General features: G+C 42.9%; 1 protein-coding gene across 1 annotated transcript; it reads left to right on the forward strand.

Moving 5' to 3' along the window:
- Positions 1 to 53,690: 53,690 nt before the first annotated feature.
- LOC147724711 (uncharacterized protein F54H12.2-like) lies at positions 53,691 to 54,998 on the forward strand. Its single transcript, XM_086918095.1, has one exon. It carries the CDS (start codon positions 53,691 to 53,693, stop codon positions 54,996 to 54,998), a length of 1,308 nt encoding a protein of 435 aa, XP_086774221.1.
- The last annotated feature ends 17,091 nt before the right edge of the window (positions 54,999 to 72,089 follow it).

The raw sequence follows: 72,089 nt of genomic DNA on the forward strand, positions 1-72,089 counted from the left end.
AAATTGAAACAGGAACTTTAAACGTATGCTCACAGTTAATTTAGTCTTCGTCATCTTGTTATTATTTTGGGGACAGTAATCATTATTAATAATAGCCATGTACATGGCGAGACATTGGATTAAAATTATTGATAAATTATAGTAGTGATTTCTTGACAAAAGCTATAGGTCTGCTTCATATATGTTGGTGTGATGAACCCCTGATGAAGTCAATAAGCCTGCCTTTTTTATTTTTGACTTATACATATGTATATATCTTATTGTTTTTCATTTTTTAGATATTGCACCTATTAGTTCAGGATAAGTGGACATTATATTTGGAGGAAATTTGAAACAAAAGGATAACGCTATCTAGGTATGGATAGACCACTGATTAGGATCTCTTTGTATAATTACCCGAATGGGCCTAATAATACCTTTACGTTGTGCTTTCTTCAGATCATCTGTTCTTGACGTTGAATTGTGCAACTGACAGTCTTTTTGGAACTGCGAAAAATCTTTTTTTCACTCTGAGGAATTATCCTTGGTGAGTGATTGCGCTTAGTTTTATAATTACTATTTATTCTTGGGCATATAAGGTACCATTTGATGTGATTACATGAAGCTATTGGCTCGTTCATCTACTTTGTCTAAATCTAGCTTAGCTTCCCCTTGCTTGTTCTCCTTAGCATTTTAAGTTTTTCACAATGGAGAATTGTTTTTATCTTTTCACAATTCTTACATACTAATATAAGGGTTAATGGTGTATGTTCAACCTTCTCCTCTTTTCTTCCTTTTTTGAAACACTCTGCTCAAATGTTTCCCTTATTTGACACTAGTGATGGTGAAGGGGAAATAGAGCTGTGATATATGAATCTGTATATCTTATGGATTTATTATTTTTGTAGCCCTGAAGAAGTCATTGGGTGAATGTCCCGTGACGAAACACGTGTCGGCTTTGTGCATTTTCTGGCTACACCTGAATGACTATTTGAAGCCTTACTGGAAGTTTTGACTGTTTGAGAAGAGAAAGAAGAAAAAAAGAAAAAAATAATTAAATGGAACTGATTTTTCTACCACATGATATGTGAAGAATCTGAATCTTTATTTCTTATATAACTGTTATTGGTGCGATCTTTGCTCGGGACATTTCTGCTTGATCTTTTACTCCTTGTGTTTCACATAGGAGAACCATTGGGGATGTTAGTGGCCGACTCCCCGTTGTCCCTTTGAGCAGCTTATTGTGAAATCTACTTCCTCTTGGCCTTGCGCAATTTCATATCCAGCCATTGTTTTTGGTATGTTATTGCTAATTTATGTAGGAAAAACTCAGAAAATCACTGAAAAATCCATAGATTAAAGTGACGCTATATGTAGGTATGGTGATAACATCTTACTTTACATTGGAAACAAACATTAGAAAGTCACTGAAAAAGTCTAAGTTGAAAGGGACTTTATGGTCAGGTAAAAATGTAATTGAAACAAAATGTTTTAAAGTAACAAAACTACTGCAATTCATCAGTTATAGTTATCTTAAGTAACTATAGACTACCAATATTAGCACTGTTGACCCAACAGCATTATCGTCACCTTCACCTGTAATCTCTGCACATGTTAATACAGAGTTACCAGAGAATACTAACATTAGTACTATTAGTACTATTGACCCACCAGGCAAAAGGAAAAGAGGTGCTAGTCCACCAAAGAAAGTTATTATTATTATTATTATATGAAATTTGTAATGCGCTCAGCTTACCCGGGGGCATCCCGGCGCAACAGACCAAAGAAGGAGGAACTCGATAACTCACTACTGTGGAAACAAGTAGGTTTTAAGAAGTTTCCTAAATATTAGGATCTTGTGCTCTGAGCGAATCTTAAGGGGCAGAGAGTTCCACAGAGATGCCACCTGAACCGAGAAGCGCCTGCCCCCCGTCCGAGCTCTCCTGACTCTCGCAGATTGCAAAAGATGTTGCTGGTCTGAGCGCAAAAAGCGTGGAGGTTTATAGGGACGGGCCATATTAACAAGGATGGGGGGGCCTTTGCCATGTAAAATTTTATGGGCCGTACACAACGCCTTAAATTTCACCCGCTCCTTAACGGGGAGCCAGTGAAGTGCTTTTAGGGCCGGGGCAGCGGACTGCCTTCTAGGGATCTCCATCAAGACTCTGGCAGCTGCATTTTGCACCTGTTGGAGGGTTTTAAAGGTAGCTTCAGGGGCACCAAGAAACAGGGCATTACCAAAGTCAAGCCTAGAAAGGATTAAACCCCGCATCAAAAGCTTCTTAGCTGGATCCGGAAGCAGTGGGAGTACCTTTCGGGCTGATTTCAGTAGACCGAAGCAAACCCCCGCGGTCTTTCTGGCGTGGGTCCTGAAGGATAGATCTTCCTCCAGCCATACTCCCAAGGACTTGATCTCCTTCTTGGGAGATGGAGGGTCGCCAAGAGACCGGGGCCAGCAGCTGGCAATGATGGAGGGACTGGAGTTGCCCAAGAGCATCAACTCAGTTTTTCCTCCATTAAGCTTAAGAGCCGAGTTGGACATCCACTGGTAGACATTAGCCAGGCAGTCATGCAACAAGTTGGGTTGTTCCGCCAGCTGAGTGAGGCCCACCACCAGCTGAGTATCATCAGCATAGCTGATGATCTTCAACCCCGAAGGGGCTACCACTCTTTCAAGTGGAGTCATATATGCATTGAACAAAGTAGGGCTCAACGATGAGCCCTGAGGGACTCCACATTGAAGAGGGAATAGGGAAGACTGCTCTGCCCCTTCCCAGACTTGGTAGAAACGGTTGGAGAGAAAGGATCCCAACCATTTCAGAGCCGTCCCTGAGACACCTACCTCTGACAGGCGTTGGAGGAGCACCTGATGACTCACGGTGTCAAAGGCAGCACTCAAGAGGTGCAAAAAAGTACAAAGGGTACCCCGAGAGCTTGTGCAACCTGTCATCTCACCTTTAATAGTTATTGACAATCCTCATTCAGTCTTGCAAGGTTGTAGCGAAGTAAGGCTAATGAAGAAAATGGAAAAGTTGGTTAGATCATTAATGTTACCACTAATCGAAAGGACCAAACAGATTAACTCTAAATTAGACCACTTAGAAAAATTAGTTTCTGGAAACACAACCAGATTAGACACTATTACAACAGTCCTAAAGAGTCCAAAGGTCCCACTTCCTACCATTGCCACACCAATTACTGTCCCAAGTAATAAAAGCGTAACCACGAAACCTAACATTGCTACACCCTTAGTTACCCAACCTGCTACAACCATTGCAAACAAAAGTACGCCAGACACTAACTTAGCGGGACCTGCCAGAAACAAAGCCGTAAGGACTGGCGCCACGGCCAATAACCAACCAGAGTCGCGTGCTCATACAGCAGACAATCAGTCCAAGGCACAGGGTCATACGAATAACAAGCATATCCCCCAACGAGTCCCCTGTGTAAACCTTCCCCCGGAAGCAATACCCTACACAATTATTATGGTGGGAGTACGCGGGATTGGAACTGAGAAACGGGAAACACATAGGGACTTGAAGCATAAAGTCATTTATTGGCTTAACACCAACAGAACACTCCCCCCCTTCTCTAACACAGAGATACTAAATGTTAGGAGGGTAAACTGGGTAGGGAACACAGCAAAGGACCTGGAAGGTGACTGTGTCATTGTGAGTTTTAAAGATCCCTGAGTGGTTGATTTTATCCTGAGGGAACCAAGGTTCGGCAGAGAGTGGGATATCCAAACATTAGATTTAAATTACTTCTACCCTGGTACAAAACATACCCCATCTTTCCCCCGCGCCACGTATATAGAAGGGAGCCTTATGTAGCAAACACTTTCAATAGGGCTATGTTTCATTTACCCTTATCAAATCGATTTGAGCCATTTTCAAATCTAGAGGGGGTAGACTGACTGTCATGTAATGTTAACCCGTCCGTAACTAGTGAACTTAATAAAATGGCCCGAGGGGTATGAAATATGGAGTGATTGTGGAAGCTTTAAATGATGGGCAGGAGGAGGGTAACGAAGAAGGCCCCGAAGTAGGGCAGGATGTGGACATGTTTCATCAGCATTCTGTTGAGGGAAAAATAGCTAATAGAAGAATTATCATGAAAGATTTAGCCCAGAATGTGGATTCCCCTGTTTATTTTGACAAAAACCAAAACCTATGTGAACTGGAAAAGATTTCATGCACAGAGCCAAATGTTTTACCAAAACACAATAACACGCCTACAATCGATATTACCCATATAGGTAGCCACAGGTTATCACCCTCCCACCAACCAGTATATGAAACAGGAGTTGGATTAAATATTATAACCTGGAATACAGCAGGTATAAATAGCAAATTTAATACCCCATTCTGGAACGATTTTATTACCCAAGGGCATGATATAATATGTCTTCAAGAGACATAGTACAGAGACCAAATTACTGTCGAAGATTACACATTTTTTTATATAAACGCCGAGGATTCCGTTGCCGGCAGGGCAAAGGGTGGCCTACTGACCCTGATCTTTACTGGGCTCACAGAATTTAAATTAGGTAAACGCATAGATGTTGGCCCCTATGCTCTTATAATTTGTCTTGAGCACCAGAAAACTAACAATTTAATGATTGTTAATTTTTATAACAACGTTTTTAACGCTGATAGAGAATCTGTGGTACAGGATATAGAAACAGCAATAAATAATCTTCTCATCGATTATAGAGAGTGCCCAGTTATACTCTGGATAGGGGATTTTAACTTGCAAGTTCGTGCAGATGCCCAAAAGGGGATCTGCGGCACCACTTACTATCTGGAGGATAGAAGTACCACAACTTACAATCATTTTTCACATGACAAATATGGGCTGGCATTGAACAGCTTAGCCGCCAAATTAGATTTAGAACTTCTGGACTGCTCCAAAAAGAGGGGAGATGTCAGATGTCCAACATTTAAGGGTAGGAACTCTAATTCCAACATCAATCACATTTTAGCATTGAGTGGTACTGCGTACCGTGATTTATGGATAGAGGAGCAAGCAGTGAGCGATCACAACAGTATCTCAATGACATTACTTGGCTGGGGTTTTAAAACTCAAATATATAGCAAGCCGACACAGGAAATTATGGCCTCCAGACCAAATGGCCCTAGAATTAAGTGGGCTAAAATCAACCCCCACAAACTTCTAGCAGAAATAAATGATAAATGTGGTGCCGAAATAAGCTACTGCCTTAAATATTTGTATAACCCTGTAACCATGTTATCCATGATCAATAAGATCCATGCTACAATAGAGGGCCTATTGACTGGCAAGAATCATAAACACAGAGCCAAACAATCGGGCTGGTTCAAAAAAGACTGTACAGAAGCTTTATCCTCACTAAAACATGTGATGTCAATTAAACCAAGAGACCCAGAACAAATTAGGGAAAAGCGGCATGTTTATAAAACCATGCTAGCAGTAAGGAAAAAACAGTTACAAGACGAGGCATGGCAAAATTTAGATATGGCGGCAGCGACAAAAAATAGTAAATTACGATAGGAGACAATTAATTGCCCTTTTCTAAAGAATGACACCATACCTGCACTAACTTCTAATGTCAGCTGCAAAGAATGGATACAACATTACTCCAAGGTTTTTAACTCAGATGATTTGCTTTTCGATACATCTGGCCAATGGCCGACCACTCCGCTATCTATTTCCTTGAATGAGGTCCAGGAAGGACTTGAGAAGAGTAGTGGTGGCAGGGCTCCTGGATCGGATGGTGTGCCCATAGATCTATACAAACACGAAATACACTTATGGGCACCCATAACACGCGTTTTCAATGCTACAATTGAATTTGAACTTCCTCAGACCTGGGGCCAATCAATTATTGTACCACTTTTTAAGAAGGTTTCAAGGGCAGAGGCATGCAACTACAGACCTATCTCCCTCCTCGATTCATCGATTAAAGTACTAAGTAGGGTCCTCCTGGCCAGACTGGAAACTTGGGCAGAAGAGGAATCCATTTTATCACCAGTACAGTATGGATTCAGGAGGGGGATTGGTACGATGGAGCAATGCGTCAACCTTGACCTCATCATCAACAAATACACAACAGTTAAGGAAGGAAGCCTTTTTTTATGTTATGCCGACCTTAGTTCTGCTTTTGATTTGGTCGAACACTCACTTTTATGGCCCGTTTTAATATATATGGGAGCACCTAAAGAGATCATATACTTTCTCGCTAGACTATATGAAATATTAACATGTAAGGTACGTTATGGGACGGCTGGCGAGTGCACCCCTTATTTTAAAGTTAACAGAGGCATGAGGCAAGGATGCGTTTTAGCACCACTTCTGTTTTCATTGTTTATCAATGAGATAGATATGATACTTAGAACAACCACTGTGGATGCCTTATTTGTTTAACAGTGCTATGTAGGAGTTCCTTACTTCTGTGAGGGTCTGCTTTCTGCCTCTTTTATTCCCCCGCGCCAGGATACTCTCCAGTAGCAGAGCGCGCTATAAAATGGTTTATAATAATAATAATAATGCACCATGTATTGATGGTAAGTCCATTCCAATTCTGCTTCATGCAGACGACGCGGTCCTCTTATCGCGCACTCAAAATGGTCTGCAACACCTCATTGACAACTTTTCTGCTTTTATAGTTAAACGGAAACTGGTAATTAATAAGGGTAAAACGTTTACAATGGCGTGTGGGAAAAAGACCAAGCAAAGTAGGACCTTCCTTCTAGCTAATGTCAGGCTAGAACCCGTCAAGAAATTCTGCTATCTAGGGATAACCTTTTCTGGGGACGGGGGTTGGACCAGTGAACAGGAGTGCGTACAGCTAAAACTGTTGAGGAACACCAATAGCATTTTTAAATTCGCAACCAAACTGGGGAACCGCAGAATAAAAGAAATGATACATATTTACATCGTGAGGTGCTTGTCAGCTGCACTGTATGGGGCCGGTGTGTGGGGACATAATACTAATAGTCGTAAGCTGCTTCAACATCAGGAAAACCATTTTCTTAACCGCTTATTTTGTACCCCGGCATCTGCTTCCATAGAGATTATACATAGGGAAGTAGGTCTACCCTACATTGGAGATATTGCCGCATTACGTCCCCTTTCCCTATGGAGATCTATTTGGTCTAAAGCAGAAACAGAATTCACACAAACCGTAATTAAGGATTGTTTAAAATTAGAACATCATATGCGTATCCCCTGGCTTAGGCACATCCGGTTTTGGTTCATGGCAGTTTTTGACTACGACCCATTTTTTAACCCAGAACTGGGCGTCTCTCTCTCAAAAAAAGAGCTAAAAGATCTGTTCTTGGAAAATGCAAAGAAGGTTAGGGTTGCCAGATATGGAAGTCAACATACATATGCATTTTATAATGAACACAATATCGTAGAAGGTCTCCAGCAATACCTGATAACCATCACCAGAAGTTCCCATTGTTTTGTATTGACCCGGCTGAGATTGGGCACTGTGCACCACCTAGAGTCCTTCCCCCATACTGGAAGGAATAGCACTTTGCCTTGCCCATGCGACAGGACCTCCAAACAGAGCTGTTGCCATTGTATGCTTTTCTGTAAATTTTACATTTCCTATAGGAAAATATATTTAAAGCCTATGTTTTTAAAACATAACAATAGAACTACCAAAGAAGCCTTGCGGTTAATGTTCGAACTGAATAGTACGGATATATGTTTCTACGTAGCTACTTACATTTTAAAATGTGTTTCCAGTAGGAAATCGATCATCATATGATTTAGAATAACACGATCCTTCTGTAATTTTAACAGTTTGTATATTGTTGTTTGTATTGGTTTTATTACTGTATTTTTAAATTGCCAAATGATTATTTATTCAGATGAAATCCCCATATATTATCACTATTTTAATAGTAATTCAATTAGAAACTATGGGCCTTATTTATGAAGGCCTTGCGCCACCGGTGCGTCACTTTTTCCCATTTTAAAAGTGACACAAAAGTGACGCTAGACCTTCATAAATAAGGCCCTATATATCTAAATGAAATATGAGCTATTCTAATTTTATATCATAAAACTTTGGAATTACGCACTTTGACACTTTACCTAACGTTCTAAGGAAATAATGTAATTAATTGCTTGTAAAATGTTTTGAGCGAAACACTGTAACTTTGCACTCCTAAAAAATGATTCCATTTATCAAATTTCGTGGAGACTTAGTTCATGCCCTTGTTTAGTATGGTAATTGCTTTTCTTGAAAAAAGGTCTATGATGTATCATCTGTATATTTTCTTTTTTTGTCTGCTATATGGCTATATTTTATATACCGAATAAAGCATTTGAAATTTAAATTTAAGTAGCTATACATTGTGCCCTATAGTAAATATAACTCCTGCTCTTTCCATGCATTGCTTGTCCCCTCACATATTACATCACTCATGACATGTTCACTAAGTGGATTGATAACATCCTTAACATAATCAATAACAACAATGTGCAACACACTCACACTGCTATCCTATGAGGATAGTCTAAACAGGATGATGGGAAGTGCCTGTTTGTCTAACTTTTTACCACAGAGTCCACGGATATGCAGATATTATTGAGGCTTAAAGAAATCTGCATCATGTGCCCTTAAAGAGAGGTGGTACATGAAAGACGTAGATTGCTTGACTATGCATAATAGGAAGTAGTGCATTGTAAACTCATACCTATCCCTTCCCAGGTGATTTCAATAGACATTTCTTTTTTTAACTGCTAACTATTGAGAAACGCCTACTTACTGCATTATCCATATCAGGATCACTACTAACATGGTAGATCTTTGGCAGGAAAACCTTCCTTACTCCACTTTCCAGCAAGTCTTGAAGAAGGGAGCAAAGCAACATTCATTACTCGAGGACAAGGCCACCCTGAGCAGGCGGTCACATGCTTGGATGGTCTTGCAATCCTATGCAAAACTGCAACCGGCGGCATTTTTGGATCAGCCATTTTCTTACCATCTAAAATCTAAATATATAGCAATATGCATTGGTAAATTGCTATCAAGTGCAAACCAGCCAAGTTGGAAATATCAGGGCCCAAAATCATGTTGTCTCTGTGGAGAACCAACGCAGGATTTAATTCACTTAGTCTGTATCTGCCCGGCGTTAGGCGAGGATCACCGGAAATTGTTAAAGGGGTCATTCAACATAAGAGGTATCCGTTCGTGCAGAACTGCAATATTAAAATGCCTTGACCCGGAGGATCCACAGCTTAATTGTTGTTTTGTCAAATTCCTAATTAAACATGAGTAAATATCAAAGCAAGACTAGTAGCCAGGCTACATTGTTGCATGCTAGGGGCCCGCAACGTTTTATTTCCCCTAAGCCTCGTCAAACCCCTAATGAAGCTGAAGCACATTTGAGGATCCTACACCGGGCTAGGGGCCCGCAACGTGTTATTTCCCCCTTTGCGCTCCAGTCTCTCCTGCAACAGAGAGTACATTGTTCGTTTCACCCCTGGTACACCTGACCTCCTAGATTCCTGCCCGCCCATCTATAGTACACCTGGCACCCCCGAAAGGCCCGGTGCGCTCCTTGTTCGAGTCAAACATGTGCTCATGCCAGATACGAGAGACGCGGCAGGGCGTCACCGTAGCCTGTCGGACAGTCAACAAAGAAGTAACGCTAGCCTTTCCACAATCTGCGGCCCAACTCGGGCACTACGACTGCTTTAAATGCTCAAACTCTGCCCTCTAACAAAGCTGGCGCCTCAGCTCCATACCTTATAGCCCACCTCTAAGCAAGGAAGTGCAGCCTGACTCACGCTTTCGGAAAGCAGGGACTGTCCGCCCGATCACATGTTAACGTGATCGATGCTCCCCTGACTTCCCGTGACCCCAGGACACCTCCAGAGCGAAACTTACAGGCACCGGAGCCACCTTCAGCCGTCAACATCGCCCTCTCCGCAATCCTCTAGCTGATGCTGGATCGTCTACAATGTGGCTGTCTTCAAGGACACTCCGGCTCGCGGACACCAGATACAAACTTGGTGAGTCGCGTCAACTAGCGCAACGCCGTATCTAAACTAGGTACTCTCACGCCCTTCACTACCTTCAGGATGGCTCGAGACCGACCTTCCCCTTCCCCTCAAGTATTATCTACCCACCTGAAACCCCAGAGCCGTAACTCCTTCACCATCATCTTCCCCCCCTCCTCACTCCTAAATCGAGACGCTCTTTCAAACAGAAACTTATCCGTCAACATAGGGAAACCCTAATCACAGACACCTACCACTCGTCTGCTAATGGTCCGACTAAAATGGACCTTATATTCCATACTGAGAGACCTGATTACTGGATCTCGGTGATCAGAACGCAACTATTTATCGCCAAAACCACATCCACTCCCCATAGTTTCAAACTTACCACTATACTCCCTTTTAGATCGGTCGGTAGTGGCTACACTACGGTGACCATCTACACCAACTGCACGGTCCTTATCCAGGCCAATAACGAGAACCTTGAAGCCTTCGACTCCCTTTTCCCCACATTAAGATTAACCTCCCAAACCCTACCTCACCACGCCGCAACCCCCTCTACGCCCTCCCCTACTACTAACAGAGAAGACTATGATCCTCTCCTCCGTGATATCTTTCCTGCCTGCTACGCCCCTCCTCGCCCCATTGTCTCACAACAGGCTTTTACTCCCAATCAGCCACAACAAGAAACTCCATCCCCTCCCTCAATCCCCTCTTCCAACAGCCACACCCCCCCCACTCACCGCCTCCCTCGTCCCCCTACTGAAAATTCTTCCTTGCCTCCAGGAACTTCACGCCCCACGAACGTCATCCCAACTCATAGTCACTCAAACCCTCCCCCTGTCCCTTCCCCTCCTCGTCCTCCGTCTTCAGTAACCCCCCTCATCCCTGCTCACAGTCACTCAAAACCCTCCCCTTCCCCTCCCCTTCCCCCGCCTTCTCCCCTGATCCTTCAACCCGATCCCATCAACTGCACCCTGATCCCCCAACCTGATCCCATGAACCTCATCCCAGCTCACAGTCATTCAAAGCCTCCCCCTCCCCTTCCTCCGCCTTCAGGAACCCCCCTCCCCACGAGTCCCATCCCAGATCACAGTCACTCAAAGTCCTCCCCTGTACCTTCCCTTCCCCTCCCCTTCCCCCGTCCTCTCCCTGGACCCCTCAACCCCCCAACCCGAACCTCAACACACCTGGCGCTACCCCAGTTACCCCCATCCCATCCCTCAACTCTGTGTCACAACGCCTCGCGGCTCTCGAAAACCAGATTGTCACAATCACCCAGGGCCTACTAAAGATCCTCTCTAACCTAGGTATAGTCCGCAGACCCCCCAAATGCCCCCCGCTGACGGCTCACTCCGGCAACGCTAACATCTCTCCTAGGCCCACAGAAACCTCTAGTTTCACTATCCCCCCTCAAGATCTCGGAATCCTGCCTTCAGCAGACTGCAATAATCGGAGACCCCTTCCCTAGGTCCAAGACTCATACTCCTTCCCACACTCCTCCAAACCCCCTATCAGACACAAAACACTTGACTCCAAGGCCTTTAAGATCAGCAGCACCTATGTCAGACAGCGAAGCAGCCCTACTAGCCGCCACTTACAACACCCCTGCCTTAGATTCTCCCAAATCCAAAATCCAAGTAATCACAGGTCACCGGAAAGTCCCTCCCAGCACTAAACCTCAGAGATACCCTGTCCTCACCGCCATACCAAGGGAGATCAAAGATAAAATGGCCAGCAATCAGGAGCAATTCTCCAATTGCTTGCTAATCAACTGTAGATCGACATCACTGCACGCAACAGAACTAGCTGAAGCCATCCTCACTCACGATATTGACATTGCGTTCCTCACAGAGACCTGGCTAAATAAGATATCCCCCCCTGCCTTGACTTGCTGGTACCACCTGGCTTCTCCCTCATTACCAAAGACAGGATAGAGCATAGGGGAGGAGGGGTGGCCATCATCCACAAGGACAGCCTGGACATCTCGGAAACCACCTCTTTTGACTACGACTCATTTGAATGCTTATCCACCATCATCAAGATCAATGATAAAGACTCTCTACGGTGTCACCTGCTCTACCACCCCCCAGGTAAAAACAACCCTTTTGGAGAACAACTTTCCGACTTGATTGCACAAGGCGCACTCGGTGACTCCAATAACCTAATTCTTTGGGATCTGAATCTTCGCTGGAACGAGACCCACAATCCCCTAATCCAATCGTTATCCAGCCTCCTTCATGATAACAACCTGCAACAACATTGCACTGAGGAGACTCATTACAAAGGAGCCACACTGGATGCTATCATCTCACAAAAGAAATCAATCACGATCAACCACATTCTTCCCGTCGACTGGTCAGACCACCACATGATCCTCTTTCATATCAACCACCCCATTACCTCACATAAACCCCCCAAGACCCCCCCAAATGGACAAGAAACCTCTCCCAAATACCCCTGGATATCCTGGATGATCAGTTAAGCTCTCTTCTACCTGCCAATAAAGCGCACCTTCCACCAATGAGCTCATCGACTGCTACAACTCCGAGCTAGTGTCCATACTCGACAAACTTGCGCCACTAAAGCTCAAAAGAAGCAGAGTTATCCCTTCCAGAACGTGGTTCAACACCAACCTCAATGCAGAAAGGAGAACTCTAAGAGCCAAGGAAAGAAATTGGAGAAACAACCCAACGGCCATCCTTCGCAATCAACTGAAAGCAGCCCGAAGGAAATACAACAACCACATCAAAAACAAAAAATCCAGCTTCCTCCGCGAAGCACTGGACAAAGCCAAAAATAGACCGAAGGAGCTCTACAGCATCATCAGGCAACAGACGTCCAAACCACTGTCTTCTTCTGTGCTAGCGTCCAAGTATCTTTGCGACAATTTCGCCCACTTCTTCAACGAAAAGATCACAAAAATTGAACTCTCACTCGACCCCAGCAATTCACACCCCAAGAAGACCAGTTCGGCTGCACCGCAGGCTCTCTCTCCCGGCTCTTTGAGCACCCCTTGGCTTAGCTTTCGCCCCGTCACAGACGCAGAGATAATCTCGCTGATCTCGTCCTCCAAACCATCAGCCCATATCTCCGACCCCATTCCTCCCTCACTAATCATGAAAATGAAACACTCTCTTGCACCTATATGGGTCATCATCATAAACAGCTCCCTAAAAAAAGTGGTCCCCGACTGCCTAAAAATTGGGCAAGTTACCCCCTTGCTGAAAAAAAACAGGTCTTGACTCAACAGACCTGAACAACTTCAGACCAATATCTAACCTCCCTCTACTAGCCAAAACATTGGAACGCTGTGTACTCCTGCAACTGACTCATCATCTGGACAACATCAATCTCCTAGACCCCCTCCAGTCTGGCTTCAGACAAGGATGCAGCACACAAACAGCAATGCTGAACATCATAGACGATATCCACGGATCTCTGGATTCAGACAAATGCTGCCTCCTTATTCTCCTTGACCTTTCTGCAGCATTCAATACGGTGGACCACAAACTCCTCACCAAGGCTCTTCAAGAAAGAGCTGGCCTCGGCGAAGTAGTTCTCAAATGGTTCTCCTCATTCGTACACAATCGAACACAAATAATAAAAATCAAGAATTTCACCTCCGAAATCCAACAGGTCAATAAGGGCGTCCCCCAAGGTTCGGTGCTCTCGCCTCAGCTTTTTAACATCTATATGGAACCACTTTCCAAGCTACTCAGAAAAGCCAACATCCGCTTTCACCTCTACGCGGACGATACACAAATCTATCTGGAAACTTCCTCTCTCACTGACATTCATAGACTAAATGATGTCCTGAAAGATGTTCAACAATGGCTGACAAACAACCACTTGAAACTGAATCCAGACAAAACTGAGACACTCCTCATCTCGAACAAGGAAGACAACCCTCAAATCACCAAATGGCTAAAAGCAATCGATGCGCTTAAAGGAAATCTTACTCTAGCTGACTCTGTTAAATCTCTTGGCATCATCATAGACCCCAAACTAAACATGGTAAAACACATCAAGAATGCAGCCAAAGGTGCTTTCTTTAACCTCAGACTGTTGAACAAGATCAAACCCTACATTCCCAACAAGGATCTCAAACTGGCCACTCAATCTCTAGTACTGTCAAGGCTAGACTATGGGAACGCAATCCTAACAGGCATCCCGAAATCGAACTCGGCACCGATCAAAACAACACTACATGCTGCAGCTAGAATGATTACTGGCATCAAAAAATCGGATCACATCTCCCCAGCACTCAAGGAACTCAAATGGCTCCCAGTAGAAATGCGTAGTAACTTCAGAACGGCTTGCCTAACCCACAAAGCCCTCCATACCGGCAAACCCGAATACCTGGCAAATATACTCAAAAAAGCAGGCCAAGCCAGGAATCTGAGAAGCTCTAACTCTTTCCTTTTCATCCTACACAAAACCAGAAAGAAAAGAACAGCGGACTGCTCTTTCACTGGAAACGCCCCCAAAATCTGGAACTCCATCCCCCCGCACATCAGAACTATTCCTTCTTTTGTGGATTTCAAAAAGCAACTCAAATCCCTGTTCCTGATCCGCTCCCTTGGCTGTGGATAACCGGGGTCAGCAAGCAACCCCTGAACTATGTGATTACAGTGTTTCCCATAACCAAAGAAGCTCGGCAACTCACCCATGTTCCGCTTACAATGTCACTCATTGAATGCTTATACCTCACATATGTTATGTTTATGTTTATGTTATGTATATGTTTATACAGATTTTTGTCATTCTATTACTGTAAAGCGCTCTGCTACCTCCGGGTCTTGACAGCGCGATAGAAAACTTCCTAAATAAATAAATAAATAAAATAAATAAATAAAATAAATGATGTACCTGCGGAACTGTTATATCAAAATGCCCCGGCTGGGAAGATCTGTAGCCTAGCCGCGGCCAGATTAACTTTATAACCTAACAAGAGGAACATTTAAAACAAGGCTAGTGGCCTGATAAAATGGTTGTTTGATATAAAACTTGAGACTTAGTTTTAAATAATAGGCAATTTTATCAAATGCTTTATTTACATTATACAGGAAGAAGTGTACATTTTATGATAAGAAAAAGTTTTCTCTTTTGGAGAACAAAAAACAAAAAAGGGAAACACCCTTTTTTATTTTTATTGATGTTTGTTTTAATATTGCTATGCATAAATTGCATGTGCCTGCAGAACTTGTCTTCAAACGAGATAAGAAGTAAACTGCAATTTGGCATCTTAGAGCAAGCATACTCAAGACAGATTAGATAGTATTATAGAAGAATAATTAGCTTTAGATTAGATTATTGTATTAAAATATCATGCATTCAAAGTATACACAGTGTGAATAGTGTCTGCTCTGAGATTTGATTTTAGAAGTCAGGTAATTATTTGCAGTCTAAGTTAAATGGCTAGATTCAATATCAACGTTTGGTGTAGCATGCATGTTACCTACAAGTTTATCATATGAGAGTAGTCAGAAGATGAAGCAGTGCAAATATTGAAAATGGTTGCCTCATGTGCTTTTATGATAATGTCTAGAATCCATGACTAACAGCAGGGACAACAATTCCCTTCAGTCTGCAGAGAACATGATATTGTAGATGGTAAATGTCTCCTCTGCTGAAGTTAGAACATTTTGCTATTTAGTGAAGGATGACATTTCCTGACTACTCAGTTATTGAGAGAAAAGTTAAAAATTCTTCAACTCCAGAGGACATGCCCTCAGCCCCATTAGCAGAGACCAACTATGCTGAATACAATATGTGATTCTCAATGAGGGTATTGTACCAGATTATTGAGTTTTAATTACTGGCATGCAAAATAATATGATCAGAATATCATTAATAAGAATATTGTGAGCGCATAAAAATGATTGATTCAAAATCGAATATAAATTATGTTCACTCAGTATGTTATAGCATTGTTAATATATCCCATACCAAACACCCCACAATGTATTTTGGCTGTGAACAGCCTTGATCACCTTAAACAGCGTCACAGAGCTGCACATATTTTGCACTATTATATCACAATAAAGATAGGACTTGTTTATTAACATGCCGAGTGCCATCTTGAAAAAGAAAAGTTAACCACATGCATTTGGATTGTTAGCAGTAATGCATGAAAGTTATTAAACAAACATCTTCATATAAAACGCACAAACATGTCTAAATCAGGTCTCAATGCACTAATTTATTAATGCTTAAATGTACTATTAGCATTGTTCATATACACGTCAGTGTCCAATAAATGACATTGGATGGTGCTAAAGGCTGTGTAAAGCTGCTTTACAACAATTGCTATAAAGACCAAGCTGGCTTATCAAGAGATACTTTTCAGTATTTGCAAGCGACAGAGTAACTGGTAACCATAAGCCTAAGAACATGATATAATCCAATATCTTTCAATCTCATGTTTCTTGTTAGTAATGAAATCCAACGATCTTTTGGGCCATCTCTAGGATTTCTCTCCACCTATCCAACTTACTGTTGCATATGGCCTAAAGCCATGCACAGCAGGAGAGTTGGTGTAATAGGATAAAAATACAGAAATTCAATAAATGCAAGCACGTTTTAAACTGATGTTATAGTTAAGTATGGTAATAAGATCTTATCTTGCAATAAATACACCTCATTAATACACTGAAAAACATTAAAATTAAATTGATGGTAAAATTAGGCATGGAAATAAGATCTTAGCTTACGTTAAAAAAGAAACTTTTCAAATTCAATGAAAAACAAGCGCTAAAATGATTTTATAAGTAGATGTTGAGACTAAACACAAAAAAACACAGAAATTTGTCATCAATAGTGCACATACTACATTATTCATGATGTCAAATGACATGATGGATGGCATCTCAATTACATCACTAATAATATCAGCCAGCCAGTTATTCTGAGAGTGTCTTACCGGGTTAGTTGACTTGAACCCATTTTAACACTGTACATTTATAGCAATTTAATGTCATCAATGATGCCATAATGAAAATAACCATTGACCACATGCTGAACACATAGCATATCTTTTAAATTGTCCACATTTGATGATGTTATCCTCTTTTAAGCAACAGTCATCCAGTTAACAAACAAAATACATCCATAGGCTATATACCTTTTTATTCTTGAACATCCTGAGAAAATGGATCTGTATTTTATTCACATTAACAGAATCCCTCTCACAAAGGCTTCATAAGGGCCACAATGTTAAGTCAAGAAGTTGACAGGTATGCATTTGCACTTTAATAACACCTTCTACCATCCCTTTGGACAACCCCCAGTTGTATGGTAAAATGCACCACACACATTTTTGAGGTGGGCACAATACATATAACCATAGAGCCAGGCATACAACACCACTGTGAAGTGGGACACCTCTATTTCTGTTTTATTCAATAATCTGCAATGCATCAACATTTTCTGAAAGTTGTACATACAAGCATTCTCATTATATGGAATTTATCTATAGCACTGTATGACAACTGTTAATATGGACTTTTCATTCATAATGTCACCCCTGATTCTGACCTAGTGAGTAGAAAAGGAATGGCGTGTCCATTGCAATGTGGCTCTGAATGTTGATTCACCAAAATTCTAGGGATAGCAAGATATCACACATTCTTTTAACCACAATAATGTCTCTGGGTTGACTCCCTGGGTTAAAGGTAAACTACCGGAAGTAGCCTTGATTATTTTCGACTGTTGCTATTGCGTTCATGACTCTAGAGGCAGGGCTGGCAGCAGTAGTGGTAAGGGTATCAAAGAGTAAATCACTAGTGACGGCTGTTACCTCAAGCATTAAGGAAAGAGACTCAAGGAAACACACTTCAGCGGTGGCCGATGCAGATAAGCACAGTGGGCGGTGTGGTGGGGCAGGGTGGGAGGGGGTAACTTGACACACAGTGGAGTAGGTAAAATTAAATAAATAAATAAATAAAACCTGTTCCGTCATTTGTCAACTCCCCCTGCCCTGCCCGCTCCACCGCCACACCACACTTACCTGCACCGCCCGCGACTGGCACACACCTTAACACAATAGTAGGGGGGAGCACTGAAAATCCATCTGATTCTCCGACTGTACTCCTCTAGCAAGGGAGTTAGTCTGTTCTGCATGCATGCAATCCACCGCCCGCAATCATTCATGAACATCCGGCTGTTGTCAACAATGACAAAAGATGAATAAACAAAAAAACAATTGCTGTTCCTGTACACCTGGAAAGGGGAAATATATAACTCAAGCCAAGGAAAGATTGCCTCTTAGAGCCCACCTGGGCTCCACCATAAGTACTCAAAAGCCAAACTGGCATAAGGCAAGCTCTATTTTTCATACTTCGTAGCTAAACATTGGACAACTCTTCTGACATTGACTGCTATTGAAAATCAGATTCTAATGCACCCATCTACTACAAGTGCTATTTCTTGACTGGACATTGAGAGCAAAGACTATCACAACATTAACAGCCCAAGCCCATTGGCACAACATATGCACGTTTATATTTTAGAGCGCGCTTATTTGTCTTTGCATTCACTTAAACAATACCTATATGGAATTGCCAATATAAATGAATGGTCAAAAAAAGAATAGAGCATGTATTTGCAAAAACAAATGCAGTTGAGGGCAAGATGTGGTAAGCTGCTGAATTTGGCTTGAATCTAGACCCATTGCTGACCCTCACTGATAAGCAGGCATTTTCCTCAGGCAACACATCTCTATGTCCTGATGATGATCCTACCATTATCTATGGGATTGAAACTCTGTCGACTCTAGCACCTTGGCACCAAAAATTGTTCAATATAATCGTTGTATGTTGGTGCAATAGTGCTTTTACTATTATTACTTGTATTTTTGCCATGTTTGTTTATTTATGCCTGAGTTTTACTAACATCATTTCTTGTCAGTACCCCACTTTTCTTTATATTTTTTTTTAATGTTCTTTGTATTGAAAATTAAAATGGGTATTTTCCCATAAGTACAGTCTTTATTAGATCTCTGTTTTGATTTGTTTCATTTACTTGTGTTGAAAGGGCCCACTGTTCCTTTATAATTACTCACCGAAGGTCCATCTCAGATCCATTGGGTCCCCATGTCTCTTGAAAAGTAGAATGTATGCAACACACAAACAGTAATAAAAGGAAAACACCACACGAGAAAAATCCCCAAACAATTTAGACAAATAGAGTACATTTTAATAAATAAACTTATACCAGAACTTCAATAATCCAATCGGCAGGACCGGAAATATGCAATTTCAAAGTTTTAGGCAAAAATAGCACCAAAGCATCTGTCATGCTCATCATCTCATTCCGAGGGAAAGTCACAAGTTCACGCCAACAGTGTTGGTGGTCGAGTTGGATACAGAGGCCATGTTAGTCACACTGAAGAGTTACTTCCGACTCAGGCAGGAAGAATTCATTTGTGGCAGAGGAGGAGGGGGCAGCATGGTAGTCATTGTAGCGAAAGAGCAGGTCTCGCTGAAGCTTCACATTGGTGGTCGTTGAGGGCCGCAGAGCCTTGGTGTGAATTGGCCTGTTTGCAGAAGCAAGAAGCCCAAATTTGAGGATTTTCACCTTATCTTGCAGAAGAGTACACTGTGATGCAACCCAAGGATTCAGAACCTGGGAAGGCACAGCTTAGAGATCAGGGACTCATTCTAGCAGAGGCCATCAGGGCTCAGTCAGGTCCAGTTACAGATCTAAGCAGGTCCTGATGCAGCAAGTCAGCTGGGCAGTCACCTCAGAACCTTGTTGTGTCTCTGTAGCTCACACAGGAGGACAACCAACTGGGCCTTGCAGTCATTATTATTAAACTGGGTGAAAGATAAGCAGGTCCACTCTTCTTTCTCAGACAACAAGGCAGTCCTTCTTCCGTAACTTCTACAGGTCCAGGAGTGTTCTGAAGAGTGGTTCTGGAGGTCCAATATTTATACCTGGTACCAACCTTTGTGAGAGGGGAGCTCCCTGTTCTACCCCGACATTTGGTTCTGGGAAGTTCTTCTCCTTCCCCGGTCAAAGCTTCAAACTGTCTGGTATGACAAAAGGCACACAGTCCTGGTGTCAGAATCTTTTGTTAGTGCAAGAGTCACAGTCCTTTAAAATGTAAGTGAGGCTCTGTACAGCTCATTCCCATGCCATTATGTCAAGATGGCCCATCCTACCCACAATGCCAAATATCTGACGTACACTTTTGGTATCCTCAGATGCTCCAAGAGTCTGGCACTGGCTACCAAACTCAAAGGAGAACAGTGCGACAAGAACTATGCACAGACAGATGTGGCCAAGAGACTCATTTTCATCCAAACCAGATCTCACTATATGGGCCACCTTTGTAGTGGCACTTGTCGAATTTGTCAGAAGAGAGAATGTGGAAGATGAGTGCTCCATGTGTATGCACCCTAACCCTTCAGTGACAACCTTCTGTAAGACCTAAAAATGCATCCACTTGATTATTCTTATTAGAAATTGAAATTTGCGTTTTACGGTGGTAATTGTTAAGTGCATAGACCTGCTACGATAGTCTGCGACCTTCGTGTTCCCACAGATTAATGTAGTATGTCCATTAATCCTCTCAACTTCCTGCTTGATGAATACCTCTGAAATCATACACTGTTGTCAGCAAGTATTTTACCAATATGTGAAGTTCCCTGCCACTCTCTTAGGTAAAATGCTGACTTGCATGTTCAAGCTTATCATTAGATCCTCTCTGAAAGGCTGACTCGCTATTCCTCTGTCCTTGCAATGTGCAAAAACTTTTTTGTCTTCAAATTGTCACTGCATGTGTTGGAAATCTATGTTGAAATTAGACTATTTTCATGTTTATTTCAATATTGTGAAGCTATATTTCTGCCTTGACCATGACGTGTTGCATTTAGGAGATCATCTTCTCCTTCACTTCCACCGGTGTTTGCTCTTTATTGGGGAGATAGATCATTTATTAAATTGAACATGTGTTTTTTGTGTAGTGGAAACTGTTGTGAGTTGAGCTTGTCAAGTACAATTTGCTCATGAAGCAATACTTCTCTTTGCCACTAGATTGAAGATGTAAGGCAAGATGGAAGGCATTTGGTGGCAGGTACAGTTATAAGACTTTTTTCTGAAAATATGGTATTACCTTTTAAGTGAATGAGTACAAAAAGAGTTATCTTGTTGAAGATAAATGCCAAAAACACCTATTTTCTTCATTGAGAACAAGAGGTTTATGGGTCTTGAAAGAAGTACTTTGTGGGATGCTGAAATTTAAAGATGTCATTGACACACTGAGCAATAAAACAAACAGCAAGATATCAACACCTACTCTTCACACAAGCAATTTTAAGAAACTTAGAAACACCTGCAAACCTTACATGAGCAGCACAACACACTCCCACTATTGTACAATGCCCTTAGCAATGTGCCCTTTTTGACGGAACGTTTTCTCAAAATTAGCTGGGGCTTGGTGGACTTGAAATTCTCATGGGAGCTCCAGACCTGCTTGGCACACCATGAAAGCAATATAATATTTCATTAATGTCCTTTCAAGGCAAATGGCTTTTTAGCAAATTGAAATGAACTGTGTGCTACAAAATGCTCTGTTTGACCCTATTGTTTGTAGAAGAAGGTGTGATTGCTCACTTGGTTCAGTGCATTTCAGGTCATGTATTATGTGTCACCACTCTCACAGATCACCACCTTCTGCTGATCTAGCAGATGTTCACCTTAATGTAAGCTCACAAATGTATTTGGTAAATAATATATTGTAATGTCAAGAATATCAGGGGACATAGCATTGAAGGTAAGACTTTTATTTTTTTACTTTGTAGAAAATATCAATGCATATAATGTTGATTTCTGTATAGTCAGTTAACAAATCTGTTTATACTGAATAACATATTAATAATTATTTGTTTTCATTTATTTTATTATGAGTATTTATAAGAATTCCTACGTGTTATGTGCCTATCCCGGTTAAGTTTCATTGTATCATTTAAAATTATTTAGATTTTTACTTTATAATACTTTTTGGAGCAACTTGTTGGGTTTGTAGGGGCGTAGGGTGAGAAGTCTTTTAAAATGGATTTTTCTACCTTTCTATCTTGCTAGATATGTATCTATGTATCTATCTATCTATCTATCTATCTATCTATCTATCTATCTATCTATCTATCTATCTATCTATCTATCTATCTATCTATCTATCTTAATGTTAAACACATCTGTAACAAATGGTGTAGTATATTTTAAATCATTTAACGGTGACTGAAATAATTAGAGGTATTTTTTGTGCTCATATTTTCATATTTGTTCACATTTTAATTATTTATCATAAGTAGTAGTAGTTATTAGTGTTACGCCCTCTAGAATCCAACACTTTCGAGAATGCTGATTAGGTTGGATTGAGGCACCTCAAAAATCCAACATTTTCCAAATGTTGTTTAGGTTGGAGGAGGACTAGTAAATATGACCCCACCAGAACTAAACCTTTTTGCCAATATTGCATATTTAGTGGGGTTAATAAATCTGTCTACTCCAGAGTCCCGCACTGACCCCAGTGTTGATTAGACTGGAGTGTGAACAGTAAATCTGTCCCTCCAAAGTCTTACACCTTCACTAATGGTGCTTTCGTTGATATGGTCATGTAATACTTGCTATTAGCATTGAAATTATGCATTTCATGTTATTAAATTCAAACTTTTTTTATTAAGCATTAAGAATAAATGGTACAATGATTTAAAAAACTAGAGATACTTTGTATTTTGACTTTTGTATGATTTGCTGATATATATATATATATATATATATATATATATATATATATATATATGAACAAGAGCACTTAATGCTCGAAACGCATCGCTGTTGAAAGGTCATCAATAAATCTAACCTTGCCGAACAGTGGGGTCCGTCTCTTCATTTCGCCGCTGTGGTGGAGGTTGTGAAGATTGCTGCCATAAATATATGTATATATATATATATATATATATATATATATATATATATATATATATATATATATATATATATATATATATATATATATATATATATATATATATATATATATTCACTGAAAAAACCATAAGTTTCACACCAGTTATAGTTACCTGGAAATTTTACTGACATAAAACCATTGAAATTCCACGTTATAGTTAGTTGGACTCACTATAACTTGCGCATGTAATGCACTGCTGATGACGTCACATATTACATCACTCATGACATGGTCAGTGACATCACTCATGACATCACTGATGACACCATCCAGTGAATGTGTGTCTTTCTAAAAATAAATATGTTTTATATATGTATATGTAAAGGTCGATGGAAGAATAAATGTTTAAATAAGTGTCTTAATGGATGTTTTTAAAAATAAATGATTGGTTAACTGGCTTATTAAGTGTATCTTAGTGAATACATATATTAGCGAGTATTGTTTAAATATTTAAATGTTTGTATCAGTGTTTCACTTTGTGTATAAGTGGCTGCATGGGTTGGTGAGTAGCTACATGTGTGTGTATATGTGTTATTAGATTTTTTTTTTGTATCAGTATGAGTGTCTGTATGGTTTGGTGGGAGTGTTACTTAGCACATAGATGCATCAATGACTAACTCACTGTTTGTATGTGTTTTGAAGACCGCATATGTGCAGGACTGTATGGGTGGAAGAGTGTGTATATATGTGTGTGTTAGTGAGTGAATGACTGTCTCACTATTGTCTTCATGAGTAACTACTTATGTTTTAATCTAGTATATGTGGGTGTTGATGTATATAAGTGAGTATATATGAGAGTGAGAGATTGAAAGAGTTCCTGATAAAAAAAAGTATGTGTTTCTATAAGTGATTGTTTAAGAGAGTAAGTATGTGTAAGTTTCCTTAGAAGTAATGTGCTAGTGTGTGTATAGCTGTATATGCAAATAAATGGATGTTCAATAGTTTATTTGCATGTGTGAGTATGTGTGTGAGTACTTTTAGGAAGACTGTTGGTGTGTTAACGGATGTAAAGGTGTCTCACTACATATAAGTGAGTATATGTATGAATGACTTTATAGAACTGTTGGTGAATGAGTAGATGTATATATAAATGGTGGAATTACTGAATTGGTTGTTGTAACTGGTATAGGTATCTCCACTTATTTGTAAATGTTAGTTTCTATTTTTGAATATGTGTTTCAAGGGTTACATTACACTGAAAGTAGATCTGTCACTCTGTCACAAGGATGGAGTCATCAGTGATGTCATGAGTGATGTCACTGACCATGTCATGAGTGATGTAATATGTGACGTCATCAGCAGTGCCTTACACGGGCACGTTATAGTGAGTCCAACTAACTATAACGTGGAATATCAATGGTTTTATGTCAGTAAATTTTCCAGGTAACTATAACTGGTGTGAAACCTATGGTTTTTTCAGTGAATTTAATAGGTTTTTTAAATGCGAATTCCTAACTATAACTGGTGTGAAACCTATGGTTTTTTCAGTGAATTTCATAGGTTTTTTAAATGCTAATTCCTAACTATAAGTCTCACTTTATAAGTAAGACTGTTAACGCTCTAGTTGTTCTTTAGAACACTCTGCTACATTCTATCATTGGGCTATAGTTGCGCTACATATGGCTGATATTTGGGCTACATTTGTTTTTTTTTGTCTCTGGTGGCCATCTTTGGGCTACATTGGGCTACATTGGGCTACATTTGGGCTACATTTAGGCTACATTTGGGCTCTAACTTATATATAGCACAATATATATTTATTTGAAAGTTAATTTTCGTAAAAACCACTTGAGTATAGCAAAGGCACATCAGGCTACCAGTCCCTACAATTGTTCTCTTTTTTTTTAAATTCTTTTTTTATTTATTTTGTATTTTTTTTGCCTTGGAGCGCTCCCGGTGCGCGCCCCGGTGCGCAAACCAGGAAGCGTCCTGTTAGCGCCAATGTCGCGAACGAAAACATGATCGTGACGTATTGGGTAGCCGCGTCCGCCTCATACGCACGGCGTAAACGCACCCGGAAGCATTCGACGCGCTTACGCGACGCGCCCCTGGGCGCGCCCCGGGCGCGTTGCGTAAGCGCGTCGGGTCATGTGACCTGAAAATAACACTTTTGATTGGTTCACAACAGTTTTGTTTTCCAAATGATGAAAGACCCCACCTTTTTTCCTCATTTTCACTTTGTTTGAGTGAAGAAGACCTGTATTCTGTGAGAAATGGCTTCAGTAGTAGCAGCTACAGGTGCATCTGAACCACCACCACCACAACGACCACCACAAGACCACATTGGTGGTCATGAAGAAGAGGAGGACGAAGAGGAGCAGGAGGAGAGGCAATATCTGCCTGAGGACACTCCCCCATACAAACCCAAAGAACATTTTATTTGGGAGTTTTTCAAAATGCCAAGGGGTGCCAAGAAAGTAAATGCAGCAAAGGTGACTTGCCTCATCTGTGACCAAGAGCTGTCAAGAGGGAACCCAAATAAAAAATATTCGTTTGGGAACCACACGATGATAAGGCTCATGCAGAGGAAGCACCCAAACAATTATTCCAGAGCAGAAGTCAGGCAACTGACCCTGAACCCTCCCCAACCTTCTACTTCCAGCACGTCCAACCAACCCACTCCATCCGGTGAAGAGGCTAGGGAGATGGTCCCTAATGTTCAAACCAAGTTTTCCAAATTTAAATTTGTTTGCATATATTGCAACAAAACTATATCTTATGGTGAGCAGAGCATCACTTTACTTAATCGAGCTTCAGACAACCATCACTGCAGCAAGCAACCTTAATTTTTTTCTATTTTTTTTGCTCCAGTTGAGCTGTTTGCAATTCCCTGTCTTTTGTTTCACCCCAGAAAAACTACAAAAAAATATAAAATTGTTCAGAAAATCAAAAAAAAAATGTTCCCAAAAACAAAAAAAATATAAAACAACAAAAAAAAAAAAAAAACGTTCATTTCAGAACTACCTCCCATTTATATAAAATGACTTAAATGTTTAAACTCTGCCATTCTGCGTACCGGGCGCTCCCCCCGCGCAAATCGAATTTTTTTTGTTTGTTTTTCCCAGCGGGACCCTTTTATAGCCCCCACATCAAACCTAGGAGGTCAGGGGGGTCGACCCTGCCCCCTTATGGTCAATTCCCCCTTTGTTTTGGCCACCTCTTGTGTCTCGATCCTGCCGAGACACAAGATGGCGGCCGCTCCGGACTGTTTCGAATGTTTACAGACATCCAAGAACCAATCAGCTTTCTGCGCGCAAGTCGCGCCCGGAGCGCTCCCCGGAGCGCGTACCGGGGCGCGCTTATAGATATATATATTTTTTTAACCTAAATTACTCAAAATCCACTGGAGCACATATCTTGAGACATAGCAAAGGCACATCGGGCTACCAGTCCCTACAATTTTGCCAAGTTTGGTGTAAATCCATTCAGCCGTTTGGGCTAAAAGTGAGGTCGACCGCCCTAAGGAAATTAACATGGGGAAAACGCGTTTTGGGACCCCCTTTTATCTCGGCCCCCGCTTGACGCATCCCCCCCAAACTTTCAGGGAAGGACTGGAGCTCGGCGAGGCCATTTTGAGGAAATTTTCAGGCAGATTCGTCAACCGGCGCCAAAGTTATTCCAAATAGAGTTTTGAGATTTAACATTGAAAAAAATCCTAACTATAACTAACTATGTGTGTGTGTGTGTATATATATATGTGAGTGTGTATATATATATATATATATATATATATGTGTGTGTGTGTGTGTATATATATATATATGTGTGTGTGTGCATATATATATGTGTGTGTGTGTATATATATATATATGTGTGTATATATATATATATGTGTGTATATATATGTGTGTGTGTGTGTATATATATATTCACTGAAAAAACCATAGGTTTCACACCAGTTATAGTTTGGAATTAGCATTTAAAAAACCTATGAAATTCACTGAAAAAACCATAGGTTTCACACCGGTTATAGTTAGGAATTAGCATTTAAAAAACCTATTAAATTCACTGAAAAAACCATAGGTTTCACACCAGTTATAGTTAGCTGGAAATTTTACTGATATAAAACCATTGAAATTCCCACTTTATAGTTAGTCGGACTCACTATAACTTGCGCGTGCAATGCACTGCTGATGACATCACATATTACATCACTCATGACATGGTGAGTGACATCACTCATGACATCACTGATGACACCATCCAGTGAATATGTGTCTTTCTTAAAAATAAATATTAGTGAGTTATGTTTAAATATTTAAATACATATATTAGTGTTTCACTTTGTGTATAAGTGGCTACATGTGTTGATAAGTAGCTACATGCGTATGTATATGGGTTATTTGATATTTTTATTAGTATCAGTTTGAGTGTCTATATGGTTTGGTGGGGGTATTACTTAGCACATAGATGCATGAGTGACTGACTCTTTGTTTGTATGTGTTTTGAAGACAGCATATGTACAGGACTGTATGGGTGGATGAGTGTCTATATGTGTTTGTTAGTGAGTGAATGACTGTCTCACTAGTGTCTTTATCAGTAACTACATATGTTTTAATCTAGTATATATGAATATTGATGTATATAAGTGAGTATATGTGAGAGTAAGAGATTGTAAGAGTTCCTGTTTAAATAAGTATGTGTTTCTATAAGTGATTGTTTAAGAGAATAAATATGTGTAATTTTCAATAGAAGTAAGGTGGAAGTGTGTGTATAACTCTATATTCAAATAAATGGTTGTTCAATAGTTTATTTGCACGTGTGAATATGTGTGTGAGTAACTTTTGGATGAATGTCGGTGTGTAACAGGATGTATAGGTGTATCTCTTCATATGATGAGTGAGTATATGTATGAGTGACTATATAGAACTGTTGGTGAATGAGTGGATGTGTATATAGATAGTGGAAGTACAGAATTGCTTGTTGTAACTGATATAGTTATGTCCATTTTTTAAAAATTTCAGTTTCTATTTTTGAATATGTGTCTCAAGGGTTACTTTACACTGAGAGGAGGTCTGTCACTGTGTCACAAGGATGGTGTCATCAGTGATGTCATGAGTGATGTCACTCACCATGTCATGAGTGATGTAATATGTGATGTCATCAGCAGTGCATTGCACGCGCAAGTTATAGTGAGTCCGACTAACTATAACGTGGGAATTTCAATGGTTTTATATCAGTAAAATTTCCAGCTAACTATAACTGGTGTGAAACCTATGGTTTTTTCAGTGAATTTAATAGGTTTTTTAAATGCTAATTCCTAACTATAACCGGTGTGAAACCTATGGTTTTTTCAGTGAATTTCATAGGTTTTTTAAATGCTAATTCCTAACTATAACTGGTGTGAAACCTATGGTTTTTTCAGTGAATTTCATAGGTTTTGTTAATGCTAATTCCTAACTATAAGTTTCACTTTATAAATAAGACTGTTAGCACTCTAGTTGTTCTTTTTAACACTCTGGTACATTCTGTCATTGGGCTACAGTTGGGCTACATCTAGTTAAAATTTGGGCTACATTTACAATTTTTGGTCTCTGGTGGCCATCTTTGGGCTACATTGGGCTACTTTGGGCTACATTTGGGCTACATTTTGGCTCTAACATATATTAAGCCCAATGTAGCACAATACATATTTTTATAAAGTTAATTTTTTTACAAACCACTTCAGAATAGGGCTACCTGTCCCTACAATTATCCCATTTTTTTTTTTTAATTTTTGGGGGGAGCGCTCCCGGAGCGCGCCCCGGAGTGCGCCCCGAAAAGCGTATTTCTGAAAAGCGCCCCCTTGCGCGCTCCGGGGAGCGTCCCGTGGGCGCCAATATCGCAAACGAAAACATGATCGTGACGTATCGCGTAGCCGCGACCGCGTGATACGCACGGCGTAAGCGCACCCGGAAGTACTCGAACGAATACGATCGCACAACGTAAACTTCCGACGCGCTTACGCTGCGCGCCCCCGGACGCGCCCCGGGCGCGTAGCGTAAGCGCGTCGGGTCATGTGAGCAGAAAATAACACTTTTCATTGGTTCATAACAGTTTTAGTTTCATAATGATGAAGCCCCTGGTCTTGTGACCTGAAAATAACACTTCTCATTGGTTCAGGACAGTTTTTTTTTCTAAATGATGAAAGACCCCACCTTTTTTCCTTATTCTGACTTTGTCCTTTGACTGAGGAAGACCTGTTTGTTGCTCTCTCTACTTTTTTGCTCCAAATAATGGCTTCAGTAGTAGCATCAGCTGGTGCATCTGCCCCACCACCACCACCACAACCACCAAGAGGACCAGCTCCAAATTATATTGGTGGTCAAGAACAGGAGGAGGAGGAAGAGGAAGAGGAGGAGGGGAGAAGAAGATGGCTGCCAGAAGAAAATACACCTTACAAACCCAAACCACACATTGTATGGCAGTTTTTTTCAATCCCAGAGGGGAAAAAAAAGGTGAATGCGCCCAAGGTGACTTGCCTCATCTGCAATGATGAACTTTCACGGGGCAACCCAAACAAAAAATATTCTTTTGGTAACTATACCATGATTCGGCACATGACCAGAAAGCACCCAAACAACTACTCTCGTGCAGAGTTCAGGGAACTGGCCAGTAACCTCCCCCAGTCATCAAGGACCCCCTCCCAAAGAAACCAACCCACCTCATCAGAACCAGAAACATCTGAGGTGATGCCTTGCATTCAGCCGAGATTTGCTGATTTTAAAATCACTTGTTCTGCATGTGGCAAGCTTATCGCCTATGGCGAAAAAAGCGTTAAGCTCATCGTCCTTGCAGGTGATAATCACAAGTGCCCCAAAAAGAAGTAATTTTTTGGGTTTTTTGTTTTTTTGCCCCAGTTGAGCCAGTTTCAATTCCCTTTTATTGTTTCTCCCCCTAAAAAAATACAAAAAAAATATAAAACTGTTTTGAAAAGCCAAAAAAAGTTCAAAAAGTTCAAAAAACACAAAAAAAATATAAAACAACAAAAAGAAGAAAAAAAAAGTTCTTTTTAGAACTACCTCCAATTTCTAAATCAAAACTTCATTTTTTAAAAACTCTGTCATCTTTTTCCCTCATTTTACGCTCCCCGGTGCGCTACCTGGTGCGCGTACCGGGCGCTTCCCCCGCGCAAAACGAAAAAAAAAAAATATTTTAAATGCCCCGCGGGGCCCTTTTATAGCCCCCACATCAAACCTAGGGGGTCAAAGGGGTCTATCCCTGACGCCTTATGGTCAGTTCCCCCTTTGTTTTAGCCACCTCTTATGTCTCGATTTTACCGAGACACAAGATGGCGGCCGCTCTGGACTGTTTCGAATGTTTACAGACACCCGAGAGCCAATCAGCTTTCCATGCGCACCTCGCGTCACGCGCCCGGAGCGCTCCCTGGTGCGCGCACCGGTGCGCTGCTATAGATATATATATTTTTTGTAACCTAAATTACTCGAAATCCACTGCAGCACATATCTTGAGACATAGCAAAGGCACATCAGGCTACCAATCCCTACAATTTTGCCAAATTTGGTGGAAATCCATTCAGCCGTTCGGGTTAAAAGTGAAATCGACCGCCCTATGGAAATTAACATGGGGAAAACGCGTTTTGGGACCCCCCTTTTATCTCGGCCCCCGCTTGACGTATCCCCCCCAAACTTTCAAGGAAGGACCGGAGCTCGACGAGGCCATTTTCAGGAAATTTTCAGGCAGATTCGTCAACCGGTGCCAAAGTTATTCCAAATAGAATTTTGAGATTTAACATTGAAAAAAATGCTAACTATAACTACCTACTGGCGACCGCCAGTAGGTAATATGTGTGTGTATATATATATGTGTATATATATATATATATGTGTGTGTGTGTATATATATATATATGTGTATATATATATATGTGTGTGTGTGTATATATATATATGTGTGTGTGTGTGTATATATATATATGTGTGTGTATATATATATATTACCTACTGGCTATCGCCAGTAGGTATATATAGTTAGGATTAATTCCCTATGGGATTTCTGAAAATTCTATGTCTAATAACTTTGGCGTTTGTGGACGGAATCGGCTGAAATTTTCAGGAAAATGGCACATTTTGTTTCTGAGCAGCCCCTGAAAATTTGGTGGGGTTTCGTCAAGGGGGGGCCGAGAAAAAAGGGGGGTCCCAAAACGCGTTTTTCCCATGTTAATTTCCATAGGGCGGTTGGCCTCACTTTTAGCTCGAACGGCTGAATGGATTTGCACGAAACTTGGCAAAATTGTAGGGACTGGTAGCCCGATGTGCCTTTGCTAGGTCTCAATATATGTGCTTCAGTGGATTTTGAGAAATTAACGTTTAAATCAAGATATATATCTGTAACAGCGCTCCGGGCAGCGATCCGGTCCGCTTACTTTTCGCGTTTCGGAACTTTGCGCGCAGAAAGCTGATTGGCTCTCCGGTGTCTGTCAACATTCTAAACAGTCCGGAGCGGCCGCCATCTTGTCTCTCGGTAGGATCGAGAGAGAAGAAGAGGTGAAAAACGAAAGGGGAATTTAATGAAAGGGGGCAAGGTATCCCCCTCTTGACCCCCTAGGAATGTTGTTGGGGTTATTAAAGGGTCCCGTGGGGAAAAGGAAAAAAAAATGATTTTTCACGGTAGAAGTGCTTCACGGGCCGCGAACTGGGCCGCAAACTGGTAGCGAAACGGGAATTCGCCATTTTGTGCTTCGTTAATTAAATTACTAGGTATAAGGGGGTGCGGGAGACGTATCCTAATCCCCTATGTTTCCTGAGGGTGGCTGAGGAGGCTGATATATGTTGATACATCTCTTCCAGCGGCTGTGCGTGAGCTTTTTTTTATTTTGCTGCGTGACAGTCCGGAGCGGCCGCCATCTTGTCTCTCGGTAGGATCGAGAGAGAAGAAGAGGTGAAAAACTAAGGGGGAATTTAATGAAAGGGGGCAAGGTATCCCCCTCTTGACCCCCTAGGAATGTTGTTGGGGTTATTAAAGGGTCCCGTGGGGAAAAGAAAAAAAAAATGATTTTTCACGGTAGAAGCGCTTCACGGGCCGCGAACTGGGCCGCAAACTGGTAGCGAAACGGGAATTCGCCATTTTGTGCTTCGTTAATTGAATTACTAGGTATAAGGGGGTGCGGGAGACGTATCCTAATCCCCTATGTTTCCTGAGGGTGGCTGAGGAGGCTCATATATGTTGATACATCTCTGCGCCATCTTGCCTTTTTTCCAATGCCACAATTTTGTCGTGCACGGCAGCCATTTTAGATGCCAGGCTGGTCCCAGGCTATCACCTACCCCTGCGGATGTAGTTTATGGCCCCAGCTGTAGAGAATTCAGACATGCCAACCCTCCTGATTCAGGCGTGTGACTACTGATTTCAGTGCTAGTCTCCCGCCTCCCGATTTCTGCAAGCAAAAACCCGGGGGCATATTACGAACTAGCGATAATTTTTGTCTCTAACTTGTTTAGAGACAAAAATTATCGCCGCACATCGGCGATTTTTATCGCAGATAAACCTTGCTATTATCGCAGAAAAGTCAGCGATATTCATGTATTATCGAGCAAATGCTCTTAGCCATGTTATCCACCTCCCATTGGATAACATGGCTAAGAACTGCTCAGGGCAGGTGTAAGATTTTGGAGATATTCGCGCTTAGCGCGAATATCTCCAAAAGTTGGTAATAGAAGATAGCGATGTTAGGGACTGTTTCCAGTCGCTAACATCTTGGTACGCCACTTTGCATGTCATTAGTGATAAGTATCACTGACATGCAAAGCGGGGCCCAAGATGGTCGCTATCTCCTTTTAGCTGTCACTAACTGGTGTTAGCGACAGCTTGGTAATAGGGAGATAATTTTATCTCCGCTTTCATGGCTTTTAAAGCCAAAAAAGCGGAGATAAACCCCCTTGATAATATGCCCCACGATTCCTTGGGGGTTTCAGCTGACAGGGCTTGGTATTGTGTTACGTGGTAATTCTTCCAGGAAACGTCAGAGGGTCGATGCAGGGGTTCTAGAAGAGGTGATAAACCATTTAAGCCTCATGAACAAGCGCATGGTCTTTTAAAGATTTGTGAAGTACTCGGGGCGGCGGTGTGTGTGTGCCCTCTTTTAGGAGCGGGCGGGGGGGCACTGCCAGCAACTTGCCAGGTCAGGTAGTGTTCAACACTTGCATCACCCTTTCTCTGCCTGCTATTGCGCTCCATGCTTCGGAAAGGTAAGAAAAAGAACGTGCATTTGAGTTTGAAATGTCCGATCCTGCAGCAGCACACTTCCAAAGCCCACACATGACAATAACCCGATTCAAGGCCCCATTCACCCGTTTTTAAAAAAATAGATAACACTCCAACAAAGTAAGATTATAAAACTTTATTAACTATTAACTATAACGAACGGAACAAAAACTAAAAACATTTAAACATTTTTCAACACAAAAAGCAACAATGGTTAGAAGCTGTCTTTTGTGCGAATAGTCCCAAGGCAGCACAACGTGCAGAGTTCTGGACGGCACCCAGGTGATGTCGCCTGGGTGCCGCACTGGTTTTGGGATCCTACAATGCAGCACAGAAAAACAGCGTGGGGCGTCCCGGGTGGTGCGGGGGGAGGCCTCGTCAGTAGCGGTCTGTTGTGCGAATAGTCCCAAGGCAGCAGAACGCGTTGAGATGTTGATGGGACTGTGTCCAGTGTCACATGGCTGACACAACATGTACGACAGGCACCCAGGTGATGTCCAGTAAACTGCCGCACTGGTTTTGGTATCCTACAATGCTGCTCCGAAAATTGGCGTGCGGCGGCCCGGGGGTGGGGGAGGCGGCGTGAACGGGCCTCCCCAGGTGGCGGCCATCTAGCTGAGTTGCGCCCGCTCTTGCGGCTACAGCGTCTCGCTCACCATGTTGTTGAGTTGCTCCCACTCTTGCAGTGCAGCGATAGGCGGCTGCCACATGGCTCTTAAAATGGCAGACGGCTCCTCGGTTTTGGGCCTGGTCCACTGAAATGGCCCTGGGACACCTTGGAACTCGGACGCTTGCCTGCTAGGGCTTGGGCTCCATTCTCGAAAAGCGTCCCCTCAGCCGTGAAGATTCTACAAAAGTCTTGGGGGCCCCCGACTCCCGCAGGCTTCCGGTTGGGAGCGGCTGCCATGATTGCTCGCGGAATGACCACGACGGAGCCACGAGATGGTGGTGCTCTCATGCTGACGCCAGCTTCAGTCTGAATGATCCAGAAACAAGGTGGGGCTTTCATCGTTTGGGAAAAAAAAATGTTCTGAACCAATGAAAAGTGTTATTTTTAGGTCATATGACCAAGCCTTCCATCTTTAGGAAACCAAAAGTAAAATGAACCAATGAAAAGTTTTATAAACAAGTCACATGACCTGTTATGCGGCATAGGGCTACAAAAAGCGTAGAAAATCCGTTGGCACGTGAGGCGGCGTCAGTAGCGGACCGATGTGCGAATAGGCCGAAGGCAGCACAACGCGCCGAGATTCGGATGGCACCGAGGTGGTGTCCAGCAAATTGCCGCACTGGTGTGGCCATCCTACAATGCTGCGCCGAAAGACGGCGTGTCCAGCTGAGTTGCGGTCACTGTTGCGGTACAGTGACTCGAACGCGCCGAGATTCGGATGGCACCGAGGTGGTGTCCAGCAAATTGCCGCACTGGTGTGGCCATCCTACAATGCTGCGCCGAAAGACGGCGTGTCCAGCTGAGTTGCGGTCACTGTTGCGGTACAGTGACTCGAACGCGCCGAGATTCGGATGGCACCGAGGTGGTGTCCAGCAAATTGCCGCACTGGTGTGGCCATCCTACAATGCTGCGCCGAAAGACGGCGTGTCCAGCTGAGTTGCGGTCACTGTTGCGGTACAGTGACTCGAACGCGCCGAGATCCGGATGGCACCGAGGTGGTGTCCAGCAAATTGCCGCACTGGTGTGGCCATCCTACAATGCTGCGCCGAAAGATGGCGTGTCCAGCTGAGTTGCGGTCACTCTTGCGGTACAGTGAGTCGAACGCGCCGAGATCTGGATGGCCCCGATGTTGTGTCCAGCAAGTTGCCGCACTGGTGTGGCCATCCTACAATGCTGCGCCGAAAGTCGGCGTGGGGTGCCCCGTTGGCTTATGAGGTGATGTCAGTAGTGGACTGATGTGTGAATAGGTCGGAACCAGCACAAGGCGCCAAGATCCGAATGGCAAGTCCTGGATGTTGAGTGCCTCAGTTGAGAGTTCTGAGCAGTGCTTGTAAGACTGTCTGAAGCTTATTTGCACCTGCTGCAGCTTCACTATTGCCCTGGTGTGGCCAAAGGTGGCACATGACATAGGCGGCCGGCTCCCGAGGTCCGGCGGAACTTTTTTCCTTTTCCTTTCTGCTTCTTTTCCTACAATCCGTTTCATCTGAAGACACGACCAGGTCCCTGAATGTGTGCAGCGGGACGCTATTGATTGAATGAAAATGGCGGCTTGACACAAAGCTGACTCAAGCGTTACTGTTGATGCTATACAGACAAAAATTGGTTTTCAGTTTGTACATTCTTCAGGTTTTTTTTTGCCATCCAAGTCTGATTGAGAGTTTGTAGAAAAATGGCTTCAGATTTTCCACATACTACTCTTCAACATTCTTCCTAAATGTAACAATGTGAAACTCACTAGGAGAATGGCTGTTTCTGTTTCCTTTCAAAATGCTGCCAACAATATTTTCTGAATGGAAGACACCATCTTGTAGCATAAAGGGACGAAAGGGGTTCTGGTCTGGCCGATGGTTGGTGGAGACATTTTGACTATATCTTGGACCTGCCCGGCCTCGCCCAAAATGGCGCCGGTATAAATGGGACTCGTAACTCCTTGCCCGCAAATGTATATCTAGAAAATGTTATTGTAAGTGGCCGTGTCGTATTTTAATTACAAAATGTACGTCCACCGATTCCGCAACTGTTAGACACCTTTGTTCTTGCAACCTAATGGCCCGCTCGTTACGTTCTTCTACAGTGTAAATGTCTCCTCATCATATACGATTTCAGTTTGCTCCGTGGCCGGCCCACGTGGTTATAGGCCCGTATTTGTATACTGACATTTTCACAATAAAGGTTTTTAAAACAAAACACGGTAGTAGTATTTACATTGGTAAAGTTTTTACTTTTAGTCACTGTTTTCGAATCAGTAAAGGCAAGTGAAATAAAGCAGTCCAATTACATGACGGATAAAAGGTATAATATGTAGGAACGCAGTAAAGATAAATGCTTAATAGCAGTTGTGTTTTTCATGTCTGCAATATAAAGTGATCGATAAGAATCTGATAATCAGGCGTATCGGCGACTAAGATAGCAGGTCGAATCTCTTTTACTCAACGGCTCCGTCATGGAAGGAAGAAACGCCCTTTTTCTCGAAAAAGGAATATATTTTACTTACAAGACAGTTGTAAATTTTCCGGGAAAGTACATTAGCCTGGAATATTATAACATATGTTTGAAAAAAAAATATTGTTCGAAAACAATAAAAAGCGTAATTTTTAGGTCATATGACCAAGCTTTTCATCATTAAATTAACAAAAGTAAAATGAATCAATGAAAAGTTTTATTAACAAGTCACATGTCCTGTTATGCTTACGTTACGCGCTGCGCGCCGCGCCTCGGATCACTTCCGGGTGCGGTAACGCGGCGTGTCATATAACGCATTACGCGACAACGTAGGTCAAGAATATAGTCAAAATGTCTCCACCAACCAGCGTTCGGAACACAACTCCTTTCAGCAGTCCAAAAAGTTCTGTTAAATGACAACAGAGGGGACAGGCAACAAGAACCATCAGTCAAAGAGGGGAGGGCAAGTTCTTCTCTTCCGGGTCATGTTGGGGCGCTACCGGAACTGATCGAATTGGTAGTCTACAGTGTTTCTGGATGTTTCAGACTAAAGCTGGCGTCAGCATGAGACCACTACCATCTCGTAGCTCCGTCGTGGCCATTCCACGAGCAATCATGGCAGCCGCTCCCCACCAGAAGCCTGCGGGAGTCGGAGGCCCCCAAGACTTTTGTAGAATCTTCACGGCTGAGGGGACGCTTTTCGAGAATGGGACCCAAGCCCTATCAGGGAAGCGTCCGAGTTCAAAGGTGTCCCAGGGCCATTTTAGTGGACCAGGCCCAAAACCGAAGAGCCGCCCGCCATTTTGAGAGTCCTGTGGCAGCCGCCTATCGCTGCACCGCAAGAGTGGGCGCAATTCAGCTGGATGGTGGGCAAGACGCTGTAGCCGCAAGAGTGGGCGCAACTCAGCTAGATGGGACAAGGTTCAGAATTGAAGAGTCATCAAAAGGCAAAAAGTTTCGCTGGATCCCGGGAGCCGGCCGCCTATGTCGGGGGCGGTCTCAGGCTACACCAGTGTTATAAGACTTGGGGAGGGTGTCGGAGCCAAGCGTCTTCTCCGAGTCCATGGCCATCACACCGCCCCTCAGGGGCCTCCGTCAAGCTGTTTAGGAAGGTAACATATCACATTGTTTTCTAATGCAGTCAGGTCCACAAACGACACTCACTTAGTTTGAGAATAGTGAAGCTGCAGTAGGTGGAAATAAGCTTCAGACAGTGTTACAAGCGCTGCTCAGAACTCTTAACTATGGCACCCAACATCCAGAACTTATGCTATTTGAGAATGGCAGTGACATCGAAGCATCTCAGGGACCAAAACCATTAACGTACTTTCACGTATGAAAATCTTAGTTGGGGAGGGGGCAGGAGCGAAGCGCCCCCTCCCAGTCAGCACCACCACACCGTATGTTGAAAATTTGAAGCCATCGTTCTACAAAGTCAACCAAACTTGGATTAAAAATCTAGAAAAATGTACAAACTGAAAACCAGTTTTGGTCTGCATAGCATCAGTAGCAACGCTTGAGTCAGCTTTGTGTCAAGCCGCAAATTTGATTCAACAAAGCACAGACATTGAAAAAGGCTCAAATTCAGAACTCTAAACTATGGCACCCAACATCCAGGAGCTTGCCATCCGGATCTTGGAGCCTTGTGCTGCTTTCGATCTATTCACACATCGGTCCATCTTATAAACCAACGTTATGTAAATAGTTTTTTAATAAAATGTTTTACCCTGTTTCTTTGCTGGTGTGTTGTCTATATTTTTAATATTTGCATAGGGTTTGTCGTTATTTTGTGCGGGATGGGTGATGGAGCCGAGCTGTCTTGCAGCCCTCATGGTGTGGAGCTCAGTTCATCTCACTATTTTCGTATTTCTCATGAAGGGTTGTTCCTAATATTTTTATTTTAGCGAGGTCAAAAAGAGATCCAATTAATGGCCTACTGATTTTGCTCGATTACTTTTATTTTTTTTACACGATTTTTCACTATCTGCAAAGACTAAACAGAGTATTGCGACTTTGTGCTTGTTTGTAAATAGAGAATGATCCAAAGAGAACCAATTCTAAAACAGTAAATGCTTGGACAACAATCAATCAAATGGAGAGACAAGCAGCCACGACGGATTACAACGGGGGTAAAGGCCTGCGTTAACTACCCTTCAGTATCTGCAAAGAGAGAGTACTACTAAGACAAAAGAGGGGAGGGGGGGGGGGGTGCAGCGTTCAAAGCACATCAGCGTGCATAAATACGAAAATGTTTTTATTTATCACGTACTTGACATTTTTAAGCTTTTCATATTTGCTATTAAAAAACCAATGAAATTCACAGAAAAAACCATAGGTTATAGTGGATATATAGTTAGGAATTTGCATTTACAAAACCTTGAAAATTCAATGAAAAAACCATTGGTTTTAGGCCATATATAGTTAGGGATTTGCATTTACAAAACATTATTTTACTCGCATAAAACCATTGAAATTCCATATATAGTTATAAGCGCTAACTATATATCGCGCACCCGCAATCCACTGCTGATGATGTCACATATTACATCATTCATGACATGGTTAGTGACATCACTGATGACATCACTGATGACATCTCAAATGACATCACTGATGACATCACTGAAAACATCTCATTTGACATGACTGATAACATCACTGATGATATCATTCATGTGATAATACGATGAATCTCTTCAGACTCTAATATAACCTTAGATACAATCAGTGTAAACAGACACTCACAGACTGTCACTCATCCATGGAGTTACTCACACACCTAGTCAGTCATGCAAAGAATCAATCACACCTCCATTTCCTCAAATATACAGTTATACAAACTTTACTTATTCAAACATATACTAACACATATTTACTCTCTTATACAATCCCTGATACAAGTTCACAATGATCCATACAGCCACTCACACATTCACTGGCTCTTATGCACAGTTATTTATATATGTCAACTCTCACATGTACTGTGTTTTACATATGTACTTACTTTGACATGTAGCACTGAGATATCCATTCACTCACCAATACACTCATGCACACAGTCAACCGCCCATACAGCTGTTTCCACATGCACTTTTGAAACCATACATCTAGTGAATCAACTGCTCACACATCTATGCACAGAGTCACACACCTCCCAGCTACCCACACACACACTCAGTATCCCATACAAATACTTGGGCAACCAATCAATAACCCATATAGTTACTCATATAGCTACTTATCAACACATGGAACAGTTTACAGAACAACAGACATAATGATGCACAAATTAAGACAGTTTAGTCATTAACCCATGCACTCAGTGAGACACATTTAATCACTCACTCATACAGTCAGTCATGCACCTACTAAATCCTTCATCCAGACACTTATATATCCACTCATTCTTCAATATGTAAGAGATATTTTAACTTTACAGAAACATACAGTCACTGGATGATGTCATCAGTGATGTCATTTGAGATGTCATCAGTGATGTCATCAGTGATGTCACTAACCATGTCATGAATGATGTAATATGTGACATCATCAGCAGTGGATTGCGGGTGCGCGATATATAGTTAGCGCTTATAACTATATATGGAATTTCAATGGTTTTATGCGAGTAAAATAATGTTTTGTAAATGCAAATCCCTAACTATATATGGCCTAAAACCAATGGTTTTTTCATTGAATATATATATATATATGTGTGTGTGTGTATATATATATATGTGTGTGTGTATATATATATATGTGTGTGTGTGTGTGTATATATATATATATATATATGTATATATATATGTGTATATATATATATGTGTGTATATATTACCTACTGGCGATAGCCAGTAGGTATATATAGTTAGGATTTTTTTCCTATGGGACTTTTGAAAATTCTATGTCTAATAACTTTGGCATTTGTGGACGGAATCGGCTGAAATTTTCAGGAAAATAGCACATTTTGTTTCTGAGCAGCCCTTGAAAATTTGGGGGGGTTTCGTCAAGGGGGGGCCGAGAAAAAAGGGGGTCCCAAAACGCGTTTTTCCCATGTTAATTTCCATAGGGCATTTGGCCTCACTTTTAGCTCGAACGGCTGAATGGATTTGCACGAAACTTGGCAAAATTGTAGGGACTGTTAGCCCGATGTGCCTTTGCTGGGTCTCAATATATGTGCTCCAGTGGATTTTGAGAAATTAACGTTTTAAAAAATTTATATATCTGTGACAGCGTCCCAGATAGCGCTCCAGATCGCGTACTTTTCGCGTCACGGAGCTTTGCGAAGCGATGCTGATTGGCTCTCCGGTGTCTGTCAACATTCTAAACAGTCCGGTGCAGCCGCCATCTTGTCTCTCGGTAGGATCGAGAGACAAGAAGAGGTGAAAAACGAAGGGGGAATTTAATGAAAGGGGGCAAGGCAGACCCCTCTTGACCCCCTAGGAATGATGTTGGGGTTATTAAAGGGTCCCGTGGGGAAAATACAAAAAATTTGATTTTTCCACGGTAGAAGCGCTTCTCGGTTCGCGAACCGGGTCGCAAACTAACGGCTGAATGGATTTGCACGAAACTTGGCAAAATTATAGGGACTGTTAGCCCGATGTGCCTTTGCTGGGTCTCAATATATGTGCTCCAGTGGATTTTGAGAAATTAACGTTTAAAAAACAGATATATCTGTGACAGCATCCCAGATAGCGCTCCAGATCGCGTACTTTTCGTGTAATGGAGCTTTGCGTAGCGAAGCTGATTGGCTCTCCGGTGTCTGTCAACATTCTAAACAGTCCGGTGCGGCCGCCATCTTGTCTGTCGGTAGGATCGAGAGACAAGAGGAGGAGAAAAACAAAGGGGGAATTTAATGAAAGGGGGCTAGGTAGACCCCTCTTGACCCCCTAGGAATGATGTTGGGGTTATTAAAGGGTCCCGTGGGGCAAATAATAAAAATTTGATTTTTCGCAGTAGAAGCGCTTCTCGGTTCGCGAACCGGGTCGCAAACTGGTAGCGAAACGTGAATTCGCCATTTTGTGTTTCGATTTAATTAAATTACTAGGTATAAGGGGGTACGGGAGACGTATCCTGACCCCTTTTGTTTTCTGAGGGTGGCTGAGGAGGCTCATATATGTTGATACATGTCTTCCAGCGGCTGTGCGTGAGCGGTTTTTTTTTTTGCTGCGTGACGTCTGTTAACGTTCGATTCGATGGAAATCAGGAACTGTTGACCGCCATTTTGTCACTGCGAGTAAATATTTTGTTAAAAATAATTGTTATAAATTAATCCTTATTGATAAACATTGTCTGCGCCATCTTGTCTTTTTTGCAATGCCACACTTTTGTTGAGCACGGCAGCCATTTTAGATGCCTTGACCAGACCCACTCTCTGCACGCCGCCGATCCTCAGCATGGCTCCCCACCCTCGCAAGCATCTCCCCCACGCACTGGTCACCCCGCTCTCTCTCTCATGCATGGGCCAGAAACCTCCTCCCATGTGCGCTGCTCTTCCCTGAGAATCACACCCTGTGCCCGCCCGACACCACCTTTTCACCCTATTCACTACTGCACCCTCTGACACTCCTCTTCCTCTGTGTCCGATTGTCCAGGCCGGTCCCAGGCTATCACCTAGCCCTGCAGATGTAGTTTATGGCCCCAGCTGTAGAGAATCACCCCTCTTCAAAGGAGTTACAGTAGATCAAGGTCCCCACCCGATGAGATCCGTCACACCACACGCGTTCCTACTATCTGATAACCATCCTGTATTGTGCTTGGGGAGGGGATTCTCACTGTGAGGGTGTGTGGGACCGAGCCTGAAGTGGAAGATTCCAGGGATGCCTCTTTGTACATCAAAGTTTTTACAATTATGTGTCACATTAAAAATATATAGCACTCCAACAAAGTAGTAGGATTATAACACTTTAATAACTTATAAATATATAGAACGCAACAAAAACAGTAAATACATTTAAACATTTTTTTGAAAAAAGAAGCAACAATGGTCAGTAGCTGTGTTTTGTGCGAATAGTCCCAAGGCAGCACAACGTGCTGAGTTCTGGACGGCACCCAGGTGATGTTACCTGGGTGCCGCACTGGTTTTTGGTATCCTACAATGCAGCTCCAAAAAACGGCGTGGGGCGTCCCGGGGGGTGCGCGGGGAGGCCTCGTCAGTAGCGGTCTGTTGTGCGAATAGTCCCAAGGCAGCAGAACGCTCTGAGATGTGGATGGCACCCAGGTGATGTCCAGTAAGTTGTCGCACTGGTATTGGCATCCTACAATGCTGCTCCGAAAAACGGCGTGGGGTGCCCCAGGGGGGTGGGGGAGGCGGCGTGAACGGGCCTCCCCAGGTGGAGGCTCGTCTGCTGTACTGGGGCGCCCCTTTACCGTTTCAGTTGCCATTCCGCCCGCTTTTGCTACACTGTGCCTCATCCTCCATTCAGCTGTTTATCGCTCGCTCACCATGTAGTTGAGTTGCGCCCACTCTTGCGGTGCAGCGATAGGCGGCTGCCACAGGACTCTTAAAATGGCGGACGGCTCTTCGGATTTGGGCCTGGTCCCCTAAAATGGCCCTGGGACACCTTGGAACTCGGACGTACCCTGAGCCTTGAAGATTTTACAAAAGTCTTGGGGGCTCCCAACTCCTGCAGGCTTCCAGTGGGGAGCGGCTGCCATGATTGCTCGCGGAATGACCACGACGGAGCCACGAGATGGTGGTGCTCTCAGGCTGACGCCAGCTTCAGTCTGAAACATCTAGAAACAAGGTGGGGCTTTCATCGTTTGGGAAAAAATTTTTTTTTAATCCAATGAAAAGTGTTATTTTTAGGTCATATGATCAAGCCTTCCATCATTAGGAAACCAAAAGTAAAATGAACCAATGAAAAGTTTTATAAAGAAGTCACATGACCTGTTATGCTTACGTTACGCGCTGCTATAAAAAGCGTAGAAAATCCGTTGGCACGTGAGGCGGCGTCAGTAGCGGACCGATGTGCGAATAGGCCGAAGGCAGCACAACGCGCCAAGATCCGGATGGCACCGAGGTGGTGTCCAGCAAGTTGCCGCACTGGTGTGGCCATCCTACAATGCTGCGCCGAAAGTCGGCGTGGGGCGCCTTGTTGGCCTGTGAGGTCGCGTCAGTCAGTGGGGGCTGTTTGAGGATCTGACTGCATTGGAAAGCAATGTGATGCTGTGCGTCGCCCCCAAGATGGAGGCTCCTCGGCTGCAGTGGGGCGCCCCTTGGTGTTTCACTCGCTATCCAGCTGAGTTGCGTCCGCACTTGCGGCTACAGTAGGCAGAAGGAAGCACAACGCGCCGAGATCTGGATGGCACCGAGGTGGTGTCTAGCAAGTTGCCGCACTGGTGTGGCCATCCTACAATGCTGCGCCGAAAGTCGGCCTGGGGTGTCCCGTTGGCCTATGAGGTGGTGTCAGTAGCGGACTGATGTGTGAATAGGTCGGAACCAGCACAAGGCGCCAAGATCCGGATGGCACGGAGGTGGTGTCATAGTTGAGAGTTCTGAGCAGCGCTTGTAACACTGTCTGAAGCTTATTTGCACCTGCTGCAGCTTCACTATTGCCCTGGTGTGGCCAAAGATCGCCCATGACATAGGCGGCCGGCTCCCATGGTCCGGCGGAACTTTTTTCCTTTTCCTTTCTGCATCTTGTCCCACAATCCGTTTGACCTTTAGACACGACCAGGTCCCTGAATGTGTGCAGGGGGACGCTATTGATTGAATCAAAATGGCAGCTTCACACAAAGCTGACTCAAGCGTTGCTGGTGATGCTATACAGACAAAAAATGTTTTTCAGTTTGTACATTCTTCAGGATTTTTCCATCCAAGTCTGCTTGAGAGTTTGTAGAACAATGGCTTTAGATCTTGCCCTCCCCTCTTTTGACTGTTGGTTCTTGTTGCCTATCTCTTCTGTTGTCATTTAACTGAACCTTTTTTGACTGCCGAAAGGGGTTCTGGTCCGACCGCTGGTTGGTGGAGACATTTTGACTATATCCTGGACCTGCCCAGCCTCGCCCAAAATGGCGCTGGTATAAATGGGACTCGTAACTCCTTGTTGTGTACTGGTTGCACAACCTTGATATCACGAGATACGTATGCAGTTTTGAAGCACATGGCGGGCGGGAACGAGAATTGATTGAATATTTCGACATCCCTATTGATATTAAGTTCTGATGTGTTATTGATTACTGTACTATTGAAAGTTCGAATTAACGTCACCCATGGTACTTGCCCGCAAATGTATATCTAGATAATTTTATTGTAAGTGGCCCTGTCGTATTTTAATTACAAAATGTACGTCCACCGATTCCGCAACTGTTAGACACCTTAGTTCTTGCAACCTAATGGCCCGCTCGTTGCGTTCCTCTACAGTGTAAATGTCTCCTCATCATATACGATTCCAGTTTGCTCCGTGGCCGGCCCACGTGGTTATAGGCCCGTATTTGTATACTGACATTTTCACAATAAAGGTTTTTAAAACAAAACATGGTAGTAGTATTTACATTGGTAAAGTATTTAATTTTAGTCACTGTTTTCGAATCAGTAAAAGGCAAGTGAAATAAAGCAGTCCAATTACATGACGGATAAAAGGTATAATACGCAGGAACGCAGTAAAGATAAATGGTCAAGGGCTGTTGTGTTTTTTACTCCTGCAACATAAAGTGATCGATAAGAATCTGATATTCAGGCGTATCGGCGACTAAGACAGCAGGCCGAGCATCTTTTGCTCAACGGCTCCGTCATGGGACGAAGAAACGCCCTTTTTCTAGAAAAAGGAATATATTTTACTTGCAGGACAGTTGTAAATTTTCCGGGAAAATACATTAGCCTGGAACATTATAACATATATGTTTAAGAAAAAATAATGTTCGAAAGCAATAAAAAGCGTAATTTTTAGGTCATATGACCAAGCCTTTCATCATTAGAATAACAAAAGTAAAATGAACCAATGAAAAGTTTTATTAACAAGTCACATGACCTGTTATGCTTACGTGCTTCCGGGAAGCTGCGCTTTGCGCACTGGAGTACTTCCGGGTGCGCTAACGCGGCGTGTCATATAACGCATTACGCGACAACGTAGGTCCAGAATATAGTCAAAATGTCTCCACCAACCAGCGGTCAGAACACAACCCCTTTCAGCAGTCTAAAAAGTTCTGTTAAATGACAACAGAATGGACAGGCAACAAGAACCATCAGTCAAAGAGGGGAGGGCAAGTTCTTCCCTACCGGGTCACGTTGGGGCGCTACCGGAACTGATCGAATTGGTAGTCTACAGTGTTTCTGGATGTTTCAGACTGAAGCTGGCGTTAGCATGAGAGCACCACCATCTCGTATCTCAGTCGTGGCCATTCCACGAGCAATCATGGCAGCCGCTCCCCACCAGAAGCCTGCGGGAGTCGGGGGCCCCCAAGACTTTTGTAGAATCTTCAAGGCTCAGTGTACGCTTTCGAGAATGGGGCCCAAGCCCTAGCAGACAAGCGTCCGAGTTCCAAGGTGTCCCATGGCCATTTTAGTGGACCACGCCCAAATCTGAAGAGGCGGCCGCCATTTTGAGAGTCCTGTGGCAGCCGCCTATAGCTGCATCGCAAGAGCGGGAGCAACTCAACTACATGGTGAGCGAGACGCTGTAGTCGCAAGAGCGGGCGGTGAACAGCTGAATGGCGGAAGAGGCACAGTGTAGCAAAAGCGGGCGGAATGGCAACTGAAACGGTAAAGGGGCGCCCCACTACAGCGTGTCTTCAGGTCAAACGGATTGTGGGATAAGGTCCAGAATGGAAGAGTCATCAAAAGGCAAAAAGTTCCGCCGGAGCCCGGGAGCTGGCCGCCTATGTCGGGGGCGATCTTAGGCCACGCCAGGGCAACACGACTTGGGGAGGGGGCAGAAGTCAAGCGCACCCTCCCAGTCCGCGCCACCACACCGTATGTTGAAAATCTGAAGCCATCGTTCTACAAACTCTCAACCAGCCTTGGATGAAAAATCTTGAAGAATGTACAAACTGAAAACCAGTTTTTGTTTGCATAGCATCAGCAGCAACGCTTGCTATCAGAGTGCATGAGTTTCATGCTCGATCGATTGAGCTAGCCAGATCAGGCAACAAAAAGTATAAAATAGTTATGTAAATAGTTATTTAATAAAATGTTTTACCCTGTTACTTTGCTGGTGTGTTGTATATATTTATAATATTTGCATAGAGTTTATCGTTATTTTGGGTGGGGTGGGTGGCGGAGCCGAGCTGTCTTGCAGCCATCATGGTGTGGAGCTCAGTTCATCTCACTAGTTTCGTATTTCTCATGAAGGGTTGTTCCTAATGTTTCTATTTTAGCGAGGTCAAAAAGAGATCCCATTAGTGGCCTACTGATTTTGCTCGATTATTTATTTATTTTTTAACGATTTTTCACTATCTGCAAAGACTAGAGTATTGCGGCTTTGTGCTTGTTAGTAAATAGAGAATGAACCAAAGAGAATAAATTCTAAAATAGTAAATGCTTGGATAACAATCAATCAAATGGAGAGACAAGCAGGCACGACAGATTACAACGGGGGCAAAGGCCTGCGTTAACTACCCTTCACTATCTGCAAAGAGAGAGTACTTCTAAGAGAAAAGAGGGGGGGGCAGCGTTCAAAGCACATCAGCGTGCATAAATACGAAAATGTTTTTACCTATCACGTACTTGACATTTGACAGCTTTTGATATTTGCTATTAAAAAACCATTGAAATTCACTGAAAAAACCATAGGTTTTAGCCCATATATAGTTAGGGATTAGATTTACAAAACCTTGAAAATTCACTGAAAAAAACATAGGTTATAGACCATATATAGTTAGGGATTAGCATTTACAAAACCTTATTTTACTCGCATAAAACCATTGAAATTCGCATATATAGTTAGTTGCGCTAACTATATATCGCGCACCCGCAATCCACTGCTGATGATGTCACATATTACATCATTCATGACATGGTCAGTGACATCACTGATGACATCACTGATGACATCTCAAATGACATCACTGATGACAACATCCAGTGACTGTATGTTTCTGTAAAGTTAAAATATGTATTACATATTGAAGAATGAGTGGATGTATAAGTGTCTGGATGAAGGATTTAGTAGGTGCATGACTGACTGTATAAGTGAGTGATTAAATGTGTCTCACTGAGTGCATGGGTTAGTGACTAAACTGTCTTAATTTGTGCATCATTATGTCTGTTGTTCTGTAAACTGCTGCATGTGTTGATCAGTAGCTATATGAGTAACTATATGGGTTATTGATTGGTTGCCCAAGTATTTGTATGGGAGACTGAGTGTGTGTGGGGGTGGCTGGGAGGTGTATGACTCTGTGCATAGATGTGTGAGCAGTTGATTCACTAGATGTATGGGTTCAAAAGTGCATGTGGAAACAGCTGTATGGGCGGTTGACTGTGTGCATGAGTGTATTGGTGAGTGAATGGATATCTCAGTGCTTCATGTCAAAGTAAGTACATATGTAAAACACAGTACATGTGAGAGTTGACATATATAAATAACTGTGCATAAGAGCCAGTGAATGTGTGAGTGGCTGTATGGATCATTGTGAACTTGTATCAGGGATTGTATAAGGAAGTAAATATGTGTTAGTATATGTTTGAATAAGTAAGATGTGTATAACTGGATAGTTGAGGAAATGGGGGTGTGATTGATTCTTTGCATGACTGACTAGGTGTGTGAGTAACTCCATGGATGAGTGACAGTCTGTGAGTGTCTGTTTACACTGAGTGTATCTGAGGTTATATCAGAGTCTGAAGAGGTTCATCGTATAATCACATGAATGATGTCATCAGTGATGTGATCAGTAATGTCAAATGAGATGTCATCAGTGATGTCATCAGTGATGTCATTTAAGATGTCATCATTGATGTCATCAGTGATGTCATTTGAGATGTCATCAGTGATGTCATCAGTGATGTCATTTGAGATGTCATCAGTGATGTCATCAGTGATCTCACTGACCATGTCATGAATGATGTAATATGTGACATCATCAGCAGTGGATTGCGGGTGCGCGATATATAGTTAGCGCAACTAACTATATATTCGAATTTCAATGGTTTTATGCGAGTAAAATAAGGTTTTGTAAATGCTAATCCCTAACTATATATGGTCTATAACCTATGTTTTTTTCAGTGAATATATATATGTGTATGTGTGTATATGTGTATATGTATATGTATGTGTGTATATGTGTATATGTATATATATATATATGTGTATATGTGTGTATATATATATATGTGTATGTGTGTATATGTGTATATGTATATGTATATGTATGTGTGTATATGTGTATATGTATATATATATATATGTGTATATGTGTGTATATGTATATATATGTGTATATGCTTGTATATGTATATATGTGTGTATATATATATTCACTGAAAAAACCATAGGTTTGACACATGTTATAGTTAGCTGGATATTTTACTCATATAAAACCAATGAAATTCCCCCGTTATAGTTACTTCAGCTAACTATAACTCGCGCGCCCGCAATGCACTGCTGATGACTTCACATATTACATCACTCATGACATGGTCAGTGACATCACTTATGACATCACTGATGACATCTCAAATGACATCTCCTCCTCCTCCTCCTCTTCTTCATGTCCACCACTGTGGTGTTGTGGTGGTCCTTGAGGTGGTGGTGGTGGTGGTGGTGGTGGCTGAGATGCTCCTGCTGCTGCTACTACTGTAGCCATTTTTCAGTACAAATTGGGAATAGGTCTCCAAACAGGTCTTCCTCAGTCAAAGGACAAAGTGAGAATAAGGAAAAAAGGTGGGGGCTTTCATCATTTGGAAAACAAAACTGTCCCGAACCAATGAAAAGTGTTATTTTCAGGGCACATGACACTGGCTTTCTCATTTGGAAACCAAAACTGTTCTGAACCAATAAAAAGTGTTATTTTCAGGTCACATGACCCGACGCGCTTACGCTGTGCGACCCGGGGCGCGCCCCGGGGCGCTTACGTAGCGCGTTCGTATGCACGTTGGTGCTTCCGGGTGCACTTACGCCGTACGTCACAATGATGTTTTCGTTTGCGGCAATAGCGCTAATGGGACGCTCCCTGGTACACGCACCGGGGCGCGCCGGAAGACTGCGCTTACCGGTGCGCTCACCGGTACGCGCACCAGGAGCGCTCCAGGGCAAAAAAATAAAAAAACATGAACAATATACATAAATAAAATAGTACTACATAAATATACAATATAGGATTCATTATAAAAAATATTACATTTCATAGCTATAGAAATTTGCTAATAAAATACCTTTGAAATTCACTGAAAAAAACATAGGTTTGAGGCCCTATATATAGTTAGGAATTAGCATTTAAAAAACCTATGAAATTCACTGAAAAAACCATAGGTTTCACACCAGTTATAGTTAGGAATTAGCATTTAAAAAACCTATGAAATTCACTGAAAAAACCATAGGTTTCACAACAGTTATAGTTAGCTGGAAATTTTACTGACATAAAACCATTGAAATTCCAACGTTATAGTTAGTTGGACTCACTATAACAAGCGCGCCTGCAATGCACTGCTGATGACGTCACATATTACATCACTCATGACATGGTCAGTGACATCACTCATGACATCACTGATGACACCATCCTTGTGACAGAGTGGCAGACCTCCTTTTAGTGTAATGTAACCCTTGAAACACATATTCAAAAAAATAAACTAACATTTTCCAAAAAATGGAGATACCCATACCAGTTGTATTGTATTGTATTGTATTGTATTGTATTTTAAATTTGTAGTGCGCGCAGCTACCCACATGGGGTCTGCCGGCGCAAGACTGAGGGCAGTGTTCATGAGAATAGAGGGATTATCACTGAGGGAAAAGCAGGATTTTGATTTTTTTTCGAAATTTGGTCAGGGAAGGCTCAAATTTCAGTGGAGCAGGGAGAGCAATCCAAAGCTTTGGGGCAAGGCAGGCGAAAGATCGTGCGCCAATTCTTGCCAATTTGAAGCGAGGGGTTAGAAAGTTCCCTTGAAAAGAGGATCTAAGAAGACGGGAGGGAGTGTAAGGTTGAACAATAGACTGGAGATAGGCAGGGGCAAGCCCCCTCTTGAACTTATGCATAAAGCAGAGGGCCTTGAATTTAATTCTGCTTTCGATGCGGAGCCAATGTAGGTCTTTGAGATAGGGGGAGATGGAAGATCTCCAGGGGACTTTGCAAAGTAGGCGGGCAGCAGAGTTTTGGACCAGCTGGAGTTTCCTCTGAGTCTCCACGGTGGCTCCGAGGTAAAGTACGTTGCTGTAGTCCAGGCGAGCGATGACTAATGCCTGGACTACCGTACGCCTTGTCGAGTCCGGGAGCATTCAAAGAATTTTGCGGAGCCACCCAAGAATGGAAAAACAGATGGCTGCCACCTTGACAACCTGATGTCGCATGGTTAGTGAGTCATCCAGAATAAAGCCAAGGTTACGTACCTGTGTGATAGGCAGGGGTAAAGGCCCCATTTCCGATGGCCAATGTTGGGGGCCCCAGAGATGTTTCTGTTTGCCTAGAATGACTACCTCCATCCTGTCTCCGTTCAATTTCAGGAGATTAGCCCTCATCCATTCAGCAACTCTACTGAGTCCTAGTTTGAGAGCAGATGGAGCCCCGAATTTACCGCTAGTCCCCCATGTGGGAATGTGTGGTTGGGATCACCAGAGTACAGAGTCACTGTTGACAATTGACACACCTCTGATTTAAGATATCTAATTGTTTGTATGTCTTTTTCATGTGTGTCTGTCTCCCTACCTCCACAGGTGCATTTTAATTTTTGCGTGGTCTCCAAAATTGCGAGTACCTATCATTGTGTTGCACTTTTTTGACATAACTTTTTACTTTCACGTCCTTTGGTAGGGTGGGCCTTAGCGTGTCCATACCGCCGGGGTTTAGTACACTGTAGGTCCTGACGAATGCCAGGTAAATTAACACCAACATTGGCAGAAACATGTTGACCAGCACGTAAATCTATAGGAAGCAAGCCATTCAATCTATTTGGCTCAGTTTTCCTACACATATTTTAATATGTCTTATTGATCCGGCAATAAAGGATTTTTTTGATACAATTAAGACATTTTTAACCTCACCACTTACACTTCCTTTATTCACCTATACAACCACCGACTTCACATTACCCGCTCCGCAGTAAATCTGGCGTTGAAGCACACTGGGGTGGCACTCGGCCACTCCCAGTGGGGCCCAATGATGAAGCTTGTCACCAACTAGGTCGGTGAGTGAGGGCTTTCTATATTACCAAATGGGTGTAGTTTTTCTCTTACTGCTCTGAATCTCGCCTTCCTGATGAGCTACGAACACTCTTTTGTTGTTGTTTTTGATGACCAGTGGGGAATAAGAATGTTCCCTTCTCCCTACCTCTCTCCTTGTTGATACATGACATAATAAGCCTTCAAGATCTGGCAAAGCATAATAATGGAGCCGTTACATCTTAACAGTTATAGATGTACTGTCTAAATATGCCTTTGCAGAAGCTCTAAATGATAAATGTGGAACAAGCTTCACCAGGGCCTTTAAAGTAATCATCAGGAAAGGTTGAATCCCTCAAAAACTACAAACAGATGCTTGAAAATAATTTTTAAACAAATCCTTCCATAAATTATTAAAATAGTATGGGGTACAACATTTTCTAACACACAAGGAGGTAAAAGCAGCTTTTATAGGGCGCTTTAACAGAACCTTAAAATCTAAGATGTGGAGATACTTCATGGCATACAGCAGGAACCGATACCTACCTGTTCTACAGGATTTTTTTAGCTGTTTACAATGCCAGCTATCATAGAACTATCAGAATGGCACCTCTAGAGGTAACGGCCGACAATTCTCTATCGGTGTGGTGGACAGTATATGGCCATTACTACGACGCCAGAGTAAAGAAGCGTGTTTTTAAAAAAGGGGACCATGTCAGGGTTTCAAAATTGAAAGGGGTCTTTACAAAAGGTTATCAACAGACTTTCAGTGATGAGATATTCATAGTTGATAATGTTGAGCTTAAAGAAAGTGTGTACATTTACAAGCTGAAGGAATACTCTAGTGAACCGATAACAGGTGTTTTTTACAGTGAAGAGTTACAAAAGATCCCAGACGATGTAAATAGGCTTTACAGGGTTGGAAAGATTCTAGAGTGGAAAGGGTGGGGGGCAAAAAAACAGGCTTTTGTTAAATGGCGGGGATGGCCTGAGTAATTTAACAGTTGGGTGCCGGCGAACTCACTGCAGGGCGAATAAGGACAGATAGCTCTAAAAAAGAAGAAAGCAATATGGAGACAGCATCCTTTTATATTACATTACCTTCTAATGCATCGCTGGGTATGATCCATGATAATAAAATATCAAATTACACGGTCAAATTGGCTAAACCTGTGGATTTGGAAGGGGATTGGGAAGTCGCCCTAACAGAAATCCAATACCCCCGAAGCTAAATTCAGTATAAAGAAGTCCCAAACTGAACCTTTATGCATCACAGGTTTTCCCCACGGAGCCTACCCTACTGTTAATGCAGTGGTGGATGCCATTAACAAGACTATATCCAGCATTGATGGGTTTTCCAACGTTCAACTGGTGTTAGATAGCGTTAGAAGGAAGGTTTTTATTAAAGCTCCCAGCCAGGAACTGTACAGCATATAAAAAACAAACAAGAGCCAGATCTGACATGTCCCGATATTGACTGGGGGTTCTGCACACTCTATGTTTATACGGATACAATAGAACCACAGAGAGTGGGGGGTGAAAACAACACAATAGCTAATATTCAATATATTAAGCCTAACTATGTTGCAATTTCTAAAAGCCATTTTTACACTATAACAATTATGGGCTTTGATGATCAGTCTGAACCGGTGTCCTTTAAATATGGGAAAGTTATTGTTAATCTTCATTTCAGGCCACGCCGCGGTGGTGACTATAAATCATCATGGTGGCTATGAAAGCCTATGGCAACCCATCTATCTATAGAGAGTATTACAAGCATCAGGCGGGATATGGAGGGCCCCCCTACTTTCAAGGAGGTCCTGTTATGTACGGGGCAGGTCTTGGAGGTTTTTTCCATAGTTTGTTCAGAAGGGATATGCCTTTTTTGAGAAAAGGCTATGAAATTGCAAAACCACATGTAAAGACAGCTGCCCAGAATATTGCCCAAGATGTGGTGGGTTCTGTGGAGTCAGCAGTCATTGAACGTATGAACAGACACCCACAAAAAGGGTCAGCACTGTTGTACAAGCTAAGTCTTAGTATTAAAAGGAAGAGGAGATCTTAGCAGCGCCCGGGGCCCCGGCACCCTATAAAAAAAAGTCCCCAAAGTGGAAGAGAGTTACAAAGAAGAGAACGTTAACATTTTCTAAAAGGCTTGTTACCCTAAAACATGGCTTTTGTACACTGTGCCTCGGGTGAATGTGCCAAGTTAGAGTTAGATTTGTTTTCTCTAAAACCCACACAGACTAGTATTGAAAACTGTTATTTCATGGAAGTATCGCCATTAGCAGCCCTGACACCACTGGCTCCTATAGAGTTTTATGTGTCGGGGTCCACGGATATGTATTTAGATCTCAACAATACTCTGCTACATCTGGTGTGTAAAATTGTAAAAGCGGATGAATCCGATATTGCTGCAACCGCTAAAGTGGCGACCATTGCTTACCCCATGGCGACGATGTTTAATCAGGTGGACATTACCTTGGGTGACAGACTCATCACGCAAAATGACAACATGTACGCCTACAGGGCTTACATGGAGAGTATCCTGAACTACAGCAGCAATGCCTTGGACACACAGCTTTCAGCAGGGCTTTCCTACAAAGATATTTATGCTCAGCTTGAAAACACTGCTCTAGACGGACCTAATACCAGCTTTATAAAAAGAGCAGGCTTTGTTGCCGGGAGTAGAGAGTTTGACCTCCTGGGGCGAATACATTCAGACCTCTTCTTCCAGGATGAAATAATTGTTAATGGCATCGACCTCAAGATCAAACTCAACCGTAACAAAGATGCCTTTTGCCTCATTGATGGGGATGCTGAACAGTATAAACTGCTCATACAGTCTGCTAGCCTGTATGTAAAGAGAGTGAATGTGTCACCATCGGTCATATTGGCTCACGCTGAAGCTATACAACTGTTGACAGCTAAATATGCCACTAAAAGAGTCTCTATAAAAGTCTACAGCATACCAGTCGGCACCCGATTAACACAGCAGCAACATTTGTTTCTGGGCCAGCTACCAAAACTTGTTACTATAGGGTTTGTTGACAACATCGCTTTTAGCAGGGTACACACCTCCAACCCTTTTTATTTCGTGCACTACAGTATCAACTACGCTGCCCTAGTTCAAGAGGGAGCTGTCATACCTGCAAAGCCATACACACGCAATTTTGGATCTCCAAATTTAATTAGGGAATATCTCGGTTTAGTGTTGATAACTGGGAAACACCTGCGTGATTCGGGGGTCGTTGTATCACGTGAAGGATTTGGCGCAGGCTACACGCTTTTTGCCTTTGATCTAACACCTGACATGGAAGATGGTGACCATTACAGCCTGGTTAACAATGGAAATCTAAAAGCTGAAATCCGCTTTAGCGCCGCCCTAACTGCGAATGTGAACATGGTGGTATTTGCTGTATTTGATAGTGTAATACAGGTTAATCATGCCAGACAGTGTCTGTTTGATTATCTTTAAAAAGAATATAACATTGACACTATTCACATACGAGACTTCTTAAGCCGTCATAAATATTCTAAGAAATACTTTTTAGGTGTTTTTCCAAGTGACGGTCTGCTGGCTGAAATAAGTTATGAAAGACCACGGTCTTTGGTCTTTAACACCAATCCTCATCATAAAGCAGGAACACACTGGGCTGCTATGTTTTTGGACAATGACCGGGTAACGGTGTTTGACAGACTTGTAGAGTTTCCGGAGCACAGCATCTATACAAAGCCGATATTCAAGTGTGGGGAACACTGTATATATTTTATCTGTAAAATGTCAGAGGGTCTAACTTTTAGAAATTGTTAAAATGTATATTCAAGTGATCATGTAAACAATGATAGGCTTGTTGCCCGCTATATGAAAGAAGGCTTGAAGCCTATTCCTAGCATTGTTACAACAGAGTACGATATTTGTCAAAAGTGTAAAGTTTTGTAATGCATTGTTGTGTAATGCTCATGTTAAATAAATAAATAAAAGCCTATATTTAAGCACCCACCCAACTCCGTGTTTTTAATGTGCGATAAGAAAAAACAAAAGCCAGTAGAGTGTTGAAAAGTTATAAATGTTTATTACAAGCATTTTTAAATATTCTGAGAATCACAAACGTGAAAGCTACTACAGAGATTATAAAGAACCACATAGTAAAGACTGTAAGGTAAACACAGTTCTGTACACCCTTTTTTATATACAAAATATACAATCAAGCAGTAACATTACACAAGCAATTTTTTTTAATATGGTAGCCATCCCTTCATTTTAAATAAAGACTTCTTAACCTCAAGAGGCACATCTCCAGGGTTACTTGAGGAGGTTAGCTGCAGAAAGAATGGTGAAGTAGGGGATTTTGAAGGGGTGTGAAAGGCAGATGATAGCGGCGGGGATGCCCCACTTGGGTTCCTAGGGTGTTTCAGAAGTTCAAGGTGGTGGCGGTGCCCGATGCTACCACAAGCAATGATGGAATGTTGAATTCCACAGCAGCACTTAGAAACTGTTCCCAACCTCTAGGGGCTGTCTGTCATGAGAGTGTTTTAGGATGCGGAAAATCTTTGATCAGATCGTACATATGTGACCCAGCAACTGGCTGCCCTTTGTAGATGAACTCACTGTGGTCATTCCATGATGTTAGGTCTTTAGAATCAGCCATTTTACTTACCAGCATCTGAGCTGCCCCTTTATACCATTGACTTATGTTATATAACAAGCTCTCAACAAAAGCGTCAGGGGTGCTTGTTGCTGAGCTAGCACTGAGGGTCCTTGTGGTGTTGCAGCGGTTATCGGAGGTTGACCATCAGCAGTATATAAAATCTGTTTTTTTTCAGCCTGCATCTGCTTGTAATATTGCAAGAAGTTTTGAAGAGCGCTGGAGTAAATCCCCGCTTTAGCTTAAGGCTTTAAGTCTGTGCGGGTCAAAATATCTTTAATTTCAGCATCCAAGCGGAGCGTTTCAGATCTCCTTATGTCCCATGTATCACTCGTAGTAGGTGTCAGCTGATCAAGCTATTGTTGTGGTACTAGATACATTTTCTGGGCGTAATCCATCAGTTCCGCGGCAGGAAGCTTGTAATTAGAGGTATAGCTATACCCAGCAGTGCATCTATAAAACCCCGACTGCTTTACCAGTTTCTTCCTAGAAGTAAGGGAGACCCTTTTATTACTAAGCTCTTGAGATGTTGATACTAGAGAAAATCTTCGTAGCTCAGCTCTTTGACCTCCGGTGTGTATCCAAGCACGTGCCGGTTCATAGTGCACCCTCAAGTTTAATGATCTGAAAGATAGTATAGAGTTAGTAATAGCAGAGTACATACAACTGCACAAGTACATTTCTGCTTTATTCCTTTGGACACTCAGGATACTGTATTACATCAACTTCCACTGCAAGGAGGTGTCTGTGAGCTCCTTTTCTCCCAGAGTACTATACCCCATACACTCCCATTGCATAGCGTGAGTTCTCATTACTGCGTACCCAGACTGCTGCACTCCATTGACTTTGACAGACTTTTGACCGACTATAAAACTTTCCTGCTATAGGAAAAAAATACAAATGCAATAAGATACGGTATATAGGACTGCGTATGCCTATATCGCTGCGCCGCCTTTTTGTATCCAGTCTGCTGCACCTCATCTTCTCCCTCCGCTGCGCATCCAGACCTTTTCACGAACAGGGTACGTTCTACATCATGCAGTCCTGCTCTGTCACCAAGAAGTCTCATATTTGGTGCTGAGTCTTGATATCGCTATGGGAAAGGACATAGTCATGCACCCATCATCATCGCAGGTTCCTCACCTACTCAGTCCTTGCAGTACCACTAAATCAGTGGTCAAAGAGGCCACGCACGTGGTGGTGGGCCCCCTGTTCGGTAGTTCGGGCCTACATGCGGAGTCCAAACTAGGGAGCAACTCTAAAATGGCATACAACACGTGCGCCCGTCTTTTTTATTTGTAGGATCACATGTGTTGTGATGCATGTGCTGGATGGGTGTGGTGTGGGTGTATACCAGCCATGAGGGAGTGTGTGTGTGCTGTTCTGACAACTAGACCTGGAACTAAGAAATCACTACAATGGAAATCTGGGCCATGTAGCGTTATTGTGTTTTCCTGGAAGCATAAGCGGAGTGAGCTGGACTGACTTATGCCAGTGCTGCGCGAGGCTGTGAACGATGACTCCGGAGCTATGGGCGTGGTTCAATCATGAGCTATATGAGAAATCAACTGATTCGGGTGTCCGTGTTGTAGTGCTGCCATCACCCGGGTGTTAAACACAAATGTGGAGAAGTGTGGCTCAATGGTTAGAGCGGCAGACCTTGATGCAGAGCGCTGGCCAGGGACTAGGGTTCGATTCCCGCCTCGGCGGGATCGGGCTTAAATTCCTCTGACCGGATATTCTCGCCTCAGTGCCAAATCTAAGCATGGGCCCCACGCTGCAACTCTGGGCAATAGCTTGCTTAGTCCCCACAACGGCCCCCGATACACAAGGGATGCCTGGTTTCACCATGGGATGCCCAGGAGTGGACACCTCACAAGGAAAAGCCAGGAGGGGTTCCCTTGTGGTAGGAGTACAAGCGCCGGGATGCTTACGGGTTACTGTTCGCGCTATACAAATACAACACATTTACATTTACATTATGTCTGTAAAGTCCCACACCATGGCCAACATGGAAGGTACGGGGTATCACTGACCCTATATTCATCCATAGTTGCACACATAAAAGATGGTGGACATGACGCATCTCTGTGAATATGAATGTTTGTTGTACATTTAGTGGAGTTTTGTAGCTGAAGTAATACAGGGCTATGAAAGCTTTAGGTTGCAGTTTTTGGCACATGAAGGGCAGCTAATATATATACGTATGTGGTCATTCAGGTATACTGTCGAATTTGGTGCTGGAAATCAGTGTTCGAGGCTCGGAGTCGCGTCCACATCCTGGTATTGCAGAGAAATGACGTTATCTATGCGTGCCTAAAAACGTACTGTAAATACGGTGCTCATGTAAATTGCTGATATAGTGTTGGGTTGACTTCACTTCACGCTATATAAATATGCTTTAAAAAATACAAATCAAGCAATATCACGCTCATAAATTTACTATACACTTTCTTTGCAGTATTGAAATGATCTAATTTGTACGTTCATATTTGTAGAATGAGCAAGAGAAAGTTATATAATCGAAGTTTTTGTTACTGGCAGAGGTAAGATGGTTGCGTACGCTGTTTACAGCACAATATAATGTGATAGGGAGCAGGAGCAGCATTTGACAAACATAATAAATACACAGACACAGATAGATAGTTGAAGTGGGTACGGGCACGTGTGCTCGACTCCATTTTATTACGTTGCTGTTGGTAACAAGTAGAATAGTAATCATGATATCATACACAGATATTCAATCATAAACAGTTTATGACTTCTGCTGTACAAAGGTAGGAGCACTATATGTGAAATAACACACAGAAGATTCTATCGTAAAGGGTTCATGAGTTGTGGTGCACTAATGTAGGGTCGGTTTGTGTGGAGCCGGCGATAATTGCATGGTACAGGCAGACCGCAGTGATAAGAATGTCTTTTGACTTCTGAATTTTGCCTTAATAAGGCCACGTGGTGATTATTTATGGTGCACTGAGTTAGTGGTACATCTGGTGCTCAGTGTGTTGCCTACTGGACTGCATCATTTGTAATCACAATTGAAATAAAAGATGAAACATGTATGGAATACATTATCGAAATATGTATGTTTCAGGGACATTATAGTTCAAGTTGTGTGTGACCTGTGGTGTCCGTAGTGTAGACTGCCATTGAGTGTGCCTTTGCACTTGCAGCGTGAATTTTGTTATTCAACTAAACCTAGAACTGATATAAAAGAAGTTCTTGAAGGAAGGCTACTAAAGGGATATTGTGTAGGTTTGAGGGACGTTATACTTTGTTTGGTACTCCACTCTGCAAATAATAAATGAAGAGTCTGTTGAATTCTGCCTGAATACAGCCACGTGGTGATGAATTATGGTGCACTGAGTTAGTAGTGCCTTTGGCACTGAGCGTGTATGTAACCTGCGATGATGTTTGGTTGGGCAGGCCGCACTGGGGTTAATGTTTTTTGACTGCTGAATTTTGCCTTAATAAAGCCACATGGTGTTTATTTATGGTATACTGAGTTAGTGGTACGTCTGGTGTTTAGCGTGTGCTCACCTTGCGATGAAGCGTGGTCTGAACAGGCTGCACTCAATGCATTGACGGTTGCATACTGGACTGCATGAACTTTAAGGGAAAACAAAAAAAAACTACCATCAATGGTTATCAATTGCTCTGCAAACTAGGTCTACTGATTGCTCCCCATAACAAATTAAACAATTGCACTTCACGCAGTGCATTCTAACTTTCTCAAAATTGGGTCGTATGTCTGGTGGCGGTGTTGAAGGTGATGCCCCAGAGGTACTTTGTATTGCCGGTGGTGAAGGTACATTTTGGCGCAGTGTTCTGCATTCTTTGCAGGCATAGTTCACAGGATGCAGGAATTGAAGGTGCTTGAGCATACTAGCAGTGCCACAGGAGTATTTTTTGTCTGAATTCCCTACTGTCTATAGTGTAGATCAAAAGCTGAATTCAGGTTGTAAACAACTGCTGTCCGCAGTGTAGATCTTAGGCTGGACTGCATCATGTGTAATCACGATTGAAATAAAAGATGAAACATGTATGGAATACATTGTGGAAATATGTATGTTTCAGGGACATTATAGTTCAAGTTGTGACCTGTGCTGTCCGCAGTGTAGACTGCCATTGAGTGTGCCTTTGCACTTGCAGCGTGGATTTTATTATTCTACTAAATCCATAACTGATATAGAAGAAGTTATTGAAGGAAGCATACTCAAGGGATATTGTATAGGTTTGATAGGTGTTATACTTAGTTTGGTATTGTACTCTGCAAATAATGAATCAACAGTCTATTTAATTGTGAGCTCTGATGACCGCTGTGTAGGCAGGAAGCAGAGATTAGCAAGAGCCCCCGGCCACGTGGGGTTGAGTAGAGCTGCACAGTATTGGTAATTTAGCGTGTGCAGCCAGCGATGATAAGTGTTGCACTGAGTTAGTGGTACCTGAAACAACAAGGTTATGTGGAGCTTGCAATGATGCGTGGTCTGGGCAGGCCCTACTGACAGGTATATTTTTTTTCCTGTGAATTCTGCCTTAGTAAGGCCACGTGGTGATGACTTTTGGTGCACTGAGTCAGTAGTACTTTTGGCGCTTAGCGTGCACGTACCCTGCGATGATGCGTGGTCGGGGGAGGGGGGAGGCACAGTAATTGGAGTAATATCTTTTGTCGATTGAATTCTGCCTGAATTCCATTTAAAAGTGATAGTATGCCTCATTGCTGACATAAAACTGTTAACTCTTCTTTGTGATGATTTATGGTGCACTGAGTTAGCAGTATCTTTGGCGCTGCGCTTGTACGTACCCTGCAATAATGTGTGGTCCAGGGGGGCCGCATCCGGACCAATGTCTTTTGCATGTTGAATTCTGCCTTAATACGACCATGTGGTGATGAATTACGGTGCACTGAGTTAGTAGTGCCTTTGGCACTGAGCGTGTGCTTAACCTGGGATGATGCGTGGTCCGTGCAGGCCGCACTGGGAGTAATGTTTTTTTACCTAGTGAATTCTGCCTTAATAAGGCCACGGGGAGATGACTTGTGGTGCAGTGAGTTAGTGGTACCTGAAGAATTCAGCGTGTGCGCACCCTGCGATGATTCGTGGTTTAGGTGGGTTGCACTGGTGCAATGTCTCTTTCTTACTGGAATGCGTCATGTGGAGAAGAGTGGCTCAATGGTGGAGAAGTGTGGCTCAATGGTTAGAGCGCCAGACCCTGATGCAGAGGTTTGGCCCAGGACCAGGGTTCAATTCCCCGCCTCGGCGGGTCTTGGGCTCAAAAATTCCACAGACCTGACAATTCTCGCCTCGGTGCCTATTCCAATCATGGAGTCCCACTCTGCAACTATGGGCAATAGCTTGCCTAATCTCCAAAACGGCCCCCACAAAGCTAAGGATGCCTGGCCTCCACCTTGGGGGTGCCCAGGAGTGGATGCCTCACAGGGAAACCCAGGATGGGTTCCACAGCGGTATTCGTACAAGCGCCTTGAGACCCTTGCGGGTGAGTAGTGCGCTATACAAGTATAAATTTACAATTTACAATGTACAATCACCATTCCACATGAATAGTGAGCTGTCACAATGTAGATCGAAGGCCGTACTCAGCACAGACATATCACTAGCATACCCCCAACAACCGTATTGGGCCTGCAAGTCTGCCTCTGCGAAGTAGTGGTGGGCTTGCAGCTGTTCCGGTGGGACTTCTCGGGCTGCAGTTGTATCTATGAAGTCAAGACTGGAAATATACCGCAGGTCTCTCTCTGCAAGATACCCTCTACACGCTCACTCTGCCCAACATCACCACTTTGCAGCTATGCCTTTAGAAGCCAGTGTGTTGGCTCGCAGCTCTGTACCTTTGCGAGCTACTACGCTGCTGTGCCTCTACCTTTGCGAGCTACCACGCTGCTGTTCCCTTGGGAGCAGATGGCCCGTAGTTCTCCCTCTGCAAGTCGAGCCCACGGGCCGCAGCTGTCCATCTGCGAGCCTGGGTGCGAACTGTTCATAAGTCACGAAGGCGCGCCAAAGGCGAGCCCGTCTGCGCCCGTCCGCGCCGGGACCGGGCCCAGGGCCACGACCCCTGCTCGGCCCACCCTGTACAAACGGAGTACTCTGCTGAGGCTTCGCCCAACCCATTCCTCCCGTTGTACCAAATTTGACCTGACACATACTCCCACGGGCACCAATATAAAGTGCTCTCATTGTGATACCATCGTCCCCTTTAACAACGGCATCTCCCACACTCAGGTCTCTAAGCAGGTTAAGGAGAAGCACATCACCATGGCCCTAATCAATGCGCGCTCTCTTGGCAAACACTGCCAAGAGATAGCCGATCTCATCATCGACTACAAATTAGATGCCCTGTATATCACGGAAACGTGGATGGACGAGGCATCTGCTCCCGACTTGGTCACGGCAGTTCCACCTGTCTATAATGTTTATAGGCAGGATAGAGAGAAAAACAGAGGCGGTGGCCTGGCTATTATAGTGAAAGACCATTTTGAGGTCCGCACATCCCCTATCCCTGCCATGTCATGCGAAGCTCTACATTTTAATATAAAATTCACACCGTCTTTTAGTTTCAAGGGAGTGCTCCTCTACCGACCTCCTGGGGCTAGAGCAGCTTTCCTAACAAACTTAAGCACCTTAATAGAATCAATAGCCACAGATGAGTCCATTACTGTAATGGGCGATTTTAATTTTTATCTTGAACAAAATAATGATAGAGATACTATCACCCTTACATCTGACTTAGAAATTATAGGTCTTAAGCAATTGGTCACGGCCCCTACCCATCAGGCAGGACATACGCTAGATGGCATATTTACGAATGTGGAAGACCTTCAGGTGACCGAGATTCTTCCCATGACGTGGACCGACCACTCGGCCATCTTCAGTAGGCTGACCATTAAAGATCCGTATAGGAAGAACACTTCCCACCCCAAGCCAGGCACTTTCAAGGCGTGGAAGGACATAAATTATAACAATCTAAATATACTCCTAAATAATACTAAACCTGAACTATCTAACGATCCCTGTATTTCTACTTCTCAATTTCACGAATGGCTGAGTGATGCCACGTCTCAACTGGCACCCACTAAATCCCACTCAAGAAACAGAAGTACGCCGACTGCTCAATGGTATACAGAAGAGCTAAAAATACAGAAGCAATTAACAAGAAACAGGGAAAGGTATTGGCGACGAACTTACGACAGTGAAAGCAAGAATAAATATAAAGAAGCTCTAGCCACTTATAAAACTATGATCACAACAGCAAAGAAGCACTTCTTCTCTCTGCATATAGAACATGCCAAAAATTCCAGCAAACAGCTGTATAACATAGCTAAAACCCTATCGGGCAACACACCAGACTTAAACCCCCCCCCATCACAATCACTATGTGATGCCCTGTCTGAGTTCTTCTTCACAAAGGTGAATAATATATACCAAGCTTTCACCTTGGAACCTAATACTACCGCTGCCCCTCTCTCGCAGATAGTTCTGAGTAATACCATGACGAGTTTTAAACCTTTAACGACCGATCAAACTAAAACCATACTGAGGTCCATTAAATCAGGCTCTGCATTGGACCCTTGCCCCACTTCGGTATTAGCCATGGTTTCAGACACAATTACTCCCATTATCACTCACGTTTGCAATATAATATTGAGCTCTGGGACTTATCCAGACTCTTTAAAAAACACATTGATTAAGCCTTTGCTTAAAAAACCAAATCTTGACAGGAATGATCTGAAAAATTACCGGCCCATAGCAAGTCTTCCTTTTTTGGCCAAACTGACAGAGAAAGCCATGAACCAGCAGCTGTCGGAATATATAGAGAGACACAATCTGCTTGATGATACCCAGTTTGGGTTCTGTAAATATCATGGAACCGAAACTGCTCTCATCAAAGCAGCGGATGATATTAGACTCATCCGGGACCAAGGAGGGACAGCTTTGCTGGTACTCTTGGACCTCTCGGCAGCATTCGACACGGTTGACCACAAGACCTTGGTCGACCGTGTCGAAAAAATGGGAATCCATTCCACTGCGAGAAACCTGCTTGCCTCCTTCTTGGCTAATAGAACTCAGGCGGTCACTCTTGGACCATTCCAATCTGCCAAACTGTTGTTGCCGTGTGGGGTCCCTCAAGGCTCATCCCTTAGTCCGACACTTTTTAACATCTATGTGTCGGACCTTACTAGTGTCATCAAAGCACATGGGATGAGCCTAACCTCATACGCAGACGACACACAGTTGGTATTGGCCATCAGGGGTGACGGACAGGAGGTGGCAGAACGGTTCCAAAGAGGCATGACAGCTTTCGGTGAGTGGATGGCAGGAAACTGCCTGAAGCTCAACTCCGAGAAAACGGAGGTTGTCATTTTTGGCAATCTCTCGCCATCGTGGCCTACTACCTGGTGGCCATCAGCATTTGGCACCCCACCTTGTCCGACCCCTAAGGTGAGAAATCTAGGAGTTACCTTTGACAACCAGCTTAACTTTATGGCTCATGCCAATAAGGTAGCGTCTACGGCCCATTTTAAACTCAGAATGATAAGGAAAATCTTGCCTTTTCTGCCTGACACGGCCGCTAAGACCCTGGTCACGTCATTGGTTTTAAGTTCACTAGATTACTGCAACGGACTCTTTCTGAATGCACAATCCAGAGTCACAAAAAAGTTGCAGACGGTACAAAATGCCGCCGCACGCCTGCTGTCAAAAAAACCAAAATTCGCACCCATCTCAGATACTCTGAGGTCCTACCACTGGTTGTCTATCCAAAACAGGATAAAGTTTAAAGCTATGTGCATAGTCTACAAGGTAATGCAGGATCAGGGGCCTCGCTTCCTAAAAGATCACCTAATACCTTACAGTCCTGCCAGAAAGCTACGATCTTCATCACTTAACCAATTAGTGGTCCCACGTAGCAGAACAGTCACATGGGGTGACCGCCGCTTCTTAGTTGCGGCCCCCAAAATCTGGAACACCCTACCATACCACATCAAAGCCAGTCCATCGCTTTTACAGTTCAGAAAAAATCTGAAGACGTGGTTATTCAACCAATAATACAGTACACCCACCGCATCCTCACCTCTAAGGAATGACATTACTGCAGTCTAGCGCCGAGACACCCAAGGGTAATTGTTCGCGCTCTATAAGTGTCAGAAAATAAATAAATAAATAAAATACATGAGTATTGAAAAGCCATTTTGTGATTCAGTTTGTCAGCTGGCATCGGTTCGAGGCATTTCTGAAAACATATTGGAGTTCTTTTTCTGAGAGATACCCCTTTCACACCTCATCTCCCCACATTAGCAGGTAACACACCCTCTTCCTACTTCACCAGCATACCCCCAACAACCTTCTTGGACCCGGAAGTGTCCCTGTGTGGTTGGACAAATAAGAATCTTAGTCATGTATAGATTTACATATAAAACAAGCGAAAATCTAAATTGTTTTAAACATTTATATATTTCTAACTGTAATAAACTTATATTATAGTAAACATATTTTCTCCAAATTGAGTCAGGTGCGGTCTCCTTGCAGGTTGGGTGCAGGATTGCCATGTGACCTTAAAAAAGCATTTGATTAGTTCATAACATTTCCCATTGTAGCAGTTGGAAAATGCCACCCATTTCAGTCATTCTCTCTACAGCATTTGCTTAGAGAGCTTTTTTGAGAACTTTTTGCTATGTACACATATCTTACACTACATAAAACATGCAACCATCATCGTCATCAATATTCATGGTCTGAACAGTAGGCTCCCACCTGTGATAGCCATGCACCTAAAATTTACATAACCGAAGTTTTCCCCACTGCCAGAGGTACCATAATTGCAAATGCTGTCCACAGCAAAATGTAATGTGGTACAGCCCAGGGGAATTATCATGCATAGATAATGAACACACGGACCCAGATAGATAGTGGAAGTGGGTACAGGCACGTGCTCTTGACACATTTTTATTACCAGGGTCACATATCCAGTGACGTCTGTGCTGGATGCGTGTGGGGTGAGTGTAAAAGATCTCTCAGGGAATGGTTGCTGTAAGCATCAACTACAACATGATCATTGGATCACACACAGAGATTCAATAATAAAAGAGTCAATAGTTTGTGCTGCAATAAGGTAGGGACAGTAGATGTGAAATAATACAGAAAAAATTCTATTGTAAAAGAACACAGGCAATAGATCTGAAATAATACACCAAAAGATTGTATCATAAAGGGTCCATCAGCTCTAGTGCACTCAGATAGCCACATCAAAAGCATTCAGCATGTGCACAGCCAGTGATGATGCGTGCTGCGGGCGGGCCATACTAGGAGCAATGTCTGTTGCCATCAACACTGCATAATCTGCAATAGCCACTCGATCTGAATTGTGAACACTGCTGTCTGCAGTGTAGGCCAGAGAGAGCGGTCAGCAAGGGACTACAGCCACGTGGCGTTGACTTGAGCTGCCCAGTTTGCAATACACGAAGCAACAAAAAGCGTGTGGGAAGCCTGCAATGATGCGTATGCGTGGTGCAGACAGAGCAATGTCTTTTACCTACAGGACTGCGTCATCTACAATAGCGATTCAATCTGAATTGTGAACACTGCTGTCTGCAGTGTAAATTGAAGGCAGTAGTCACACAGACATCCATGAATAGCTTTTCTCACTTCCTCTTCACAAAATACAACATAAATTACAGAAAACTCTGCAATAAATAAATAAAAACAATTCAAATTCTGATCTCTGCTGTCCACAGTGTAGATTGTTATTCAGTGTTCTTTTCCACTACCAAGAAAAATTTGGTCATTGTACTAAACCTATAACTCATCTAAAAAACGTTCTTCAAGCAAGTTAGCTAAAAGGATATTGTGTATATTTCATTAGACTTTGTAGTTACTTGACTACTGGATTCTGTATTAAACAATCACCACTCAATTTGAATTGTGAGCCCTGCTGATGGCAGTGTAGGTCAGAGGCAGTGGTCATTAACGCCTCACAGCCACGTGCCATTGGATTCGAAAGCACGGAGTTGGTTGCACTTGATTGGAGGGGGTACACAGAAATCATCACAGACTTTAACTTCTGACAGCCACAATCATAGAATCAAGATCCCGTTTCACTGTTTCGACCTGCTATACCGTGGTGTACTCCACAGACTGGTGTCAACCAAGAACAATAATCATGTGCAGCAGTTAGCTATAGAAGCACAGATCCTGATGCACCTCAACGGAGGGAGTTGTGTAAAACCAAGCAGCAACTAATATTGGACAACGTCCATTGTGGGATCAAGACACCGTTCCACTTTTGGGACCTAAAGTAGGTTGCACCTGGTCGATGGGAGTACATTCATCTCTACTCTCAGATGCAGTTCTAACATTGTCCATTGTGGGATCAAGACACCATTCCACTGTTGGGACCTAGAGTACAGAGCACTCCACGCTGCTGGGCCTCAGGCTGGACGCAGTGTGCCTGTGTCGCAGTAGCCAGCATTGATCTCAGGAGCCTTCCGAGCTCGCAGACCTCAGCCCAGGAGCTTTCTCTGGCACGTGGTGGGCCCTCTTTTACATACGGCCGTGTCAAAAGATGAACTGTGTGGCATATATGCGTTGCAGCGGCCATGACAGTTTCTGAGTACCAGCAGGCTGAGAGCATTATACATGCAGCCACCTTCGCTCACGCGGTCAACCTCATGGCGGTATAAGCTGCACAGACCTGGCAAACACTTTTGCCGTTCCAGATGAGAACCACACCCAGAGAAACATGCCTTTTATTCACACCCCTACCCTAGCCTTGCGTAAGCCAAGCAAGCCCACTACACTAAAGATTTGGGGTGGGAGGTGGAACGTACGCACTATGTTTTCGTAATCTTCCATATTGACTGTACAATCATGGTTGCGTCCACTGTCTACTTCACTCAATAGACCATCAGTGTATGTTGTGCATGTCTGTGCTCTGCATACTCAAGTCTGTCCGGCACATCCCCTCACAGTTTGCATTGTATACTTTTATAATCGAGAATCACTTGCCACCTTCGCACATACTTTGCTCCCATCTCTCCCCGCATTCTGCATTGTGTGACAGAGGTGCCATGCCAAGTTTGGTTTGTGTACATGGCTAGTCACAGTTCCCAAAGTACGTAGTGTTGGTGTGTCTGCTAGGTGTACATGTTGTCTGTCATGTTGTATGTGATTATACAAGGTAGCATGTTTATTCACGAGCAGTGGTTTCTCCCATTTACATATCACTGTCTTAAAGAGGATAGAAAGGTTTTTCTCACAGGTGAAAAGTGCGACCACAATGGCAGTCATTCATTACTATCCAAGAATGTCCAAATGCACAACGCTTCTAACCTTACAGCCACTAATCTTATGTGCTTTCTTAAAAGCACACCAACTCCCACAATCAGACCAAAATTCACACAGCTTTCTAACAGCAGTTATCTGCTTCCTAATACCATGCACTCTTACGTAATGTGAGCTGGCATACCATATGTCCTTACTGTTTCAAACCGAGTAACTTCCTGTGGCAATGTCTATTCCCACCCACACAAAGTAACTCCCAAACTTCAACTTGGCCTTCAGTACCTACTTCGAAAACGGATTTCATTAAACTAACCAAACTGAAAGAGCTTTTGTTCAGAACAGAAGTGTCCCTCACTTCTGCAAAAAAAATGTATCGACTGCAGATAGCACGAATTTGAAGTAAAATACAGTCCCTTTTAAATACGAACCTCCCGTTACACTTTGTGAATTGTTACACAATTTTCAACACATCTCACACTCAAGGCCTGGCACACTTTTTTAATACATTCGCCTCCGGCCTTCTCACAGGCTTTCAAACAGTTTTTGATATAATACCAGACTTCATTTATTCGATCATCTCTGGAATAACAGGAACAGTGCCCATAATACTCGATCTCTTTGCGGCCATCCTACTACTATTTTTGCTAGTAAAAAATGGCTGCGCTCCCTGTGGTAACAACCATGTCCAACAGAATACACCTCTACGCAAAGCTACATCAATACTGTCAAAAAATGGAACAACTTTTCGGCTGCCTGCCTCTATATATTATCGGAGCCAGCTACATCATGACAGATATTTACACATATGCAATCTGCGTGCAACCATCTTTTTATTGCAAATCTTGCCCATTCGACCGGAAAATGGATCTATGCCTTGCCAACATCCCAACAATCGTTCCCGATATCCAGCAGGTAATAGAGTATCTTGAAAACCATGAATGTGATTGTTCGGGCAGTGGAGAAATGGCGGATGCAACGCAAAAAGGTATTGTTGCGGAATGGGATTTCTGAACAGCCCCGAAAGATCTCCTGCAACGTCCGACCTTTGACAACATCGCAGATTGCCTGCCAATTGATATTGCCACTCTGACATTCGAGGAACATTACTGTCCCTTCGATGATATGAATTGGATCGCTTCGCTTTTCTCACACAAGGACCTCTTGGAACATTATGCATCTCAAGCCGCTGAAAACATAGCTATGTCCTACGATCAACACTAGCATTTTGACGGTATGGCTGAAAGATATAGATAGATGTCTGTAGCTCATGCAGTCTCTTCATAGACTAAGAGAAATGTTTAAAGATGCCAAACAAAGCATTGTTTACTAAAAAGTAGGGTGCATATTAGTTTGTCGAAAAGCATCTTTGTCATTGGTTAATAAAAAGCAGTTTGAACATGGAGTTCATATGATAGGATAACATTTGCTCAGTTCAACTACACCTGCTACTTGCATTTGGAAGGCACTGTTCAAACTTAAAACAATGGTGATCTTTTAACCTGCAGGTGTGTTAAGTGCTCGAGAAAATGTTGCAAAAGAAATTGGTAGGTTTGAAAAAATGGTAAACTTATAACCTGCAGGTGTCGTTGAATGTTCTAGAAAATGGGTTGATAGAATACATTCAACATCTCATCTGTATGTGTTCTTAATTTGTTTAAACTGTTTATATGGATAGTTGAATAATAACCAATAGACAGAAGTTTTGCAATTTGAAAAAATCAAGGAACTATTCTGATTTGTTCTTTACATGTATTTATGAGTGGAGTAACAGGGAAATTGTGTCATTACTGGTTCCATTCTTGATGAGAGCGGTGCATTACACGTGCTGTTTGAAAAGGAAAGAATTACATATGTTTGTGACATTTGGAATCTGTATACCAATTACGAATGTAAGTTAAATTATACTTACTGTGAAAATAATGGGGAAGGGGTAAGAGTAGAAAATGTATGTGTTATTAATTTAACAGAGATGGAACAAAAACCAGAAATGTTATGTGGACAATTTGTCTTATTTTTCATACTGAGAGGTAGATTTCAATATCAGTGAAGACTGGTGTGTTACTGGGAGTCTTTGGATGTTAGTGTTATTATCAAATGGAACTTGTTGGGGAGCGTTTCTTCAGAAGACATTTTTTTGTAAATATGTGAGAGATAAAAAAATAAATGAAAATGTTCTGTGTATATATTCAGTATGATTTTGTTCAGAGTGCTAAAGTAAATGTGATTATTAGTGAAGGTAATTGTCAGAGTATGTTTGTCTGCTGAATATACGCAGACTTTTAAGAGGTCCGGGTCTTGTCAGTACTGAGCTCCACAACCCATTAAAGACAGTTGCCAAATTTTTCTTCCCATTTAAAGCTGTTAATATATGTATAGTAAAGGGACGATACATAAAAAGTTTTGGAATTACACTTTTATTTATTCTGTCCAGGTCCGACCACCATTTTGTGCCCCCCGGCAGTACTTTATATAAATATATTCTAATGCAGTTCTTCGTATTATAAAAATATCAGTTCTAAGTTTGCCATATTGGTAGGGTTTGTACTATATAATGTTGCAATCAGTTTCAATGGTATAAAGTGCAGTGCGTTAACTATAGGCCTATTTCCCTGTTGCCATTTCCAATTAAAATTCTTGAGAAACTGGTCACAAAACATCTTTCCAACTTTCTTGAGACCACCGATTGTTTGGATGTGGCCCAGTTTGGCTTTAGGCCAGCACATGGGACAGAATCGGCACTGGTGACTGTTCTTGATGACCTTTGGACGCGTGCCGACCAGGGTCGAGCAGCTAGTGCTGCTCGACATGTCGGCCGCGTTCGATGCGGTCAGCCATGCGATCCTGATCAGGAGACTGGCGGATGTTGGGGTATCTGGCCTGGCCCTTGAGTGGCTGGTGTCGTATCTCGATCATAGGCACCAGGTAGTAGCCCTGCCACCCTTTAAATCTAACACCAGGAGGGTTGGACAGGGCGTACCTCAGGGGTCGGCCATCAGCCCCATCCTATTCAATCTTTACCTCCGCCCCCTGATCACGTTGATAAAATCCTTTGGCATAGCAGTCACCAATTACGCCGACAACACCCAACTTATCTTCTCGTTTGAGTGTAAGGAGGCTGTGTCACGGGAGGTCTTCCATCGTTGCATGAGCACCACGGCAGAATGGTTGGACCTTAACTCCCTGCAATTTAACAGCTCCAAAACCGAGGTGCAGCATTGCTCCATGGATCGTACCCCTAGGCCTCTTCCACAGGATTTTTGGCCTCCTGACTTTCAGGGTACCAGCTTGCCTGCTGAATCCGTTCGAAACCTGGGGGTGATGTTTAGCTCCAGTCTGCAGCTAGACGTATCAGTGAATAAAACGGTGGCCACTTGTATGGCACTGCTCTGCTCGCTGCGGAAGATCTTACCCATGCTCCCTGTACAGGCTAGACCAGAGGTAGTGCGGAGCATAATTTTAAGTCGGCTTGATTACTGTAATGCACTACTTCTTGGGGCGCCTGCTACTTTGGTGGGAAAATTGCAGCGCGTACAGAATTTCGCCGCCAAACTAGCACTTTCGCGTCGACGCCTGGACTCCTCTGCCATGACACTTAGGGACCTTCACTGTTTGCCAGTCCCTCAACGG

This window comes from Lissotriton vulgaris, chromosome 4_1, assembly GCF_964263255.1.
Source record: "Lissotriton vulgaris chromosome 4_1, aLisVul1.2, whole genome shotgun sequence".
Lineage (NCBI taxonomy): Eukaryota > Metazoa > Chordata > Amphibia > Caudata > Salamandridae > Lissotriton > Lissotriton vulgaris.

What these genes read in the sequence shown, in the direction of transcription:
- LOC147724711 (XM_086918095.1), top strand. Translation starts at nt 53,691, where the DNA reads ATGGCTTTTGTACACTGTGCCTCGGGTGAATGTGCCAAGTTAGAGTTA.